The sequence below is a fragment of the Anomalospiza imberbis genome, chromosome 1 (assembly GCF_031753505.1).
Source record: "Anomalospiza imberbis isolate Cuckoo-Finch-1a 21T00152 chromosome 1, ASM3175350v1, whole genome shotgun sequence".
Classification (NCBI taxonomy): domain Eukaryota; kingdom Metazoa; phylum Chordata; class Aves; order Passeriformes; family Viduidae; genus Anomalospiza; species Anomalospiza imberbis.
The window spans coordinates 31,573,038-31,645,126 of NC_089681.1; the positions used below are offsets into that span (position 1 = coordinate 31,573,038).

General features: G+C 37.2%; 1 protein-coding gene across 2 annotated transcripts; it reads right to left on the reverse strand.

The window, feature by feature from the left end:
* Nucleotides 1-13,090: 13,090 nt before the first annotated feature.
* On the reverse strand, nucleotides 13,091-49,775 carry CRISPLD1 (cysteine rich secretory protein LCCL domain containing 1). 2 transcript variants are annotated; one of them, XM_068186459.1, is made up of 15 exons: nucleotides 49,761-49,775; nucleotides 48,533-48,855; nucleotides 30,253-30,371; nucleotides 29,986-30,118; nucleotides 28,533-28,648; nucleotides 27,536-27,636; nucleotides 26,272-26,451; nucleotides 26,119-26,179; nucleotides 25,927-25,993; nucleotides 25,191-25,321; nucleotides 22,307-22,350; nucleotides 22,148-22,220; nucleotides 19,991-20,066; nucleotides 15,563-15,693; nucleotides 13,091-13,570 (listed from the first exon to the last, which is right to left on the reverse strand). In XM_068186459.1, exons 2-15 carry the CDS (start codon nucleotides 48,788-48,790, stop codon nucleotides 13,519-13,521), a joined length of 1,542 nt encoding a protein of 513 aa, XP_068042560.1. In that variant the 5' UTR covers nucleotides 48,791-48,855; nucleotides 49,761-49,775; the 3' UTR covers nucleotides 13,091-13,518. The 2 variants fall into 2 exon arrangements, with proteins under 2 accessions (XP_068042560.1, XP_068042569.1); XM_068186468.1 differs by lacking the exon at nucleotides 49,761-49,775 and having other exon boundaries at nucleotides 48,661-48,804.
* Nucleotides 49,776-72,089: the final 22,314 nt, after the last annotated feature.

A 72,089-nucleotide genomic window follows, 5' to 3' on the forward strand; every position in this document is an offset into this window, starting at 1 on the left:
CTAGAGAAGCATTTTATATTTTGATGTGCTTTGTAAGTGCCTTTCACCTTCCAAGGGAAAGTTTCTCAGTTTACAGACAAACATGTAAATATGGTGTTGTATAAAACTGATTAAAAGCACAGCAGACAGTATAGGAAGAGAGGATGGATAAAGAATAAATCTATTGTGGTCAAGAACTACTGTCTCCTGGCCAAGAAATTTTGGTTTTTTTTGTGAAGTTCTAGTGCTTTCTATTTTGGTGGACAGAACATAGTGGGCACCAACAGAGAACGTGCTTCATGTGAAGCAGTGCAAAAGCAGTAGCCTGACCAGAACTGGTTATGTTGCCCAATAATTTTAGGCAAAACATCACCTCTCCTGTCCCAAGTGATCAGCATAACTGATGAAGATCAAAGTGGTGAATTAATTCCTAGTTTTGATTTGCTTGCTTGTGTGGCTTTTGCTGTCCGTATTAAAATGTCTTTATCTCAACCCTCAAGTTGTCTCACTTTTGCTTTTCGGTTTCTGTCCTTAATTCCAGGGAGGGGAATTAAGGGGAATTACTCACTCCAGGGGAGTGAGTAAGTGGCTGTGTGGTGCTATAGCTGCCTACTGGAGTTAAAAACAACATACACAAAACAAATGAAATTACAAAAATCAAAGAAAAATAAATGTTTACTTAGATTTGTTTACTTTTATTTGTGTTCCCATAAAAGTTTAAGTGCACAAAGAACCCCCAGTGCTCAACAGCAGTGAACGTCGATTAAATCACTCAATTGCCTACATATGGATTCAAATAGGTAATTTTCGATATTTCTTTTAGAAAATGTAAGATTCTGTATCTTGCGTTAAGAGCTTAAAGTGAGGTCAATGTCTTCCTCAAAAGCAAAGATCAGCTGCTGCTTTTCCATTAACTAGTGCTAACTAAAATCTCTAAGAGAAGGAACTGCCTACAACTGACCCCACCCCAAGTATTCACATTACTGTTTAAAAGCCCAATTTAGTAACGTGACTGCCACCTCAGACCACTCAAAAATATTTAAACTAAAGGCAGTAAATGTTGTACTGTTAACTAACTCTGAACACCTTGTCTGTTAAACAAGAAACCTGTTCATGACTTCTAAATAAACTTATATCACAAATGGGTTTTACTATAAGGTATTGCATGCTTGGCATTTGTCTCTAAAAGATCTCTGAAATAGGCATTGAGCACAGTAGTCAGTAAGTATCCTTATTTGCTGGGCTGCAAGAAGACTTACTTATGAAAAATGGTTCTTAACTACATGTTTCATGGCTGATGACCAACTCTACTACAACTAAATGAATGTATATGGCAATATTATTGACTCTTCTTTCCCAAAGACCATGTTAAGTGCTTAGTGTACTTATACACAAATACAGATACAGCCCTGTATCTGTAAAGGATTATGGATCTGACAGGAATTTTAATGATTTTTCAGTAGCTGGCTTGTTCAGAAGTGCAAAGCAATAGAGCTGAACACAACTAAATGCCTGCTCAATGCACAGTCTCCAACCTTATGGGTTAAAGTACCAAAGAGGGGAAAAGAAAAAATAGTAGTACTGTCTAATCTGTCTCCCAGTAACTTCACCACTTCAGTGCAATTTAATAGTTTGTTTTATTTATTTACTAAAGTTTCATTAGTATTACAGGGATTTTAACATAAAATTTTTTTGAGAAACTTTACATTCAGTAAGAACTCAACAAGCATTTAAAAAACTCCACCTCTTCTGCTAGCTGAACATGACATTGAAAGTAACTGGCTCTCTTGAAGAAGGACCTGGTTGAATACCTGACATTTTTACATTCCAACAAGTAACTGCATCTCTCATAGCATAATGCATTCTGCAAAACCTGACTCTATGTCATATATATCCTCCCCTTTTTTTAATGTTATAAGTCACAGGAGGTTAGAGTGTAGATAGAATGAAGAAGAGAGAAAGGAAGGAAGTTCAGATTTATATATGGAAAAAGTTCCTAGTCTTGCATGAAGTACAATAAGATAGTAGAAGGTAAACACTGTTCGTTTCAGAACAAAAGCACTTTTCAAGGGATTCTGTTGGAAAATGATTTCCTGCAGAAGTTGTAGTAGATAGAATGGGAAAAGTCAATCTCCACAAGCAAAGCACTTATTTTTACTGAGTAATCTTTATTAGAAAATTCCTTATGGCAGGAAAAAAGATATTTCAGTTTTAGAACTGATGCATTTTGAAACTGCTGCAGCTACCCATGAGTTTGTTGCCTTTTTGTGGTCCTCCATCTAAGCACAGTCTCTAGGGAACAGCTGAGATCCTTTCATAGAGAGCTTCAAGATCATTACAGCTGTGGTCTGGCGTGGTGCAAGAAACTTTGCAGCCCCACTGTCACCATGCCCAGCCTGATAATGCCCTGCTCCTGGATGGGTTTCCAGGCCCTGCCCTGCCCCAAGGAGCCCCCGCTGCCCTCAGCCCTCTATGTAGACAAAAGACTGTGTGAGTGATGATGTTTGAGAAAAAGCAAATGTTGGCATTGTGCTTATATGAATTATAGTATTCCATGTAAAAAGTTATTACTGAAATTTGACAACCATCTTGGGATTTGGCACATTTTGGGGTCTAGCAAAATATCATTTAGGACTGGCTCACCAGGACACACCTATAAAAACAAATACGTATTAGTTTGTATGAGACTGCTCCAAACACCTGGCTTTTTACATTACCCATTATTTTCACTGTGTTTAGCTTAAACTCTGGCTCTGAGATCAGCTTGCAAAAATAGGTTGTGTGCTGGGGGCTCTGCAGGGGTTGCCAAAAGAGCCTCTCTCAAAGAAAATTAATGACAGTAAAATTACTTCATGGTGCAAGTTAGAGTTTCTGTCCCATCCATGCAGCAAATCCAGTTCTCTCCTGCTTTATTTCCTGAATCCTTCATGCTGGAAGAGATATACTCCACTGTATAACCAGTTATATATGAAACATTTATTTCAAAAGCAGTTAACTTTTTTAAAATACCATCAAGTTAAAGAGAGTTTTATTTGTTTCCCTGCATTACCATTTTGTGTTGTTGACCAGGAAATGAGCCTGGGAACAGGAAATCATGCATGCTCTGTTGTATAAATTTGTGGAGGTGACAGGCTATGAAACCAGTTTAGATGTCCTTATAAAAAGCTTTGCCAATGTTTATTTTCTGTGAGTTTTTGAAAGCTGTAGCTTTAGGATTCTAAACTATACCACCAGCTCATGTAAATAGCAAATTTTCCTTGAAGTCAAGATTGCTGGCCTGATTGACACCAGCTGAAAATTTGACTTGAGCTTTTAAATATCACTGTGAAAAATGTTGGTGTTGTTTTTCTTGATTAAGATTGTTTGCCAAAGTGGAAAATGAAGCAAAAGCTTCAGGGCTAGAAGAGTTTCAGCTATGCAGCTCAAAGACAGCTGGGACAATGGGCCATTACAGGCAGTTGCTTCTTCCACATGACAGTAAAGTTAGCTGATTCTTTTTTTTGTACTAAATCTGTGTCCTTTAAACCAATAAATCCTGTTCATTATGCCAGGGCATTTATGCCCTGGCAGAAAGAGATCAGGGGAGCTGTCAGCTGTGTCAAACACAGAGATTTTTTGAAAGCCAAAAGAACTGTAACTTCATCTCCAAACCTGGCATGCCAAGTTTGAGACCAGCCCACATAAGAGAAGGCAGGGAAGCTCAAGGCTTATCTGGGGCAGAAAGGCCTCTAGCAATGAGACCATTCCCATTTCATTCCTTTGGTCGAAGTAAATTGTACCTTGCTTGGAAGAACATCCTCCTGTGCCACTGTGCACTATTCCTATTCACAGTAGTAAAGGGTAACAAGATTAGTCAGCTTGCTGTGCAAAAAAGCTGGCATACAGAGAGATACACCCAACTGGATCAGAGAGATACACCCAACTGGATCACAGCAAAGCACCCCAAAAGGACATGCAGGGATAAGACTGTTGAGGAAATGTGTGTAGTGGAGAGAAAGGAGCGAGATCTAAGATTAAGCCTCCTCATGGAATTATAAACACTTCTACTCAGGCTGTTTGAAGCAAAATCAGTCAGTCATTCTTATGTGATAGAGAAGTAAAGCATTTCAAATAACTTGTACACTTCTTTGTTAGTTTTTTTTCCCCTCTAAGATAATTTCATACTCTTGAATGTTCTGTAATTCATGCTACTTCCTCAAACATTTCTAAGCCAAAGTGCTTCACTTCCTCTGCTCCCTATAGAGCTGTTCTAGTGAAAACAGACAAAATTTTTTTGAAATCAGTTCATTCATCACACTCAAATCTCTCTGCTTTGTTTATGGACCTAATGTAGAAAAAAAAAAAAAACATTTGCTTTTTACAGAGTTTTGTCATATCTCATGGTACTGCAACACGTCCCATTTTTACATCGTCTTCTGAGTTATGCCTTTAGCTGATGCAAACAGGCATGAATAGACTGACTCTATGTTTTAAGTTTGAATGTCTGTCAGTGATTACAAGACTGAGTAGCAGCCACCTGAAATAGCAAAACTGGTCATCACTTTCAGCCTACTGCTCCATTTTGTAAAGGACATGTTCTGAGGTGGGTATTTTGGGCTCCTCACAGTGGAAATTTGGGACACTGTTTAGAACTAGATGAAGGTCACAGACATACATCCATCTTGAAGAGTCATATAATGAGATTGAAAAGATTTTTTTGGAAAATAATATGAAAATATGACTGCATGTATATATATATATATATATATATATATATATATATATGTATGTATGTATATATATAACATTAAGAATAGTGTTTTCCAGTGTCTGTAGACTGCCCCCACCTAAAGAATGAAAAGCATCAACTAATCCCTACTAATATCTGCATTAAACTTTCTGATCCTGCAGCCACTGGTTGAGCAGATTTAATCGCAGACTAGTAAAAAGCACTAAAGGCAAGGCATAAAGAGGATACTTTCTATCAATAGATCAACACTGTTTCCCTTAAGACCCTTGCAGAGAAGATTAATGAATTTTGGCCTTGATGAGCAGAGAGTGAGGTAGATAAGCGAATGAAGAGCAGCACCCAGAGAGTCATGATCAGCAGCACAAAGTCTCATTGGAGGCCAATGTTCTCCAGGCACCTGTACTTAGTTCAAGCCTGCTCAACATCTTCATTAACAGTCTAGATGAAGGGGGACAGCATATTCTCAGTGAGTTTGCTGATGACACAAACTAGGAGAGATGGCTAAAGTGACAGGTCATACGTCATAGTCCTACAACTGAAGTGGAACAACTCTGTGCACCAGTATATACTGGGGGACACGCAGCTGGAAAACAGCTTTGAAGAAGAGAACCTGGGGGCTCTGGAGGACACCAAGTGGGACATGAGTCAGCAGTGTGCCCTGTAGCAAAGAAGGCCAATGGTGTTCTCCTAGGCTGCATTAGGAGGAGTGCTGCCAGCAGATGGAGGGAGGTGATCCTGACCATCTACTGGAGAAGCCCCACCTGGAATGATGGGTCCAGTTCTGAGCTACTCATCATAGGAGAGACACAGACATACTAAAGAGAGTCCAACAAGAGGCCACACAGATGATTAAGGCACTGGAGTTTGTCTCCAATGAGGGAGGGTTGAGAGACCTGGGACTGTTCTGCCTGGAGAAGAGAAGGCTAGGAAGGATCTTGTTAATGTCCATAAATACCTGAAGGGAGGATGAAAAGTGGACAGAGCCAGGCTATTTTCAGTGGTGCCCATGACAGGATCAGAGTTAATGGGCAAACACTGAAACACAAGAGGTTTCCTCTGAACATCAGTAAATGAATTTTTACTGTGAGGATGACTGAGAATTGGCACAGGGTGCCCAGGGAGGCTGTGGTGTCCTTAGGGACACTCCAAAACTGTCTGGACATGGTTCTGGGCAACCAGCTCCACGTGGCCCTGCTAGAGCAGGGGGGCTGAAACCTAGATGATCTCAAGAGGTACCTTCCCACCACAGCCATTCTGTGATTCCATGACCATGATCAATGAAAGTCCCAGTGAAGTGGATTAGCTACCTTTATAAAGGTCTCTTAATATTAAAGCACTTAGTACCAACATAATACATCATTCAGAACAGGCAATGTTGAACCTTCTTCCACTAAAAACATCTGAAACACCAACATAAAAAATAATGTCATCATCATAAAAAATTGGCTGACAGCTGAAGTATTATTATTATTATTATTAGGGAAAGAAAAGCTACCCTCATTCCATTTTTTTGAGAATCATCACACATATTGATGTGATTATTCTGTCAAATGACTTATACCAGTTTAACTAAGAAAAAATCCAACCTCTCATTTATCAAATTTTCACCATTATATCAAGCAATAAAGAGGCTGATTGCTTCACAATACTTTTTGCTAAATTTCCTAGTACTCAAAAACTGTCTGTTGTCATTATTACTACAATGCTGAAGATGTCTTTGTTATCATGCTTCCTTGTAAGGGCTCCTGCTATGGCAGGACTCCTTCCCTCCCTCCCTCCCTCTCTCTCTCTTCCTCTCTCTGTGATTTCACATGAGCATTTCCAGTGACAGAGCAAGGAGTCTGCCATCCCTCTAGCCCTGCTGTGCAGAGCGATAGCACCACAGACATCCTCTCAAGATTTTCTCTTCTTTTGAAACTCACACCTTTGACTAGGAAGGAAAAGAGGCATTTATGCTCTTGCTGAGACACAAAGCAGCTGGGTTAGGTGGGAGGAGAGACACTGCCTCTATTTCACAGTCACTTCTGTCACTAGGCATGAGTTATGAGAGTTGGGTAGCAACTTCAACTGTGCAGATACTTTTTGTAACTCCGGGGTCAACCCCAGAAGTTTTAGTGAATAACAAGTCCTTCACTAACACACATCAGTTAGTCAGTAGGTTAAAAGATACTATTTCCTTTACACTGGCTCTTGGGAAAAACAAACTGCATTCCACACAGGCAGATTACTTTCCTTGCACTGTGAGGATAACCCACATATTATTACAACTTTTAAAACTTTTTACCAATGCATATTCTCTGGATTTTCACTCCCAACACACTGCTGCCTAGAAATACATATATCAGGAGAGTATTACTGACCAAACTGGCAGAGATACACGGTGAACAAAAGATTGGAAAGAACAAGCAAAGAGAAGATTCTTCAGTTGAACAAACTCCAGGAATATAAATTCAGTTTTAAGTTCCTGTAAATTATTTAAAATAAAATTACCGGCTGGCACATCTGTATCTACAAATTTAAATAATTAAATATCTAACTCCAGAACTTAAGAGATTGTTCAGCTTAGAAGACAGGAAGATGTACTTGCTAACTAATCTAAGTAATTTGGGAAACATATTACGGCAAAATTATAAAACAAACAACTCCCCCACCCCATCTTCCTCATCCATCACCTTGCGACTCTTTGAATAGTTCTTAAAGGTGAAAGAGCCACAATAGTCTTTATTTCATCAGAGAACTCTGAGAGCTGTAGCTCCGTATTATAAGCAGTTTAAAGGCATAAAGAAGTATTTCTGAAATACAATGAGGGATGTTCCTTATTTCATCTTGCAGTTATCACTAAATAACTTCAGATCCAAATTTGTTTAAACTAATTGCAAATCAGTTTCTTCTGCCAGTCCTACAAAACAAGGAAATGTAACTCAAATGGAGTTTGAGTTTAACACCCATTTAAGTGTTTTGAACACCCATTTAAGTGTTTTGTTGGCAGAAAGAATAAGGCTCACAGGAAATCTGTTTTCTGAGAGTTTGTATACTTGTGAGTGAACTTGAAAATTTGCAGCAGATTTTTGTGCATCAGTATACCTCACCAAGTTCTTATCCCCCTACCAGTCAAACTCCAGAAAAATTCTCATTCTTTGCCCCCCTGACCTCAGTATTTGCCTAATTTTACAAACAAAAAAAAAACCTAATGAGCTTTGAGATGTTACTTAAAGGTTATTCAATTTGGGATAATAAATAGACAGTTTCAAGGTATTGAGATAAATCTTTATTAATATTTACTCTGTTTTATAGTAGCATCTACCAGTTCTACTCATGGATCATGTGATACAAGCACAGAGTTTCATCTCCTAATACATCAAGGTGCCCTGCTTTCCTTAAGAGGCATTTCTCATATTCTCTGATAATTCAGCTGTTCTAGATTTTATTGCAAATTTGTGTCACATTGCCTGTTAAACCTTTTTCCATGTTTTTGATTTATGTTAATTTAGAAGCTGGGTTGGAATCTCAGCCTTCTCAGGGGCCACAGACTGACGTTTTTATGGGAGTAGTTCCGAGTTACTGTTTGGATACTGTACTGATTGTGAGATAAATAAGAGCTTAACGTCTTCTGAGAGACTTTGGTAGAGATGATGATTTTCCTTAAGTCCTGTAATTCTCCAGGACTTCTAATGAAAACTACAAATTGAATTGGAGCACTAGCAGAAAAGAAAGAACAATACTTTTATTGTGTAGTAATGTAACAGCGCATCTCAGTCAAGGTGTGACTTCCTTATTTCTAGGACAAATCTTTACATATTACAAAACAATAACAAATTAGAAACTAATTGCCTTGTAACTTTATAAAACTGCTTTAAAATGCTTTAAAAGCTACCAAAGAAGTGTCCAAATTTAAATCCTTTTAATATTTGTGCCAAGCAAGAAAATCACAGCATCTGCACTATCTGCACATCACTGAACATGTTTGGTATTACATGCATAAACCCTCAATCACTGGCAGAAGGGCCAGGTCTTTATTAATAAGCCACCTAACCCTCTGTCTAGCTATTCCTGTTATTTAAAAAGGCAAACTGATCTACTCTACCCCACAGCTCTTACTGGATAAGAGAGAAAGGCTCAGAGTATTTCACAAAATTATTCCTTGCCTCAGTTTTATAGCTGTGCTGGAATAGGACTATTACCTCCTGTACAGTAAGCACTAAATCAATTCACACAATGCACTTCTTTGTGTACTGAACTGAGCTAAATCCAAAATCTGAGACTAAGTCCTTTTGCATAAAATGATTGCTCTGTTTCTGTGTTCAGTGCAGCCTGCAGCCTCAAAAGTCTTCGAGTTGTTCTGACACAATGAAAGAAATACTTATTCAGAGGACATGATCTTCAGCAGGCAAACAACCACCAACAAGAAACAGATGGATTTTAACAGATAAATACAGAATGAAGATTGAACTGACTACAGGGAGATTTATTTAGCAACTGTTTCCAATTTATCTTTGAGATGTACAGTAGCCGCAATTTATAAGAAGTCAGAGCCAGCTTGCTATTTACATTGCATATAAACAAGCCTAAGTGAATAATTAAGCCACTGAAGTACTTGTTTTTCAAGCTGTGTAGGCTATTTGGGAGCCCTACTACCTCCTAGCACTTCTAATTCCTTGAGGATTCTAAAAATAATTAGTATTACTAAAAAGTCTTATGAGTTTCTCAGCTTGTAGATATGTGAGCAAATCTAAAGGCAAGTTCTTGTATTTATTTTAAGATCATACTCTTAATACGGATATTGTTATAGAAAATCGCTCATTCAGAAATAACTGCAAACACATCAAATTAAGTTTTTTAAACTGCATAACCAGACTTCATATTAAATTTCAATATTATTGCTAATATTGTTATAAATGCTTATGCTTTAAATTAAATTTGGAGGTTTAAAAGCCCAAGAATTACTGATATTGGCAACCGAAGTATTTTCTGTGCCTACTAGGACATAGTGTTGTTTGGCCAGCGTATCTCAGTTTTTAACCAACAGCTTTACTGCCAACCCTCAGAGACTAACCCCATTGTTAGCAAAGACAAAACCAATATTGGATAGAGCACTGGAGACAGATATTGAATTGAATAACTGGGGTGATTACTGCAGTAATCAATGCAGATAGCAACACACAGGAGCTTTGAGGCCATTTTTGTTGCATGTCCTTGACTTTCCTCCTTCCATCTCTTATATTTTCCTGTGCCTTACCATACCAAGCTGGTCTGACTGGGGGGCTTTGCTAGCTTCTGAATATTTAGCACTCATTATTAGCACTTTTTACAAAATGCTATGATGGTTTAATGATGTAGGAATCTGTCTCCCAGCAAACAGGCTAAGATGAACAAGAAAGCACAGATCACTGAACAGCCGATGGCAAATTTCAGGTGTCACATTATCATCCTATGCTAACATGGAGTAGGAATCACATTTTATTGTATTTTCACTTGTCATGTCAAGGACTTCTTCTTTACTAAGAATAACATCAGTAATATAAATAATGGCCATAAATAAAATACTATCTCCATCATTTATTTCTGACACCAAAGACAGGCTAAAGCTAAGACTGACAGCATGGCTTCTTTTCCTATATTCACAATGCATGTTTTTATAAATTCATATGCAATTTTCTGAGTGTTAAAGTGTGCTGTCATTTGTATATCTAAAGCTCTCTAAGATGCATATTATAGACTGAATGAAACAAAAATCTTCAGGCTTTTCACTCCTTGTATAATTCCCTAGAGTTCCACAGATGTTATAAAAACCCTTAAGCCATAGAAGTGTGACTGTACAGTATTTCATACAGTATTTATATACATTTCTGAACAGAATATTGCACTGTATGAAAAATCTTTGTAACTTCCAAATATTTATGTTTCTAAATCTTGCCCTTTGTATGACTGCAGAAATTGCAGGAAATAAACCCTCCCTTGTGTATTCACAGGAATCTGGGTTATCTGGCTTTTAAACCAAATTCAAAACATACTTCAAAAGCAATTGCCACACAGAAGACACTGTTAATGTGAGTAACTTGGTTACATCTCTGCCATATGAAGTAAAGGGTCATGCATTGTCCTGAACATATCTATCAATACATGCAAAAAAAGCTGATGTTATTTTCCTCTTTCAAATCCACTAAGCATCCATAGACAGCTGACACTCTTGACATTTACATAAAACTTGAATCTATTTCTTCAGTTAAAAAGCTGAAAACTTACACAAATGTTCTCCCAACCTGTGTTTTGGGTTTGGTTTCAAAATCCGCTTTATGCAAAAATTTTACATCAGACTGTTTTCTATGCAGAAATCAAGACGCAACAAAGTCTGTGAGCCCTTTAATAAAAATTTCTCAGCATCCACATTTTAGGAAATGTTTTTTAAGTTTCCTTAGTTTATGTCCAGCTAATACTATATGTCTCAAGTTCACTAAAGCCAAAAATTGACTCTTCTGTGTGTTTTTTTTGATCAGCCAAGTTTTCTAATACTGTTAGTTATTCTTTTGGCTTTTGTGTGAATTCGTTGTGAGCATCTGGCCTACAGCTCCTTCTGCTGCAGAAAGAAATACCAAAGTGTAGCTTCCACTCTACAACTTTCTGGAAATGCCTACTCACTGACTTTATTACTTACAGTAAATACAGAAGAAAGTTTCTCAAAAAGCTGGTGTTAGCTGGAGTATTTACATAAGAAAAGGACAGTCATTGCATGTGGGAAGCAACAGAAGAGAAAAAAAAATTGGGCAATGAAGAGAAAGAGTGGTAACTTTCTTCTTGTCACTCTGTTGATTAGTAGAGCTGCTCACAGCAATTATTCACACATGGAATGTTGGAGCTATCTCTCTCCTCCCACCAAGCACTAATTTTATTGTTATGGCCCCAAGGGTCTACCCCTGCCCCATTGCGCAGGAACTTGCACTTTGGTTTCAATCCTGGAGAATGGTTAATGCCAGTATTGCAAAATCTATATAAAAGCTTCTTTCAATGGCCACCACTTGCAGAAAAAAATAGGGTTATATATAAAAGACTCTTAGTCTCCCTCACTGATTTAACCCTGGTCAAAACTTGAAAAAATGAGATTTATCCATAAGACTTCTGACGCAATTAGCGGGAGTTTTGGGTCTAAACTGCCTTTATAGTTTTAGAACCTCAGATTATGGTTGCTTGCAATGTTTAGGGCAGAAAATCAAAGACATATATTTAGGGCTGCTGTTACTTTCTTTCGCTTGAATCAGGACAAAACAAAAAAGCTGTGAAAGGTATTCTTACAATGTAAATTAATTTTATTCAAAACAGATTAAAAAACTAACAAAGCTTGCCTAACTACATGAGGTAGTACATGTAGCAAAAGTGAATGCAGAATATAGTATTCTGAAATATGAAGAATATGAATAAGTTTACAAGTTGGAGTGAAATAAATTCAACAACAGAAACAAAATATACCAAAAATAAAGTTTAACAGCTTTTTAGTCTTAAAGCACCAATACACTTTTCATAGAAAGAAACATAGTATCACCACTACATGTTCTTCATATACCATAATATGGTAAAATTAATGTACCAAGCTGTTCACCATAAACGAATTCTTTAAAACTGTGAAGCAACAAATGACATAATTGTCACGGGGCTTCATACCACTATACTTCCTGGCCTGCAGGAGTATTTGCCAGGTCACAAGGAGCAAGGTTAGCCTTTGTTACCATTTTCTTTGGTTTTTTTGAACAATTACTCCCATATTAATATTTGGCATATTGTTAACATGTACAGCTCAAGGCTATAAGCTTGCAAATTTTTCTGGATGTGTACAATTCTACATTTTTTTCTGAACTCAAATTTAGGTAAATTGACGGAATCACATGGCAAAAATAAAGCATGTGTTTGTGCAGAATTTCAGGCTTATTCATTAATTTCAGGTTACTGCACTTCTCAATACAAAGATTTTATGAGATCCTTCAAGGTTGTATATGTCTGTTTCACACACCCATTCCAAGACAATGGGATATCTGTGAAGTATTGAACCATAAGGAACTATGGCTATTTGAACTAAAGAGCTTAGCAGCATCCAATAGATACGTTATTATTCTATTTTAAAAATAATTGACATGAATGGCCCAGTCTCTTAAGATTATTTTTTAGAGGAAAACATGCTAGCATGACCCAGGACTTCTTCCTATATTTTATATTTCCCAATGTATTTCAAAATAGGTATTTGTACTTGTTATGATTAGTGTAAAATTGAGAACAATCTAGCTCTTCATTGATGCTTTCATGGCTAATGTTACTTTAAATCATCAAAAAGTTATATATGCATTTATTTTATTTTATTTTAAGGCATGATTTATTTTATCAAAATATTGGGATGACTTATGTACATTGAAAATAAAAACTCAGGCCTCCCTCTGGTATAGTTTTAAGGTTACTGTTAGTGGCATATATAAAGCACCATATAATAATATATTCAGATGAAGAAAACAAAGAACATTTATGAGCTTTGAATTAACTGTATAGGAGTAACTGCTAAGAAAATATAGCAATATTTAACACAGGATTCAAAGTAATGTTATATATCATTATTGATTTTCAAATGAATTTTTCTCCCATGTTTATTTTTACAGATTTTTTTCATTAAGATTTATATGTAATTTAAACTTTTTGGTGGAAAGCAGTATACATCTTCTGTACAATAATGTTACAGCTTTATACAAATTTTAGGAATCACAAAAAATGGCCTGTATTAATCTTTTCCAAGCGCTCTGGTTTCACTTGCCTGTTTTATGTTTTACTTGCTAGATTCAAACAACAGCAAATACTCTGAAAGCCTTGCTTCCTGGAGGATTCTGTAAACTGAAAAATAAAGACATTTTTAATGTTATTTTTAAGACCATAACACTCCAATAACAACTTTTAAAAAATTTCAATTTTTAATTCTAGCATCCTGCAGCACTTCTTGTGACAACTCCTAAATTTATCTATCTAGGATTCCTTTAAAACTGGTACAAATAAAAACTACATAAATTTCAGATTTTTTTTTCCCAAACAGCTTCATTGGAACAAAATACAACATAAAAAAAATTCAAGTAATCCTTTGTGACGAGGGATTCTGGTTTAAATAATTGAAGCAAAATTCTAGAAGTGTTTTAGAAATAGAGAAAACATACATCTTATGCTTACTCTTCTAGCAACTGTATTTGGAGAGAACTTGCAGACCCAGGAGATCATTTGTTTGTTAGTTGCTCTTAAGATGAAGAATAGATTTCTACAGAGACCTAATATCTAAAAAAACCAAAGGGAATGCCTTCTGAATGGATAAGTATTTGGCTTCAAAAGAAAAGAAGCAAAAATACCCAATTCCAATGAAATGTTGATAGAGTGAGTATTTTTGCCTTAGAAGTTGGACCAGCACGTCTTATTTAATGGTCCATTGCTTTTTCTTCAGCCAACCCTGTCTGAAGATTATGTGGGAAGGAAAGGGAAACGGAGGTGGAAGGAAAGGCACAATGCAACAGGTTGGCTGCAACAGCATGAAAATTCATCTTCTTCTGCTTCACAGAAAACTTGCATGCGACTCTTTTCCAAACTGCTGACCTCCCAAACTTTACCAAGATGATTAATATGTAAATATATGTGTATTTATACATATTTTTAAATTTATATTTATAGATTGAATGTAATACATATATTTAAGTCTAAATAATGATCAAATTTGCAACATTCTTCCTGTCTGCCTCTCTAGTTGAGAAAATTTATATGGAGAGCAAAAGTGTCAGTAAGGAAGCACTCTAAGGGAATTGGATCATCACAGAGAAAAGTCAAAAAATATGTAAAATAAGTCATCCATTGAGCAAAGAAAATCTGTATTTTACAAGCTTTCAGAATTGTTGAAAGTTCTGAGAAAGAGGGAAGACATTCTCCTACTCACAATTAAAAACAAGACAAAAATACTCACTATTTTCAGAATTTTTGAAAGTTCTGAGAAAGAGCGAAGACATTCTCCTACTCACAATTAAAAACAAGACAAAAATACTCACTATTTTCCTACTTCTGAGTTTTCTACAGAAACCTTTAGAGGTTTTTTCCACTCAAATTTCTCAGAAAGGCTATCGTCATGGTTAGGTAACCATCATTTTTAGTCTAAGAAACATTCTTAGCTTTACAGGACAAAAAGAGTGGTACAATGTTTTTAAAGTAATTTCCCTTTCTTCCTTTAGAGCCTGGAGAAACCTTTCAGGGATTAAATTAAATCTGTAACATATAGCCATGTGTTATCATCACACAAGGTACAAATACACTCAATACAAGTAGTGAACTTTCACAGCATCTCCCTGTCTTTCAAAAAACACTGTTAACAACAAATTATTAAAAAAAGAACATCAAAAATATGTCTATATGATTGTGAATTTTAATGCTTGTGAGTATTATGTACAATTCAGGATCACTGGTTCGATACCATGTAAATCACTAATGAACAGTTCATCAGGAACCAATGAACCTGAATCATTAATATTAATTTTTAAAAAATCCTTAAATAAGTAACTGCAATTTTCTTATTAAATATTGTGTTAGTTGCAAGAGAACCAGCAAAGCAAACAAGAGGTTTACTTTATTTCATAAGCAGCTTTTCAGGCTAATGTTGTATGAGCTTAGAGGAGGCAGGCAGCTCCACTAGCACAGCTTCTCCAAAGTCACTGCTGCTGTTACACAAGCCCTGTAAATCACCCCTTGTGGCCTGTTTGTTTGGCTTCTAGCACTGCCCCAGGTACAAGCAGACACAATGCAAGACTGTGAACCTTATCGAGGCCAAGAGTAAAGTGTAACCTTTGCAAATGGGCTCTGTACCTTTCTGAATATATCCCATTTTGAAAGGAAGCCACATAGACCTTTCTTTTGTCCACTGGCATCACATCAACGTAACCGCCCTGGTTGCGGACCACACCAGCGTGCACTGCTGCCCGGCAGATACTGGAGATCTGAGGAGTGAAGAAACAGATTAGCTCTGCATTCATCCTTTTATTTCACCATTTTTAAGAAGAAGACAAATAAAGGTATTTAAACCAAGCCTAAGAAGCATAAAATAATTATATTTATTGCATGACTAATTTTATTAGTGTTACAAAATTTACATCAGGAATTCAGAAAGAGATTTCAGATCACTTTCACCATGATGCAAAAATAATTTATTTCAGGCTATTTCAGTTCAAAGATCAGGAACATGTTTGAATTCTTCAGCCTTTCAAAATGAAAATATCTATCAGCCAAAACCTCAAACATTAGTGAAATGATCCATAATTAAAGGGAGCATTACAGTTTTCTATCCAGGCATGGGTAAATACTAAAAGCTAATTAGATGAAGGGTATAATGGGAGCATCAGACAGAAGATAGACGTCTAAAATGAAAGTTCTCTGTTAAATTAACAGCACTTACAGCTGCTTGAAACCTCTATTTTCTGGTCACAAGTTCCCCTTGTGAACCCATGAGGAAAAAACAATACCCACAGAAAGATTTCTCAGTGACATTCTTGATAACTTTAATTTAAATAATTGATTTAAATTTGAACTACTCTAATAGTCTTTCAGCATTTTAATAACTGTCAGAAGAATGAAACTTCTTAGATATTCCAGAAGTAGGTCCCAATCTTTAAAACAGAGCATAGTAAAGTGCAGTTCCAGCTTCAGTGTCTCTCCACTTAGAGACAAGGATTTTTGGTGGGAAAAGTTTTCAATGCAATAATTTTCTCCACAAGCAACCTTTAAAAATTTAGCCAATAGAAATATAAATAGCTGGTCAAGCAAGCCACGATTTAAACAAAAAACTGCATTTCTTCCAGTTATAATTGGAATATTTTATATATGTTGTCACAGCCATTTTCAATCTCAATGCTATATAAAACCAGGAATTTAAAATAGCAATGATTTTCCTCCTTTCATTCTAAGTACAGGCCTTGCCAGGTTCACTCATATATAGTTTGTTTTTCAATGTTACAATATTTAAAGCAGTAAAGATCTGAAATAATTTATGCAAATAATCTTTTGCAAAGATGCTTTAGAGTTTTTCTTTTTACAGTTTTTGAACATGCCAGAAAGGATGCCATTTGTACCCTTGTCTACTTTTCTTCGTCCCAAGGTTGCAAAATGTTTTTTATACCATGAACACCAATAGATGCCTTATTGTTAAGATTATAGCACACTTTATTTATCCATACTGTGGAGTAACAAAAGAGTAGACTGATCATGTGCAATTTCAAATACCCAGGGGGAATAATGGCCTCTGCAATACAGGATTCCAGTCAGAAGAAATAAAAGATTATATTTACAAGCAATTAACTACACTGAAGAACCAGAAGAAAACTATTCATTCTATTCATTCCTAGTACAATAACACAGCAGTAACTTTGTTTTCAGTTCCCACTGGAGATATAAAAAAGGCTGGAGGTACAAATGGGGAAAAGAAAGACCACCTTTCTCACCTCTGTAATAGTAACCAAAATGTACCCTCACCCTTTACATCATGACATAGTGGTATACTTTCATAATTACATTTGAGGGTGGCTAAGATACTGGCTGTTCCAACATTATTTGGAAGTTTCTAGTCAAGTAAAAAGGAAAGGAAAAGCCAAGGGATGGAGATTTTGACAGAGCAGGCTGACTGCTTGTTGGAAACTATCTCCAGCAAAGGATGGGGCCATTGTTAAGGCTGGCACCACAACTGACTGGACCAATCAAGTTTGGCTGGGCTAATGCACAACATTTCAAAGGTGAAGGCAAGACACTTGAATGGAATATGTGAAAAATGAGAGGTCAGAAGACTGGGGTTCATGAAGCCAGCTCAGAGGCTATTTTCAGATGAAAAATAAACTGATATTCTGATGCTACATTCCAGATGAGACTGGAGAACAAATGCACATAGTTTTTGAATAAATGAATAATTACATGAGTATAAATTCATAATTATAAACTAGTTTGTAGGAATAGCTATGAATAGATGCCTATAGTTTTATAAACATATACACAATAACTTTTTTTATAAAGTATTATCTGTCCTTATCTCTCAATAACTTCTCATTGTCTTGGAATGAGATTATTATCTAAATGGAATCAGATTCCAGTAGTGATGCCACAGTAATTCTATGCTCGGTATTATGTCATCCAGATCACACATCCTTGAGCCACTAAGGCAAGCCTCCTGTTGATTTAAGCAAAACAGGATTTCACTATGCCTATCACAAATTTCAGTATATTATTTATGGTTTACATTAGCATCCTTGTGTCACTTTCTGGAAAACCTCACAGATTTGTAGTTGTTTCTTTCATTTTGATGAAGAAATTCCACAGGATGTATAAGGCAGTATTTTTAGGTCAGTATGAACACTTCATACAGCATTATGTGGCTGTGCTTTATTCCTGTGTTGTGAACACTCCTAATTTTATTAGCATTTTTAACAGGTCATAGGATCTGAATTCCAAGTTAATTATTTTCCTTTTTCAGATACTCAACAAATACCAGTATCTACCACATCATAGCACTACTCTACAAAGACATTTAAACCACAAGTGTCTTTAAGATACCATCATAGGAATAGGGACCTATTTAATAGCTTTCTACATCATATTCTCTATATTTTACCATAACAGAGAACTATGAATACTTTTGCAAAAGTTTCAGGGAATATTTCCATATATGGTTACTGAAACAAAAATTAGTATGACCAAAGTCCTCAAATAGTATAAAATTATACAACTCCATCAAACTCTTTAGATAAAAGATATTTGTTGGTCTCTAGGCCCTGGAAGAAGTAAGGGGGCTGAAAAATTCAAACTAATTCTGCTCTGCAGATACCTATATATCTCCTTTACTATTATACTCTCTGTACTAAAAACTACTGAATACATAATCTAGGACAGTATCTTCAGTGTAAATGTCTACACTGACAGCATCTGAAGTTGATAAGAAGACGCCCATCTCTGCTTTTTTATCTGTATTTATGTCCATTTTTTCCTAAAAGCAGTATGGCAGCACACATTTCTATATAATGGAGATGAATAATGAGATAGTACACCTAAAATAATTTTGAAGTATACCTCTGTAACATTACTTAGTCACCTGGAACTTCTCCGGCCAAAAAAACATACATATTATGAGATTTCCCCTGTCAAGATTAAATGCAAACATGTCTTCTTTCTCCTACAACAGTCTCTTCTAACTCACTGGGAAACTTTGTCTGTAGCCCTTAATTGCAACCACAGAGCTGAAAGAAAATCATCTTCCACAAACTGGACTTGCATTGAATCTATTTTCACTGCCTCTTTTATGCACAAAGGATCCATTTCACAAATCAATTACCTTTCTAAACTGGAAATACTATTCACACCCATGACACTACTTATGGACAAGAGTGTTTCCAGGACAAGACACTCAGGTAATCTAATGGACATCAGTTAGTTTCATAATGCTGAGGAGTAAATACTCACATACTGTTTTCAAACATTTTAAAGAACTGGAAAGTAGTGAAAATCATCATCTGATGATGGTTGTCAAACTACTCTTATGACATCAATAAGACAGTCAAACCTTAGAGTTTACTGCCAAAAATACAAACTCTTTTCTCTGCCACTACATCTTGGGTTAATAGAGGCATGACAAAGGAGGGGCATAAATTAGAAATCTCTTTTCAGACTTTCTACCCACCTCAGAACTAAACATGCTGTAGAAAAGACAGGGAAAAAAAAGTTGACTAGCAAACAGAATGACAAAAAAAAGTCTTAAAATAATAAGACAGTGTGAGATACTTTATACAAATATATCCAACTCTGTTGCAAATACTTAACTATACACACAGATAAGAAATATTCAAAATAATGAGACTGTAGACATTTATTTTAAGAGCAATATCTTTTGCATAGTCTGACAGAAGTTATGGTTGCATCAGGATCTAAAGTGCAAGGGTTTAAATGAGTATACACTACTAATGCTGAACAAATGTTGAACAGTGGGAATTTGGATAAAAAAAATTTAAAGTATGGGTCCAGAGCCTAGTGAAGCCTACAATGAGTTTTCAAATATCTTTTGATATCTTCAGCATATGACTACTGCTAACTTAAATGGGAGCCTCTGAAAATAATCTTTTAAAAAGAAAGGGGTTTTTTTTGTAAAAAATAATCATATGGAGGAATACTGTATATCAATATTTTATCTTAGAGTTACATTATATTTTTTTTCATAGAATTTTGTATCTCATTTTATAACACAATGTAAAACCTTATACTTACATCAGAATAAATTCGTGTACCAATTACACGAGCGTAGTGTGGATTTGCCTGCATACAATTGTGAGGACAATACACCCTGAAAGATCAAAAACAAAACCACATACAGTTAGGAAGAGTATCAGAGGATTAATATATCATGTTCAATGACAGCATTATTAAATATAAATCAAGTTGATTGTCTATACATATGGGTCCATAATGCTATTTAAAACCTGTCAGTTTTCAAGGCTTTGACCATACAACTGAAAACATTGCTGATGTGTTGAAGTTCATATGAAGTGCTTAAAATCATACTTTAACAAGTCTGGTCTTCCTTCTTTTGGATAAGTAGACAGTGTTCTTGTTCAACATATGTGAGGCGAGTAGAAAAGTCAGTGAAAAGACAGCCTGTTCATTACTCTATAATTTATCTAAGTGCCCTATACAAAATGTACAGTCTCAGAAGAGGCAGATCTGACTGAGGACCTGCTTTGATACTGATGACCTGTTGACACAAGCCAATTTATCAACTTATAATGAAGCTGAGCATTGGCATATGTGGCTAGAATGAAAAACCTTGGAAAGTAGTGAGACTCCTAGCTGATTCTGGGACATCAGAAACCTACTAAAATATTGTCTTTATTAACAGCATTTTGTTAACATTTGAGGAATTTTTTTCTGTGATTCATGTATTCTATACCTTCAAAATGCACAGGAAAACCATGTGGGAAACTAAGTGTAGTACAGAAGTTGTCAGCATTTTATTTGCCACCTGTGATATGCTACAGGCAAGAACCATCAGCTGACTCTATGTCTCTAGGTCTACTCTGAGCTATTTCATTTGAAAAATGGAGCCACCCTACATGGGACAGCCCTGGGCAAGTGTTCTCTAAAATGTTATCCAGGCTCCAATCAATGTTTGGGAAGTCAAATCATTTGGACATGCTAGAGTCTTGCCAGATGGGTAACTAAAACATGCTGATAAGAGTCAGGAAAGATATTTTTGTCAGAAGGAAGCAAGAAGTTGAAGAAGCCTGTTGAAGACCTGCTGATTTATGAGTTGGGAGTAAGAGGGAAAAATGAGGCTGTGTAATCAATGACTGATTACTGCTTTTAATTCCCAAGACTACATTTTCAGAATTAAGAGCATGCACAGAATCTTGAATGAATCACTGCTGTTGTGAAGTTCCTTAAGCTGACACATCAGAATTATGTCATTTTAAACCTTGTACTTTAATTTTCCTAAAGACAAAACCTGTTTTTTCTGTTAATGAAGCTAGCTTTAGTTTTTAATAATGAAGAGAAAAAGAAACAGATAGGAGATTGTAGCCATCCATTCCTGTGTTCCAGTCCTCAGCTTACTTCTCCACATCTTCCAGCTAGAAAGCCAAGAGTCATAGCCAAACACCAAGTCCATGGACCCAAGTGCTACATGAAGGGATGTTTTCCTAGCAGTTTTGGCTTTGTACTTGTTTCCTGTGTTGGCGGTAGGATTGCTATGAAACTAATCTTGTGGATATCTCCAGCTTAATTTGTGGTAAATCATGCTACAGTGTATTTACCTTTGACTCATCTATGGTTTTAAGAAGTGTTACCAAATTCCTTTGTCAAAATATTGTGGTACAGGTGCCTTTTGAAGAGTTAAACACAGCCTTCAAAGAAATGACAGAGATATTTGAAGCCAACCTGCAGACCAGGCCTTACCTTAACTAGACATATTTCAATTTTTTTTAAAGCCAGTTTATTCAGAACTCCCAAGCAAACTGGTAACTTCCATGATAATTATCTGAATTTTATCCTTCTTTTGTATCTGTTTGCAGGTAAATAAATTGAAATAAAGTGTACTTTGCCCAAGGTGCATATATATAATAATGGACAATGAAAAATAAAAATGCACTTTTATTCACAGTCTTTAGTGTAAGGATTTCACTAAGATTAGCAACAGGATCTTAATGAGTAAAAGAGAAAATATTTTCTTAATAAAAAATCCTGTAGATCATCTTTACCTACCCTGTCTTCTACTGAGACCAAAGACTAAATTATCACTTGAACATTTTTTACTTCATTTTTACAGCTACTGTTGTGACCTTTCTCAACAACTTAAGATAACTTAAAATAATTAGTAAATGGCAGAAAATAGAGCAGCACTTTAAATTAAAAACCTTTTATGAATTTTACCTCGGACAGTGTGAGGCTGGTTTTTGAAATGGGCACAGTTGTTCCACTGTGGTTTCACAGGTGATAGCCTGAACTGAAGAAAATAAAACACAAACAAGTAAATGTGTACTATTTAGAAAAAGTAGAGTAGTACTGAGCTTGTAAGAAATAAATACTAACCTGTTACTTTAGAGACAGTGAAGGAGTTAGCAGATTGGTATTTTCTGAAGAAGAAATATTAGAAATTATCAGTACTTAACATATTTCAGTGATTTCTTTTAGCTAGAAAAATTTTTATTAGAAAATATGGAAATAAACCCAAGAGACTGTCCCCGATCAGTTTTTACTCACTGCACCTCCTCTCCCCCAGTTGGAAATATATTTATTGCAATGACACATTTGCTTTGTACTCCCAGTGAATCTGTTTCAAAACCAGGAATGAGTGTTAAACTCTTTCAGGAGTTAATTTGCTAAGAGAATGTGTGATAGGAACCAATCAAGCAATATATTGCTCCCTCATCATGTAGCATGTGGTTGCTCAGAAGCTTTCATCTACCAGAAGAGCTCATTCACCTTTTGCTAAAGGTTCATTCCTATAAACAACCCTAACACTGAGAAGAGTTTCTCCTCACAGCCTTCCTGAAATGTTTCATTAAATTTTACTTTTGGATCTGGCATCTTCTGTCATCATCAGCATCATTAAAAACCCAGTATAAAATGTAAGAGTTCTTTTTTCCCCAGTAATTATATGGCACTCAGATGTACCTGCTTTCTGTTGTTATAAAAAATCAGGTACCTAGATTATGTTGTTTCATTAGAAATTGATGCATGTTTCTATTTTGTTCCCCTCATCTTCTATTTTCCTCCTTTTTTGACTCCTGGGATATGCCTCTGATTGTGATATTTTTCATCTGTGACAAAGAAGCTGAGGATGTCTTTGACACCCATAAAGTTACTTATTAAAAACAAAACCCAAAAAAACAACACATCAAGGAAATCATTCCCTATTCACCTTTGGAGCAAATTGCTCCTGTGGACCTCCCTGTTTGCCTGCATCAGTTTATTTACTTGTATGACCCATCAATTTCACATTGCTCATTTATTGGATCCCAATTAACTTTCACTGATGTAGCTCATACTTCTGTTGCCCTAGCATTGTCGAACACTGGTGTAGGAATATGTATTCTATTGTTGACTAGCTTGTTGAGCTATTCAGAACAGTACCCTATCCTAAGAAAATCCAACAGCTGAAAAAACACTGGTATTAGCAATCCTGATAAGAAATCCAAGGAGCTGAAGATTAGGACACTTGCTGTATGCTGCCCTGACACTTTTCTGTATTTTGTATTCTGGTTTGCAATACACAGTAGAGGTGAGATCCACTTTATTTCATCTATCCTTGAATAGATGAAATAGTAGTTTATGCAAGGCTCCATCTACAGACACTGGTGAGAGTCAGGCAGCTGCAAGGTATCCCCTGCCTTATTGATAGGCCTTTTGAAAGTTTGAAACTTTGGCAAATAATCTTTATTTATCCCATAGCAAAAAACTTTCCCGCAGTTCCAATTCTCAGAGGATAGGTGCTAAATACACTCTGTAGGCTGGACAATCATACAGTTTTGTCTCATGTAGCAAAAAAACTCAGAGATTTCAACTGATGGGAAATCAATTGGTTCCAGTTTAAAGATTTTTTTACAGCTTTCCTACTCCTACATTTGTAAGCAAGCTGGCTCCTCATATGTTAGCATTGATATAATCAAGATCTACTTAGATCTCTTTTATCAAAGCAAATAAAAAAGAGAAATGTTTGTCAGCATCTTTAGGCAGGTAAATCAAACCAGAGTGCAGTCATCAGATGATCCAAAGAAACTGATTGGTATCAATGCTTTAAGTGCTACCCAGGTAGTCCAAATTATAGGCCACTGAATTAAGGCTACCATGACAATGCTCCTCTCTATGCTGGATTAGACATATCTGTTGAAAAGAGAAATGATGACAGGTGTCATAACCTGTATCATTTCTTTGCACAGCACAGAGTGAGAGCACAGCTGCTGATGATTACCTATCTCCTTGAATCTTCGGTTTACATGCGAGCCAAATATATCACTCAGAAAAATCCTGTTTTTCAGCTCAATATTACCCCTTTGAGCTACACACATCCCACTATTACATATACACTAACTACAGACAGAAATAATGACATCAATGTAAAGCTCTGAAGAATACATTACGAAATTGTGAAGTGTAATTTGCAAATACCAATTATTTCTTAGATTCAAATATATTACTATTGATGTTCTTCATCTACCATTGGATAATTATATATTAAATAGCCAAGCAGTCTCCATTTCTATGAGTTCTTTTCCTGGGTTTTTCTTTAGCATGTCTACAAGTATTTGGAGCTGTTTTAACATACCAGTGTTAGGGAAAGCACCTCAGCAGTGCAGTACAACTCCAAACTAAGTTTCCACAGTATGGAATATTATTCTATCACTGGCAAATGTAGAAATAGTGCAAAATAATTGTGAAAAATGATATATGTGAACTGTGGAACTGTGATGAAATTACCGAAGCATACAGGAAGAGATGTCTTTTCTTCTTGTTCCGTATGCACACTACCAGAGGGTCATTTACAAACACGAACTTGTAATATTACTGCTTTGTTAACTGTCATAGATTGCTCTGTCCATGTCCAAAACACATAAAATAATCTGCCAGTACATGCTAGTTTTTGACAATAAATATATACTCTTACCAATTAATTAACTGAATACTCTCAGCATTATTTAGCTACAAACACAAACTTATTGTCCGAGTCACTCTGTACATTATTGAACCTTCTTTCACATTATTATTGTGCCAACTCTGTCCACCATTAAACACTGGCTAAAGTTTCAAAATGGATACAATATCGCTGTATCCACATGCCTCTTCATAGCATTTTCATATTATTTATGACAAAAAGCATAGCGAAATGTTATTAAAAATGTGATATATTTTGTATGAAATAAAAATAAACAGATGAAAACCTTTTCATACATTTTAATTTTAAGAAAAGACTTACCCAATTGACTGAACACCATTTCTGTAAGACTTGATAAAGTAATTTTTCCTCCCTTGCCTAGTCACATCAACCCAACCACCTTCATTGTCTAGGATGCCATAATGTATGGCAGCTTTACAAATACTGGATTGCTGAAAAACAGAGCAGGAAAAGCAGATCTATGTCAGACAAAAAACAGGTTTTAATTACAATGTGTCATTAAAAATTTGATAGACGCTTTTATGTTTGACTTGGTCCATGTAGGTGTTATTTCAAGCAAATAAACCACCACTTTGCCTTACTCAGAGATAAACTATTCTCATTTACAGTGCACTGGTTCACAGTAGATGTCATTTCCTATACTGTTTTCCCATTCTACAGAGTAAATGACATACTCTCAGATAGTATTAAGGTTATACACGAGCAGGTCCATCTTACTGAAACAATTTAAACAAGCATACTCACAAAATGCTGTACTCCTCCTTTAGTCACAACTTCACATATTTGCATGTAAATTATGTGGACACAAAAATTCTGCTTCTGTGTATCTATAAGTATGAAGTACATTTGTACAGTACACACAGAACAGCAGATGCAAATTTATGTTGTCTGATGCTTTCTTAAACATTTGGTGCAAGCTTTTAGTTTTGGTGAATGCTGACATCCTCAAAATCCATTCTTTTTAACTTGTATGCCAACAGAAAAGACATTTAATCAAGCATTCTACTGGTACAAAATCTAATTTAAAAGTATTTACCATTTCATAATGTACACTTCCAATAACTTTGGCTTTGCTATCCAAACAGCCAGCAGGACATTCATACCTAAGAGAATTAAATACAAATAGGTTTTAAATCCTGGGATTACAAAAAGGGGAAATATTGCAGCTCATGTACAAATATAGCCTTTCAGAAAAATCTCAAAATGACAACTGTAAAATTTACCATACCTATTGCAAGTTGTTCCTTTGCACTGATCTCTTAGCCTTACTTCACATGAAACAATCTGAGCTAAAACAAGCAAAAAGCAAATTCACTGCAATGAATTTGATTCTAGAAAATTCAATTTTCTTGACCACTTGCAAATCAGGTAAATTCCTTACACATTTGCTGCATGCTTATCACTTCGTTTTTCTCATTGTCATCAGTGCCTGTGGAGGCTGAAGGCTGATGTGTTCTTGGCCGGCTTTGCACAGTTGCATCCTGGGCTTTGGATCGCTGACGTTCAATCTCATTGGTTTCCTCTTCTGGTTCATGGGGGGAATACGGTCTTTCTGAATCCTCTGTTTCAGAAAATGGGCAAAAAAAATATAATCTCTCAGAAAAAAAAAAAAAAATCAGTGTGGAATGTAAATCCCTTACCACATTTTGGTAAAACCACTTTGTTCTCACAAAATGGTCGGAAAAAGGAAGAAAGCAAGGAAAACTCTTCACTGCTTCATAAGATGGAGAACTCAAGATTAATAAAACACCTCAAGTATGTTTGCGTTACTTTTTTTTCCCAGCATGTGTAGCACAACTGAAGTATGGAACTGTTCGTAACACTCCTGTTTTCATATCTTCATGCCATCAGAAAACCAATTGGACAAGGAAAATCTCTGTTACACATGGGCAAAGATTTACCAAGTTCATAGACAGCATGCAATTAAAGCTTATTTCACAGTAACATACACCTGAAAATGAGGCCCTTCTATTCATACATAGTGAAAATAATTCTGAAACACTCATAACTGTATCTACGTTTTGTACTTAGAACCATTAAAGAAGCTATTTGGGCACACACATGCAGCTTTCATATGGTCCATATGAAGTCTCAGAAGTTATTAACAAAAACGGCTAAATGAGTTGTTCACAGAGTAGAACCAAAAGAAGTAGCAGTTTCATAATATGCTGTGTTTCCATACTATAAATGCTATTCTAAAAATTGTAAGTTAATAATCATCCCAGCTGACATTTTCTTTAATTACTAATGTCTTCTAGCTTTGTTCTTGGTTTTTCACACACACCACATGACTATGTCACTGAGATAATGTTTCCCTATAAACAAATTACTGCATAGACTTCCAGTGTAATTACAGAAAGGCATATAAAGAGCACACAATGAGTCTCCATCTTCGTCTACTAAAACCCCTGAATCAGCACTTATCAGCAGGAACTCAGTGCACTCCACTCCCTCTGGTGAAACTCAGCCTCACTTATCACAAGTATATATTTCCATTCAGCATAGCAAAGTAGGGCCTAACTGGTCTTTGGGCACACACATAATATATTTTATTCCACTATGTTAAAGCACAATGAGGAAAGAAATCAAAAGAAAAGTTACATTTCTATTCCTGTTTATAGCTGTAATGGTGAAATAGTACATACCTCTATAACAAAGGTTTTCTCTACAACCTCCTCCAAAACTAGGGGGACATGCAGAACAGGGGCGGCCGGATTTATAAGGAGCATGACCCCACCAGTTACCCCTTTACAGAAAAAAATAGCAAAAAATGCCTTAATCAATGAGCATATTAACATGTTAATATTAAACAGCACCTAATATATCAAGAAATAAATTATGAAAACCAGCAGGCACAGAGACAATAACATTCTTCTGATATTCCCAAGTCACAAGCAATAGGATGAGAGGAAATGGCCTAAATTTGCCCTAGGGGAGGTTTAGATTGGATGTTAGGATATATTTTTCACTGAAAGAGTTGCCAAGCATGGGAACAGGCTGCCCAGGGAAATGGTGGAGTCACCATCCCTGGAGGTATTTAAAAGATGTGTAGAGGTGGCACTCAAGGACATGGTTTAGTGGTGGACTTGCCAGCATTAGGTTACTGGCTGGAGTCAATGGTCTTAATGGTCTTTTACAATCCGAATGATTCTATGACTCTACACCAAATACACAGGATCCCATTGAAAAGTCCATGTAGAAAAAAAATTAAGAACTGACATAAATCACTGTAAGATCTTTTCAGACTGGCATAGCACCATAAGAATATATTCCTCCACTTCATGAGAATGGGCTCCATTCTCTCCTAGATGGAATATCCTACAAAATTTGATCTTAACCATGGGCTTCCTTTTGCACATTCCTTTAAGTCACAGTGGGGAAATACATTTATTTTTCAGAAAAATATCACACTATAATAAAGGTCTCTGATGCTGTATATGTACTAAAAGACAGGCCAGAAAGCTGAAGCACAAGAAAACTCACAAGAGTATTTGTGCAGCTGAAGGCTGTTTGGAAACAAAGCTCTATTTTGTAATGGTACAAAAACCAGAAAATCCAGACTGATTTCCTTGCAGATTATTTCCTGGACTATTATAAAGTATCTTGCTCCCTCAAGATATTTTTTGGTGTCAATCTACTTACTTAGGAGAATAATTGCATACAAGATAAACTGCTTTTGGCCAAATCTGCCCCCAGATGTTCATGTTATGACACAAATTAATTGCACAACCGATTCTGCTACTTGTAGCCCAAACAACCTAAAGAAAAGAAAAGAGGAAAACCAAAGATGATCAACTTAAAATCAAAACTATCTCCAATATACAAAACTCAAATTACCAAAGTGATGTATTCCCCTCTGATATGACTCTCATTTTATACAAATGCTATAAGCATATATTTTAAAGTGTAGCAAAACATTTACAAAACATGATCTGACGATCTGATTCTTGGAATCCCAATTAATTGATAATTGTGAGCTAGAAGTTATGGTCCTGTGTGCTGGAGTTCCCAGTACAACCTAAAGACCCAGAGGGTTTTGGATTGGTTGGACTGAGACAATAGATATTTTTCAGCAGTAAAACGAAGTAAGAAAGGATAAAAACATTAACAAAAATATTTATACACTGAATAGACCCAAATACTGGATTTTAAATGAATATTCTTTTATGTCATTGCAACCCAAGGTGGCTGCGTTTCTTTATTCACATTTCATCGCAGATCTCAAAAATAATCAAAATGACAAAGTCTGGAATGTTCAAATGATAAAAATATGACAAGTGTTGAAAATCTGTTTATTCAAGGTAAGCCAAATCTGTAGATTCAGCAGGATTTAAGAGTTGAAAGAGATAACTATTGTGAAGAACTAGTATCACAAAAAAGCTGTATATATGTATAGATCTTGCATGTAATAGTAAATGTAATTACAGGTTATAGATACAGTAAATAAGAATACAGAACTAGCTTTATTTTAAAGTGAGATACAAATGTAAATTATGCTACTAAACATAAAATAAGTGTTTAAAATTAATAATTTTTAAGTTTTCCAATGTTATATCAAAAATTATATGTGGACCATAGTATAATCTGAAGTTCATGTATTTCCCATTCATTGAAAGCAAGACTGGTACCTCTCAACAAAAATTCAGGCTAGATACACAAATTTCAGAAATAGGAAGTAAATTATCATTAATTTTAAAACCTTCCTGAAGTTAAAACAAGGTCCAAAAGACTACTGTTTTATCTGAGGAATTCACCTAAGAAAACTTTTTTTTTTCCTTCAACATATTATGGGAAGGGCTATCCAAATTATGCAAAATGCACTGAGCAGTAATACTCAGTTTAACACTGGAGCTTGTGAGCTTTTTCCTTCATCCTGCTGATATTTATGAGGATGAAATCTAAAGATTTGTATGACAACCTTACTTTGTCATTGATACCCAGTGCTTCTAACTGTGGAGTCTAAACAAGCCTTTTTTGTGCTTTTGTGCTGTGGTATGTAGTGCAATTTTGTGTGCCCTAAGTGTCAGACAGCAACCCAGCTGGAAGTCTCTGCCACTCTTTTCATAGGTGATTGAAATCAAGCACACCTACATACCTGTGTGTAATGTGTACAAACAGGACCAGAGCATCTATATGGACAATATGGATTGCATTCATGAGGATGGGGATATGTGAAATCTCTCACTTCATCATACCATGCTTGGACATGAAATGTTGGAGGTCTGTACCTAGGAAAGCCAGTAGCAGTGTATTAGATCACTCAAAAGTTGTCGCTTCTGCCATTTTTTCCTTTTATTAACAAGCAAATATTGTTTGATTTTTAAAAATCTTATATATTGCATAAAATAATATCTTAAACTACCTTCCCCAATGTGCCCCCAGATTTTGTCCAATTGATGGAAGAAGGCTTGCTGGTCCATGCTCCCACAGACAGGTTTCAGCCCATGACTCTGCAGATCTCTCCAGTTCTGTGTCCCATGTCTGAAATTTAAAAGAAAAGAAAGGGAAATCTTCTTAAAAATATTTGGTGTATATCTTATTCTTAAAAAAAAGAAAAAGAAAAATTATCCATTTTTTGAATTTTTGAAGTTTTTTTTTACTGAGGTAGAAAACTGAAAAGTAAGAATTGAAAAACGTATGCTGCATTTTTGTTTCATAAGAAAGAAAAATGCTTTCACCAAGAGAAAAAGTTTTAATCCCTTCACAGCATTCCCTTCAGAATCCACATGCAGCCACGCTGCAGTGAATAAAGCACAAATATGAAACTGAAAGGCTTAGTTCAAGTTTCCAAGCTAAATTAAGTGCATTTTTTGTCTTGTGAGCTTGTTTTTCAGTAATGGGCATTTTTCTTAACTGAAAGGGGATATTATCCAACCTGCTTTCAAACGAAGCTTTATTTCCTCTAAACTAATAGTTTATGTGAAATGAATGAGAGTTCCTCTGCCTTTTCTATTACCACCTTTTGTTGAAATAATACACAATTCCAACACAAATTGTGAAAACTAGAGTTAAGGTTGTCATTCATTGATTTTATGGATCGGTTGGCAAAAAAAGGGACATTCATTAAAGAGGCATGCTTAGAAGAAGTAAAAAAAAAATTATAAAGTGTTGTTTATCTTTAATTTTTATTCTTTAAGGGAGATGGAAGAATAAGCTTGAAACTGAAAGGCAAATCCAAGTTTCATTTCCTCAGAAGCATACTAAGACATACTCTTCTTGAAAAAAGATATACCATACTAAATGCACAGTTTTTATTGCACTAAGCTGGGGTTTGCTCAAAGTGGTCCATTGCTCAAATGCAAAGTATCCATAATTTTGCTTAGCTTTTGGAATTTCCTGAGAACTGCAGAAACAGTTTCCAGATACCTGATTAATACAAACACACAGGTTAGGAAACTAGAATGCCTCCAGGAAAGAAACACATCTTGATAGAACCTGGAGTATTTCATCATACATTCAGACTAAATTTCATTAAGTGAGACAATGCTATCTAAATAACAGTAATTCAATATTTTCAGATTCAAATTCCCATGCAGACACTGGAGATCATGTCTATTAATTTTTGGCACAGATAAAAGGTAGAAAACTCCTTAACACAGCCAAAGATTGTACAAATATAACAGACAAATTCCACATGCTAAAATTTATTTTTCTATTGATTTTGATGTGTGGTTTTCAAATTATTAATCAGATAACTCATCAAAAACAAGTATGTCCTTGATTATGCAAGACCATTATTATGTAAAAACTTTATTATCACTCAATTTAATCCTAGAATATCTGTTCTTGCTTCTCTTCTTCAGAAATCTGCAATGCATTGGATTACATTTTTCTGTTATTATTAATATTATCAGCAAGTAAACAATTTGCAGGGCATATTTTGACTCCCAAAATGCAACATTTACTTTGACAGAAATACTAAAACATTATAATAATGACAGAATAAATCTTTTAACCCATTTATGGATACAAACACCACTGACTTTAGAAAACTCTACAAATTTTCCATTCATTCTCCTAGGCCATTATTTCTGTGTCATAAACCACAACTTTTCTAACCTCCAGAAGAAAATATTCCAATCTTAAATCATGAAGTGACAGTTTGTATAATTCTTTTCCCCTTTCCTTTAGTTGTCACACCACCATAAAGTGTTCTTCTCCCTACTGTACCCATTGTAAAAACACATGAAGATTAAAACACTTCCTGCACATTTATACTTTGTTCTTATAGGCTGTAGTAGAGTTGCTTCATCTTCTACCACAAAATCACAAGACCATAATATTTTAAAATAAAAGCCACTACAATTTGTCTTTGTTGTATATATTGTATGGTATTAAGTCACCTCAAAATCTTATAATATGTAGATTTCGTTCTTAGGATGAACAAGTCATAAAGTAAATATATTTCCTGAATAATTGCTATTAAGAATGGTTTTGCCAACTGGACTGTGAAATACAAATTTAGTATAAATTAGACTTACTATAAAACAAAAATTATGGCACTTGCTCAGTTTTAAAACTTCTTACCTCCAAGGCTAGCTACAATTTCTTATAGCTCTTACAACCTTCAGAAAGCCAGAAGATATTCTCTTGTAAACCATGCCCCCACATTTTCCACTTTTAAAACATCAGTCATGGTTAAAGGGATTGTATTATTGTTCTATTTTTCTCATCACACAAGTTTAAAAAATTTTATGCAGCTATTTTAACTGAAATAATTATACTTTTTTTTTAAGTTTAGAGCTAGGCAATCAATAGTAGCTGCTTGAATCAGCTCTTCAAGACTGTGAAGTAATTTGCCTTTAACAAATTTTTTTTTTAAAGACTGATGAAAGCTATGCATGACAGAGCCTCCAGAACTCTGAAAGTACAGCTTTTCAATGAAGAACTGAAATTCATCATTAATCCTTCTGACAGATGAACACCCACTCCAAGTACTGTTGAAATTGGATATGGTCTTGAAAAAAAGTTCCGTCTTCTTTAACTGTTTCTCTGCCTTCATCCATAGTATAAAATATTGTCCTTACTCCCTTTACCTTACCTAGCCAGAGATAAGCACACTTCCCACTTTCTAGGCCTCACCATAATGCACTTTCCTTGAAGCAACTTCATTTATGAGTAACAAGACATCACTTAATTTCTTTCTCATTTTAATCACTTAAGTATATTTTGAGATGTGATGGAGTAAATATCAAAAGTGTTACACATATCAGTCAAGTGTAAATTGCACTACAGGGGGGAAAAACTCCTTAAGTGCAGTGTTTATTGTTATATGGGTTCATTTCCTCATCAAAGCCTCCACTTCCTGAAATGGCTTCAAAAGAATTTAAAATTAAAAAAAAAAAAAAAAAAAAAAAAAAAAGCTCAGAAGCCCTCTCTACTAAGGAACATAAATTTTATAAAACATTCTGGAAGAATGTCCAAATGCAAATGTCTCAGTTGCAAAGAATGTCCTAGAGATTAGAGTCACTTTCTTGATTACCAGAGACTTCAAAGAAAAAATGTGAATAAAACATCACTAATCTCCTACAGCCAGTAGACAAAAAAAGAGATACAAGTGCTAGGAGTCACAGTTACTTGTGTCTCCAAGACCTACAAACACGGAAGCCATAAAACACAAATCCAAATCATGGTAGAAATGAAAAGGTTTCCCAATCTCCAGGATCACTATAATGACCTTTCATAAAAAGAGGGAAAGATATTTAAGGGCCGTTTTCTCCAGGCTCAAGGATGAGGCATCCTGATGAGCAAGAAATCAGGCAAAGGGGGCAAGAGACCTCTGTGGATGAATAAAGAGCTCCTGTCATTACTCAACTATAGCCAAGAAATACTCTGGAGATGGAAGCAGAGTCAGGCCTCTTGGAAAGAATATAGAGAGGTTGCCAGAGTAAATAAAAATGAGAGAAGGAAGGCCAAGGCCCTTCAAGAATCTGGTCAAGGACAAGTACAAAATGAAGGACTTGTTCAAATACATCAATAACAAAAGGAAAACTAAGCATAGTGTGGGCCTGTTACTAAATGAAGGGGGGCCCTGGTAGCAGGACACAGAGAAGGCAATTACAGAACACCTTCTTTGCATTGGGTTTCACTGGCAGACCAGCCTTCAGGGATCTCTGATCTAGGAGACCAGAGTAATGGCATGGTGGCAGGAAAACTTTCCCTCTGTCAAGGAGGATTGGGTCAGAGAACACCCATCCAAACTTGAGATCAACAAGTCTAGGGGCCCTAACAGGATGCATCCACAAGTGCTGAGAGACCTGGTAGATGCAATAGTGAGGCTGCTCACAATCATGTCTGAATGCTTGTGGAGATCAGTGGTGGCTGAGGACTGAAAAATCATAAATGTCACCCCATTCTTCAAAAAGCACAAGAATGAGGACCCAGGAAATTACCACAGAGTCAGCCTCACCTCAATCCCTTGAAAGGCAATGGAGTGCCCCATTCTAGGGGCCACCTCTACCAACATGAAGGACAAGGTGATCAGGAGTAGTAAGCACAGATTCACAAAAGTTAAATCACGGTTGACCAATCTGATTTCCCCCTATGATGAGCCAAGATGAGGGGAGAGCAGTGGATATCATCTACCATGACTTTAGCAAGGCTCTTTACACTGTCTCGCACAACATCCTCACAGGCAAACTCAAAAACTGCGAACTTGAGTGAACAGTGAGGTGGGTTGAGACCTGGTTGAACAGTAAATCCCAGAGGGTTGTAATCAGTGGCATAGGGTCTATTTTGGAGGCCTGTCATAGTGGTGTCCCCCAGGGTTTAATAATGGACCCAATATTGTTAAACTTTTTTATTAATTAGTTGGTTGAAGGGGCAGATGTCTCCTCAGGAGTTTCATTGATGACACAAAGCTGGGAGCAGTGGGCAATAGCCCAGAGAGCTGTGCAGCCCTTTAGAAGGACCTGGACAGGGTGCAGAGACAGGCAGAGAAAACTATCTGAAATTCAGCAAAGGCAAATACAGGATGCTGCACCTGGGGAGGAAAAACCCCAGGTACAAGGGTGCCAAGAGACTGGAGCCAGGCTCTTCTTGGTAGTGTCAGGCATTAAGAGAAGCGGCAATGGGCAGAAACTTATGCATAGGAAGTTCCACTCGAACATGAGGAAGAACTTTACTGTGTGGGTGACTGAGCATTGGAACAGGTTGCCCAGAGATGTTGCTCAGTCCCCCTCACTGGAGATATTCAAGAATCATCTGGATGTTGTCCTTTGCCATGTGATCTAGAATAACCCTGCTTGAGTAGGGAGGTTGGACCACCTGACCCACAGTGGTCCCTTCCAACCTTACCAATTCTGTGATTCTATAAATAGTATCCTAATCCCTGATGCAACCAGTTGGAAAACTATCTTTAATTTATATCTGACTACTCCAGTAATGTAAAAATTATACACAGCTGCTAGTAACATGAATACGTATGAAATGTCTCAAAACAAATTAAAAACTTGTACAAGAAATCTGTAAGACTGCGATGCTATATCACAGCTTACTCTGAGAAAATTAGCTTAAAGGTATTTTTAAAGGCCAATTCTACAGTTACATGTAGGTGAAATTTGAAGAATTCTGAAGATTTTCTACTGAATTATCAACATGTTTCAGAGATGGGATCAAGAATAGGAAGGAGCCGCTTGACATTTTTGATACTACCTTGAATTTTGTTCTTCTCTTTCAGAAATTAAAATAGGAGATCCAAGTTATTTTCCTAAACTAATTATTCTAATTGAAGTTATATGAAGAAAAGCTGTGCATCTTAATTCTAAGGATAAAAGACTGTTTATTTTAAAGTTTTTTCATACTAATCCTGTCAGATTAGAATTAAATATAATGCATTTCATGCACAAAGCAGGCTAAATGAAACAAACAGGTAAAATAATCTGCCTAAGTATTTAAAATATACCTCTTTACTGGAATACAAATTTTATTCTTGTGCTTTTAATAGCATTCCCTTGTTTCACTTACATGATGGCAAGCTTTGGGCTTCAAACAATGAAAGCATCTCCATATGCAAAGAAAGATAAACACCTAAGTTTTCATGTTCATTCAGATCAAATAACACAATGAATAACTTCAAATACAAAACTAATTAAAATGCCAAGATGCTTTGGATTTTAAAAGAAGCCAGGATAAAAATGGAAGAATATAAAGAGTCACAGCAATCTATTTATCTTATGTCCTGCCAGAAGTAAACATTTCTTAAATTTTAACCACAATGTCATTAGTGATATTAAAATCTGGCAACTGAAATATATATTGAGCTCTAAGCTTAATTCAAGAAGCTCTTCCACATTACTCAAAACAGTCAGTATTTTACAGATTTAAACTAAGGACACTTTTAAAACAACTTAACTCTTTGAAAGAAATTGTAAAGTTAAAAAGAAATCTCTGCATGGCTATAGGCAAGGATCCTTTTGCTTACCAAAGGATGAGTTAAATCTTCAAATACCGTTACTTAAAAATACAGGAAATTTCTTTTCATAAACAGGGAGACTATAATTTTTTGAAAAACAGGTGTGCACAGCACGTGATTTCTCATCCACTCATTCCCTCATCCATGCTCTAACGTGACCAGGTTTCAATGACTTTGCTCTATCAGATTTCCTTGGTAAATACAGTGTACTGAAGGGAGCACAAGAAGATGGAAGTGCATCAAGGCAGCTGATTCCCAGGTCTGACAAGCACTTTGACTGGGAATCATTTGGTACTACATGCAAGGTAATTCAACTTGTTTAACAAGAAAAAGTATTGCTCACTTTGTCAGAAAACCACCATGAGATCTATCTTTTGGATAAGGTATCATCATCAGGGTAGGCTTTCTACATTCAGATAGGCACACGCTGAAAATATCACAAACTGCTCAGCAGTATGAACCTCCTTGAAACTATTCCTTTTGTTTTGCAGAACAGTGCTAGAGTGCACTTTGAAGTTGTTCATGGGTATTCATTCCACACAGAGAGACACAACAGAAAAAAAACAAATCCTGAAACGCAATTAGCATGAATGACAGGTTCTCAGCATCAATTATTTTGCTCTACAAATCTGTTTGAATGGCACCACAACACTTGTCAACAGAGGCATTTCTTTCATCTGTGTCCTGTTAAAATTAGTGCACCATCAAAGACACACAGATATGGCACTATCAGTGTTTCACAAATATTCTCAAACACTACTCTGGCTGAATATAAAACCCAGCTGGGCAGGTTACACTGAATGGTTGCAGCAGTTATTGCCTCCAGCTGCTGACTCTTCTTCTACCCCAGAAGATTGTACCACATTTTGCAGCAGGGATGTTGCAGAAAATATGGATCTTATTACTGCTTCTGGTTTATACCATATCACATTTAAATAAACCACAACTAATGCCAGTTTAGCTTTACATACTGGACTAGAAATTTTGGAATTTAACCTCTGTCAACACAGGGTTTGGGTACAGTGTGAACCTAAACCAATGTTCTACCTATTGGAGGAGCTGCTGCTTCAGTGAGACTAGCACATCTTAAATTTAAATTCATCAACAGCTAAACAAATTAGATGAGGTGGGATTAATGTACCCTGAATTTAAACAGCCTCAAAGCAGATATTTACATCATAGCTAATTATCTAAATAACTATTGCAGTTACATAGACAAATAAGCATCTATAGAAGGAGATAATTTTAGCCACCCACTTTTAACTGAGATAAACGGTGTGTTGGAGGTTCTCATTTTTCTCTACTAATTAAAGGAGACCGGCTCAAATGCAGACATTTACAACACAGACATCAAAAGCTTTGTGAGCTGAATCCCACCATATGTGTTGCACGAGTGTTAAATCAAAAATGTACATTCTCATCCAAGGCACACCAGAGGAAGTCCACCTATTACACTAAAAGTATTGCAGCAGAACTGCAAAGGCCAGTAGCTCAAAAAACACTTTCCAATAAAAATAATTAAAAAAAAAAACCTCAACAGTGGTAACATTTTAATTGGATATGTTTCCACAAATGTTGGAAGTCAGAAAAAATCATATGGACTGGGACTACACGGAAATTAAAGAAGAGCTAAAATTCAAGCTCAGTAAAGATGGAAAAGTAAGTACAGTGGGCACCACTGAAAGTAAACATTTACCATGGCATAGTATAAATACCTCATTGCTGTATACATTCTAAATATAGGGAAAGAGTGGTAAAGTAAATACCACTGTACAGTATGGGTATTTATTTACTTTTTAAAGGAATCCACTGTATTAAGACTAATGACACTGAGAAGGAAAAAAAAAAAAGGTAAGATGAAACATAGAATGAGAAATGCCATGAGCAAATATGCCAGAAATACAGCTGAAAACTAGAAATCACCTGCATGGCATCAACACAGAAAAACAGAAAGGTACACTTAAAAATTACTTCAAGAGACTGATCCTGACTCTAGTCTATCTAGCCTTCTCCACTGAGCCAAATATATGTGTATTATCCACATTTTTATAATTTAAAATAATAACAGTACTTTCAGAATAATATTTACTTTTATTTCCTTCAGGGTTTTTATGATTGCAGGAATAAAGAGGATCTCCTTGGTATGCAACCTAAACCTCCTGCCCTGCAATGCTAGCTGATGTTTTACTGTCACATAAAAAGAAATCTCTCTCTTTCCTGTAACCACCTTTAGTTATTTCCCAGATTAACCAAATTCAGCTGCTTCACTCTGTAACAATCATCTCACAAATCACATATTCTGTCTTCATAATCAATCTTATTAATCTCTTTCATTCTCTCTAGAATGGGTAGACCATTTCTAAAAATTAACAAAAATGGACATTTCCATTTCAGACAAATTCTCATCAGTTTCACACATGGACAACTCCTTTTACAGAGTAGTGCCACATATTTTTTATGTCAGTGCAATTCCTGCATCTTGATATTGCAATTTTACCTCTACATTTTATCCCTTGTATTTCACCAGTTTGATTTTTTCCTTGTTCCATACCTTGCAGTTAAGTTTCATTAACAGCATTACTTCTACTTCTCAAGTTCTAATTTTGATCATGTTCTTTAAAACAACCCCCATCCTGTGCCCACATTTTACATATATATATATATATATATAAAGTGTGTGTATATATACACACTGCAAGTTTTCAGGTGTACTCTTTGCTCACAGAAGTCATAAGTGTTTAACCAAAACTGAAGAAACTTTCCAGAGTCAAAATATGGCACCTAATACTTTCCTAACTATTGGGTCATTAAAAAAGTAAAATGGATTGGTTTGACATGATCTCTTCTTGATGAACTGGCATTGGCAGTTTTTATCAGCTTGTCTTTCAGTCATGCTTCAGTGAGGCAATTTCATCAGTACAAAAATGCTGAAGGAAATCTCTGAAAACTGATAATTAGCACATCTGAACAGCAAATAACTTGCACTCAACTGAGATGCTTACCTCCAGTCATTTGAGTCAGAAAAAAATGTGGTCTCCCCACAGCCTGAGGTCCCTTATGCAGCAATGACCACAATAACTCAGGCAAAAACACCAGGCAAAATTCCCTTGAAAAGAAAAACCCAACAATACTAACTAGTACTGATAGATTCTTTAAGCACAAAGAAAGAAGAGGTAAAACTGCCAAACCTTCCTCTACCAAGAAAGTTAAGACAGGCATTTTCTGCTGGAAAACTACTACCTGGCTAGAAGTGAAATGTAAGGAACTTACATGCTACCATGGGGCAGACTGGAGTTTATAGAGCTTTAAACTGGGCAGAGATCCCTGAATAGACATTGAGGTTTCAGCTACTCTTTTGGAAAAGAGTAAAAAGCAGGAAAACTGTGGCTTTTGCCTGGAAACAGGAAAGTGGCCAAAAATATTGTTCCCAAACACTGAAAAAATTGCACCAATATTTAGAAGTATCTCCTTATTACAGCTTCATGTGTTTGAGCTCTTTGTGTTGAAGATGTAAAACCAGGAATAGGAACCAGCAGACATGACTAATCACGTTTAATTCTTTGTGTACTCTAAGCATGTTAAAAAAACCGTGCTGGAATATTCAGCTTTCCAAGGTGCTCTGAAACAGTGCATTTTCTTTCCTACTTTTTAAAAGGAGTGCATTGAGACTGTCTGTTAGAACATGACTAAAAATCATTTATTCACTTCTATATTCTAACAGGAATGGAAGAGAAGCAACAGCATGAAAGCTGATCTTGATTTCTCTAGTTTGTCCATTGTCAAATTATGAATTGCACACATTCATTACAAATAGTATTCATGAATATTTATAGCTAATCACAAACTGACCAGAGCACAGGTCCTTACCTCAAATCCTAGTAGTGATTACCAGGTTAAACCCACTGTAACTGATTGCTTTCATACAGCAGTTTTAGACATGTTACAGAATTTCCTGGACTTTGAACAGGAATTAACTATGGTATCTCAAATATGTGTCAAACTAAATGCTTTTAAAAGATGACCACTGTGTTTTGACATAAGTGAATTGAACTTACTGCCAGAAAGCATCCATTGATCATATGTGACCTGGCACTACTGTCAGAAATATTTTCAAATAAAATCTCAAAAAAACATTGGAAAATGTACTGAATTAATCCCTGACCATTTGAAGATCCAACAGAGAATTCAGGACAAATCTATTTTGATATGTATCAGGCAGCCAAATTCTGGATTTAACAGCCTCATTTTGAGAAACTGTTATCTTCTTTCATAATAAAGTGAAATTTGTCCATCTTTCTAATACCAGAGGACAGTCTTTTGCTTGAATCACACTTTTTCTATGATAGTGACTCACGCCAAATCTAAGGCTGATTGTATTTACATAGAAGAGGATAACTTCATATCTAGCATTTCACTGGAATAATGTTAAGAAGTAAGTATTTTTTTCTTAATTAAAAAGAAAAAAATTAGTTGAGGAACATTATGAGGCAAATATTATGAAAATGACAGGCAATAGGGAGCTGCTTTTATAAATTTCATTGATTCTTTCTGTGTTCTGTTCAAATTTTGTATTTAAGCTTAGATTCTGCTAATACTGATTAATATTTAATGATCCTGTTTATACTGGGGACAAAAAAGTTCTCTGACAGCAAAAATAAAAGATGAACAGTGTCTGTCCTGTGTTGCTAATTATTTTATTTTGGGAAGGCTCCCTTAAACTTTGAGACAGTGAGCCTTTTTGCTACTTTCCACTTTCAGTTTCTTTACTTGGAGTTGCCAACAACTTAGTTGTTGTTGGCATTACATCAATAGAAGTCATACCACTTTTTTTCCTTGGCCACTTCACATCGCACAATCCTTTGCTAAAACTGCCAGGGAGAATAAGAGGATAAGTCAACGTCACTGTGTTCTTTGATGCAGAGTCAGTAGCCTTTGAGCACAGGCAAAGGAGCTGAAGCACTTCCACCAATCTTTGAAGTGAAGCAGAAAAGTGGAAAACCAGAGGGAAAGAGGGCAGGTTCACTCTGAATAGAGCTGCTCTGTTCTTGGCATCCAAAGTGCTCTTCAGCCACTTAGGCAATTCCACAAACCAAAGCCCTCTGCTCAAAAGGAACAGGAATTGTTTTTAATCAAGCATCCCTGAAAAGATTTGGCAAGATGGGTAAGATACACTAAACAGATACATCAAAATGTTTTGTCAGAAAGGTCTAGGAAATTTAGAAGGGCATGTCAGAATAGAGAAATTCACCAAAACATGTATGTCCATTACAAGGTCTTCCTTTATGTTTCCTAATGCTGTTTCAATTCTCCTAGGAATACTACAAAAAAATAAAAAAAACTCATCTGGGAACTTACAGATACACACAGAAAGGAGCTGCTACTCCCTGACTTAAGTTGATCGTAGAACCTAAATGCATCACAAAATAGCAATAAAATTTATTTTGAATCCTATTCAGTCTCTATGATGCCATGAATAATCTTTTACTATCATGCAAGAGCTCTGTCTACTAGTGGGTTCATATAATCCAAACTCCAAAGGTTTCTATTTAACTGAATAACAGAAGATTGCCTACAGGAAATTGTTAAAAAATCTAAATAAGCAATATTTTTAATTTTTTTTCTTCTAAAGTCTTCCTGAAGCTACTGAAATGGCGAAGCAAATCATCAAGCCTCCCAAAATATAAGGCCCTTCATAGAAGTTATGAATTAGTCATGGTTTTGAAAGGAATTACATGGTATTAGCACTTTCAAGACATCACTACCAAGGTTTTCAAACTAGGAACTTCAGAGGTATTATACCAAACTAAGAAAAAAATATTTTTTCCCCCTCTCTGAACAAAATATGGGTCCAACATTGCTGCCAGATAAACATCCAGAATTTTCCTGAAGAAGCACACAGCTATATGGTACAGCTATACACAAAATATGTACAGATATACACAGCTATAAACAAAATATGTACAGCTATACACAAATAATTATTCTAATCTGAACTGTTTTAAAAGCACCTCTAGATCTCTGTCGTTTCCTCACAAGTCTTCCGAAGTAAAACTTTATAGAAGCAAGTTATGGACTTTGCAATGACATCCCTGGTATTTATTGGCAGGATCTGGCCAAAAGAATAAACATAACAAAGTAAGCAAAGACTTCCTTTCCCAAGAAGACACTGGTGTCTCCAATTACAGTAATTACAAAATGCAATGCATGGCTCAGGGCCAAGAAATACCAGGTTGAAATGCTCTGTTATCTATCAAGCTGAAACCTGAATACTCTTAAGTACAGCAAAGCCATATGCATGGAATTAGGATCTCACATTAATCATTTGACTTCTTTTTTTGGGAAAATATGTATGAAATCAAGAAATGAATACTAAAAGAATGGTTTAAAATAGAGTGCATTATAAATTCATTAACCAGAACTACTTTTGTGAATATTATTCTTGGTGAATCATTTTATTTTGCAAACTAAAACTGTTAGGAATATAGAGGAATTAACAACTTCCACTATCCAAATAATAATGACTATTTTTATAGTCTTGACTGCAAAAATCATGAAGGAAATCAATTTTCATTAATATATTCAGATTTACTAAAGTGCAAGGTTACCAATGAAATTATTGGGGAAAAAGTTTTTCCAATTTCAGTTCATGATACACAAGTATTGCTTCCAAAAAAAAAAAAAAAAAGATTAGGAGTTCAGGAAGTTTTTCAACTTTTATTAAGCCTTTAAAATTTAGTAAGAATTTATTAAGATGCAGCAAACCCTTTCTAACTGAATAAGAGGACTACTTGCATGAATCCACAACAAACCCCATTGACAAGTACAACAAAGCATGATGGTTCCCATTTTTTCCTCAAAGGATAGGCCTTTGGCAAGAGAGGCTGGGCAGGCACAGGCAGCTCCAGCACAGCAGAGGACCATGCAAGGACACCTTAGCAGCTGCAGAGCAGCAGAGCCACAGCCCTCCTGCTCTGGTCAGACTGAACAGTGCCAGCAGCTCTTAGCCACAGCTCCCAGTATGTCTCTTCCATATGGATGTACCCCAAGTGCACACAAGGTGTGAAGGCCACACTGGTGGCAACAGCCTGGAGGGACATGCTGAAAGCATGACTCAGTGCTCTAAGCTCTGTTCAGATGCTTTAGAAGGGGAGCAGGGAAACCTCATTCCTCTCTCCTCTCTTTCCAGTGCTGTTAAATTCATGTGCGCAGCAAAAAGAAAATGTTCCTTACATCTTTCTTTAAAAAGAAGCAATGCAGATAAAAGAATATACATCATGCATTTGCCATGCATTTTCATAAGACACTGTTCATCATAACCTCAAAAAAAGATTTTTCTTTTTCTATTTAAGTCATAATGTCAACAACTCAAAAACTCTCTCAGCTTTGAAGGAGGAGGTCTAGGAAAGAATGATCCAACATGTAGTCATAAGGTCATATAAGGCCACTGCAGAGGAGTTTAATGAATTTTTGCAATACTGTTCCCTACAGAGGAGCTTATGCACATTCTCACACCACAATTCTTCCATACAGAAAAAGAGACAGAAGGTGAGGTGGAGGATCCAAATCAGCCTTAAGCAACAAAACCCAAAACTGAAAATACTGACAGCATCAAATTGCCGGGACCAAACAATAGCCTTCAAGAACCTGGAAGAACTTGCTCATTAAACTTCTAATTACTGTGCAGTACACTATCTCTCTTGCTACCACATTAACAAAAACCAGCACGTGGTTGATAATATTTTAAAAAGCTTCTAGAAGATCCTGAGAAACAGACTAAAAACCAACTTCCACTGGGCTGATTTGATAGGGTAAGTTAAAAAAATACGAAATATACAGATAACTACTCACACATAGATTGCACCTTGAAGGTGTCAACATGTGTAAAAGGGTTAGGCGCAGTTAAGTTTTCCAGAGTTACTAAGTTACTTAAAAATTAACAAACAAACAAAATTAAGCTATCATAAGGTAAAAGAAGAAGTGATAAATGACAGCAAAGGGATTTAAGAATACAAAATAATTTTTCAGATTCCCTGCAAGATTGTGTCTATGGTCTCTGGTCACCTTCTCCACAACAGCCCAAGAAAAGAGAATGTAATATAGTATTCACTATTTAAGATAGGTAAAAACAGGATATGAAAAAAAAAGATAAAGACAGGAGACTCCTTAATGCTAAGTGATTGGAAGACAAAATGATTTATAGCATTCAGAGTGAATGAATACAAAGTAATAAGGACATTGCTGGAGATAACAGCCAACTAGATATACACCGTAGTGTAGTAAATGACGTCTTAGCACATTAGAAAGATCTTGAAGTCATTGTGAATAGCTCTATGGTTTCACGTCAGCTGTATGACACTCCGTCAAAAAGTAAAAGAATGTTAGAAATTATTAGGGAGAGAAGAAAATAAATACAACTACAACAATTTGCAGTATGCCATAACTATCCACAGTTTGCTTTGTCCCCTTTGCATTAAAAGGAAAATAGAAGAACCATAGCAAAATGGAACAGCTTTTCAGCTAGAACAGTTTTCAAGTACAGGAATTAGGACTCTTCAGCTGAAACTTTGTGATCACTGAGGAAATAATTATTTCTCAGAATAAAGAAAAACACGGCATCAAATAGAAGACCAAGTTTAAAGGAAAACAAATACACTTTTTCACCCACTGCATAATTAAATTTATAGAGGTCTGCAAATTGATGCCATGGATTCAAACAATACAAGTAGACTCAGAAGCTTTCAGATTCATAAAGAAAATTCCATGTGAGAATGTTCCATCTGATGCAAAAAGTACAACAGCAGATTGAGGAAGTCCCTAAGCTGCTGTTTGCTGGAAGCTGGGGTGCTTAATTGCAAAAGTTTCTCTTTTCACATGCTTTATTCTTATCCTCTTATCTTAGGAATCCATTACTGCTCACCACCAGAGACACAGTACTTGGGAAGATGAACTTTTCATCCAGTCAGTTCAGACAGACAACCATGAGAACACTTTGTTCATTAGACCTAGCTACTGTGAATCTTACTGCACTGTAACTTTAGGGCTCTGAACGATGTCAGCCCAGTAATGTTTGCTTTTTCAAAGCACATGGAAAGAGTGTACAGATCAGTAATGCAACTTTTTCATTTTCCTTGGGTTTTTTTTTTGTGGTTTTTTTTGTTTGATTTTGGTTTTGTTTGTTTGTTTTCTGGGGTTTTTGTTTGTTTTTAGTAGAACCAAGATCTTATGCTGCAGACCTTATCTCAAAGGTAAGGCTGGACTCCGTAAGTGAATAATAAAACCAATAGCTCCTACCCAATGTGGTTCTCCACCTCACCCATTCCTTAGGTATGTATTCCAATGCTCTTTTATCAGCACTGGTACTCATCTGATTCTGCCACACAGGAAGGTAGTGTCATGATTCAGAATGAAAAAAAAAACAACAAACTAAAATTACATTTTTCTAAAATAAAATCTGATTCTTTAAGTACTTGAATCAGTCTCATCATCAGCTCAGGTCCATTCCCTTGGCAGGAGCAGGACAGAGGCACTTCAGCCAGAGCTGCCTTTTAGTCTGGAACATCTTAGGTAACCTAACAGTGCAGTGAGAGCATGCAGCCCCCACATACTCCTCCCAGCTCCAAGTACTCTTGAATGTCTTAAACTTCTCAACTATATCACAGATTTATAGAGATACAGGTTTATCAGGGAGGCACCTGGACCTTGATCATCTCCACTGAGGTTCAGTGAGACATAGAACTTCACTCCCACAAGCAGAACTAGCTCTATTCACAAGGAAAGGATATACTGATACAAAAGGCAGTTTACAAGGACAGGACTGTGCCAATAGCAGGAGACCTGTTTGCCAGCATGTCTATATTAATAAACCAAAAGTAGACAAAAGTATTTCAGCTGCACTCATTTATCTCACTAAACATCAGGCAAGCATTTAGATGGATGGTTTCCCTCTTCTGGAGCACTAATAATTATCTTTGTTAAGACACTGAAAGGAAAATCAATAGGAGTACCATAAAAATAAAGGTGCAAACAATCAGCAGTCCTGTCCTTTCCTTGTTCTGTTCAAGCAGCATGTGGTTCCCACTGTCTCCTAAACCCTCCTCTCTCCATTCCCAATACCAACTCTCACCTGCTTCCTTCAGATGCAATCTTCCTCCCCACTGACTAACAGGTTTAGACTTTTCAAATAGCCTCTCTTAGCAAAGGTCAGTGCTCTTAACCTCCTTCTATAAACTTGTGATCAAAATCACAGTCACAGGTCTTAGCTTAACCATATCTATTTCTCAAATGCTCTTTCTCTCCACCACAATGATTTCTCAAGACCTTTTTGATCACTCAGGCTTTCTCCACACCCTTCTCATGGGTTCCTGTCCCTCCCCAGGTATCTATCCCTCTGCCCACACACTTTACACAGACCCTTTGCCTTCACAGGTCTCAAACCCTTGCCTATCCTAAGCCCTCATTCCCTTGGATATTACACCAAAATTGAATCCCACCCTCTTGAAAGCTGCTGCCCTGTTCTGAGTAACATCCTTGATGTTAAAATTGGGTAATTGCTTTTCCATGCTACTTGTACTCTCTGGCTAAGGCATCATTGGAGAGCACAGAAAAAACAACAAAAAAACTTGTTCCAGATGTAGACCTAACACAGAGTCTAAGCCCAAGTGTGTGCAGTGCTGGAGGAATCTTTGAATAAAGCTGTCAAAAACCTTACTTCTGTGAGTATATCCAAATTCTCCTTTCCAAGATATATAAGACAGGCAAATGTAGTATGGCATTAGGAATGGAAAAAGGCGCATAACTACAAATCACCTACGCTTTCACAGACTCTCAAGGAAAAGGCTTGCAGTATTTTAACAAAGGAAAGCAACAGTTCTCCCAATTATTCTTTTACAAAAAGGCTTAATAGCTTTTTATTGAGCTTTCCAGAAAAAAGTCAACCTGAATGACTGGGAACAAAATGTTAACCTCTGTTGTAGCAAGGTCTGAAAAAGTCACTACAGGAAACAAAGTTTACTAATATGTGCAGACAATTGTAACTGAACAGGTTAAAGGGGTTTCAGATATTATCATTGTTTGGAGATGATATGTGGCAATACATCCTGTGATTCCATGAACTATTTCTCTGATGGCTCTTAGTCCAATACAATAACACTCACATAGGTAAACTTAAGTTAAACTGCCTTTAATGAAGGATGAACTAGAGAACCTTTAAAGGTCCCCTCCAACCCAAACCATCCTATGATTGTACTGACAGTTTAAACAAGTATGGTTTCTCCAAAACCCATATATGCTCAGTTCAAACAGATCTCCAACCTGAAAGACATGACTCCAGTCCAGGAAAGATATTTTGATCTGGAAATGTGTTAATATAAACCTCTGTCATGGAAAGTGTCAAGAAACCTGTACAATATTTGATACAAACAACTCAGCCTATGCCAACACTCTTTCTCTGGTGCATGAACCAGAGAAAGATAAACCAACAATATACCATGTGATCACAGGAAAAAAGCTGCAGAAAAAAGAAAAGTTGCCCATTTTTGTCAAACTTCTAGACTTCTTCAGCTCTAATGGCCTGACTTCATCTACTTAACAAGAAGAAATAGAATTAGCCTTGAACTATGGCATGAAAACAAAGTTCAGAAACATGGGACTTAATGCCACTAATAATAATCTAAATATAGAGGCTTGTTAATGAAAAATAATAAACAGAAATTACATTATTAATTTGAACACAGAAATATACAGCACTCCAGTAACACGTGCCAACTTAAATAGAAGTCTTTCTTGTTGTAAAACCCTCATTTTGCTCAGAAATTCCATCCAACTTAGAAGCATGGGAAAGAACACATGCATGCTATCTTGAAACTTCATAGTTCAGTACTCTTCTCAGATGGTAACTTTTTAGGCCACAATTACAATCAGCTTTATTATGTACTGCAAGTTTGGAAATTGGCCCCTAACAATGAGGAACTGTCATTTAAATTTAGGAGAGCTATGAGAGATTAAACACATTAATATAAGTAGAGCATGACACTTGATCCACAAACAGGCATTTTTATCTCACAGTTCACACCTGTACAAAAAAAAAAAAAAAAAAAAAAAAGACAAACAAGTAATAAGCTCTTTAAATGAGAAAACAAGCAAGCTAAGACTGAAAGTATGCTGTTTTATAAAGTGATAGCAACTATTCTAAGAACATTTTTTCTGCATGTCACTATCCATTTTTCCTTACCATATATTCCATATTGGAAGCTGGTGGATACACCTGACCCCGTAATTTATTATGAAGATCCAAGATACTTTGCATATCACTGTCTGTGATAGCCCTTTTCCCTCTCTGCTTGGCGATCCACCACTCACCATCTTCATCCATGTACTTTTCCAAAAGTTCCTCTAAGAGTGTGGCATTGGGAAGAACCATTGCAGAAACTGCTTGAGCTATGAATAGCAAGGTAGTTATTCTGAGCCATTCCTGTACTACATACTTCATGATGAATGATCTCAAAATGCTCAGGAGTTAGCTCCAAGACAAAGTCTTTCTTCCAGGTTTGCTGGCTGTAAATGCATAAGAGAGAGTAATGTAATTTGTAGACTGAAGGACTGGCCTGTATGGACTTATTAAGCAACAAAATCTCTAGTTCATACAGATTTTGTAACTGTTGTTTTAGGGGGAGAAAGCAGGATGCTGCATTTTTTACTCTAAAAGTGCACACTGTTGATTTGGGAAGATAGCTTATCTTCAGCCTTATGAACTTCGTTTGTTCAAGTGGTTTTATATATTACATTGACAAGCATGTTTCAGTGCCTGCATGCAAAAAGCATGCTTTTCATATCTACTTAAAAGGAGCCAGACATCAATGAAGATTAGACTGTAGATAAGGTCTTCCAGTATTGGAACTTAACAAAAGAAGGTTAAAGGCTTGCAGTCATTGCCAAAGTGTAAACTGAAATCCACAATTAACTTGATACAAAGTATCCCCTCTTGGTGCATTTCAGAATATGACCATGATTAAAACTTTTGTTTTACGATTTCCAAAACCCCAATGAAACTAAAGGTATTCAACGGACACGAAAACGGGGGAGACAGCGTTTTGCTAGTCACCAAGTAAAGGAAAGCACTGAAAACTCTCAGAAAGAGTAGCACCGCTTCCAAGAACGCGATATTCTAACAACGCCTACTTCACGACTGAGTGCTTTAGTCAGGAAAGCCGAGGTCGCTCCTTCACCCAGGGTGAGCACGCGCGAATCCCGCCACACCGGACCCAGCCGCTGGGAGGGAAACACAAAGAGGCGCACGGGCCGGGAGAGCCGAGCGCTCCCCAGCGCGCCGCCGCCGCCCGCGCCCGGCCCCGCTCTCCGTGGGGCAGCCGACCCGGCCGGAGCGGCCCCGGCCGCCGGGCCTGCCTCCACCGCGGGGAGGATGCTGCGGGGAGGATGCTGCCCCCCGCCAGTGCCCTTACCCCTCCGGCGGCGGCGGCTGCCTGCTCTCCCCGCAGCCAGCTTCGTTCCGCCGCCCGCCTCCTCGCCACGCCCGCGTCGGGCCGGGGGGCGCGGGCACGGCCTCGCCCCGCTGGCTGCGGCGGAGCAGCGCTGCGAGCGGCGCGCCGGGCGCGGACGTGTCCAGCAGCGGAGCCGCGGCGCGGGGCTGCCGCCGAGCTCAGCCGCCGCCGCAGCCTCCCCCGCCCGCCTCCGGGTCGCCACCGCCGCCCCGATTTGCTCCACGCTTCTCCCCACGGCTCCCGCCCCGCCGGGCATTTATCGCAGGCGGCGGTGACGTGCGGCGGACACCCCTCCCCGGCATCCCGCGGGGCGGGACGGCCGCGCTCCGGGCACCGCGCCCGCCCCCGGCCCCGGCCCCCGCACCCTCGGCCCGGCACCGGCATCGGCACCCGGGGGCGGCGGAACCCGCAACAGCTCCCGGGGCGATACCTGGAATCCGGCGGGCAGCAAGGGCTGGCTGGCACCGCAGCCTCAAGCAGAAGCTGGCCGCGTTCCTGCAAAAGCTATCGCCCAGAAAAGTCGAGTGGGGGCCCCATCCCCAACCGCCTCCATCCTTGGCAGCAGGCAAGAGGATGCTAAGCCGGCCTGCTCCTGCTGAGCCACAGGAAAGAGTAAAAGCAGTGAACTCCGCAAAAGTCCAGAACATGTGAATATGCTTGGAGGTATCAGGACAGGAATTTTATTGTGGATTAAATCCAGCCACATGAGACTTCTCTTCACAAAGTAGAATTCAAAATTTTGTAACCACTCATTTCTGTGCCAAGCAAGAATAGGCATCAGATACATACTTTTGTTGTATTGAAGTCTTCTAGACTGAATTTTTTTTTGCGAGCTGATGGGGTTGACATTTCATTTACTTAGTATAATTTGTTATATTGAGCTAACGGCTGGATTGACCAACTTCCAGTCTTCACAGGACTGCTGTATCAGCTTCCAAAACTTTTCTATATTTTCATTTTCAGAAACTGAGAGGCTGAGGTTAAAATTCATCAGAATCCAACTGGCTTTAGACCAGCTCTATAAATGCTTCCAAATTTCATGAGCCCAAGAGAAACAATGCCATGGAAGTAACACACTGCTGCTTCTTGTGCTCTCTCTTTCTCAGTTTTAGTTATAATTTCCCTAAAGACTTTGGAACTGAGTGTAGGATGTTATAGGTACTCTTTTACTTACACACTATGATATTCTGAAGTTCTTATGCTCCATATTGGTTGATCTTTATAACTTTTTTTCTTGCAATCCTGGAATTGGATTTCTGTGCTCAAGTATTGGGCACTAAACTTTTTTTATAACAAAACCGTGTGAGGTAAAATGCCATTCTGCAGCTGCATACACAGACTAGATGCAAGTTTTTTCAGTGTTTATGCACCAGATTAACTTATCACTTGTCATTTTGGGTACAGAAGAGTGAGCCATACATACAGACTGGCCATGCAGAACAGTTTAAAGAAACAGGAAGAAAACAAAATATTAGAAGCATTTGCTGGAGTCTGTATGCCACATCTGGATTTTTTTTTTTATTACTCACATCATGTTTGTATTGCTAAATCTTGTTTCCATCCTCTTTAGGCCTCTGGAGGCCAAGATGCAGATTCTGTACCATCAAAGCATAACTTAGCATTATCACTTGGTAAAGTGTCTCTAATTCTGTGTATGGGCACAAGTGTTATTTCATTATAAAACAGCAGAATAGCTGTATTATTAAACCCAGTAATGCTTGTACTTAAGAAACTGAATTTTAACTGATATTTATGGGGTTCACATCAACTGGAAAGTGCAGTAGTTGCCCCTTTCCATCAGCACTGGATACTTGCTGGGCTTCAAACAGAATATAGATCAAATATCATGTACTGTCTTTGATTTTGAGTATTCATCATACTTTTCCTGAAAGCACTTGATCATATTTGGTCTTTGTCAAATTGAAGACATTGTTTTATGATGCAAGTTTCAGATTCATAAAATAAATACTAATGCAAAAAGAGGTAGGCCTCATTGAATTTTTTTTTTGTTGGTTATCAATTACTTTTTCAGCAAATGAATAAACCCTTTGCCCTCCATGACTGTACCCTTTGAGTTTGATTTATGGCTGTATGGTTTGTGACCACATAAAAGTGTTATGATTTTGACAAATAATATTTTGACACATCCACTAATATCTGTGTATTAATATAATTAAACATTGCTGGATCTCCTTTCTGAATCAGAATAGGATTTTTTTGTTTTTCTGGATTGGTTTAAACCCCTGCCACTGGATATATAACTGCCACCCACAATTTAAAATTATTATAATAAACAGTTACGCACCATTACATCTCCTGAAACTAAAACTAAGTATCCTCCCTTACCAAAGGCACATGCAGACAGTGCGTATGCAAACAGATGGACAGAGTAACTGTTTTCTGAATAGCTGTAACAGCAACAACAAAAATTGCAATCAAAAACCCACTTGAAAGAAATTAGTAATAGGTCACTAGGTGCATGCTGCACAAACACTGACAATATGGCACTAAGAAAATCCTGGAAAAAGTATCTTCTGCTGACTGAATCTTTCTGTATTTGATGAGAGCAAGTTCCAGCAGTCATTGTAAATAAACAAGGGTATGAATAAAAGATACTTCATCATCATATCTTCATATCTTTCCTAATAGAAAAAATATGTGGAGTATGCAAATATGGATAATTGGGCTAAGAAATAGTGACACCACCAATTAAGGAGGACAGGGAAAGACTGTAATACATATAAAGGATATTTACCAAATCTGATGAATTATAAAAGCTGGGACTTAATTTAAAACAGAAGGAAGAATCCAAATCCAGACCATTTTTCTGTTGATTTTAAGTGTCTTTAGTTAATCCATCATCCATCTATCCTCCATTAATAACATCACAGCACTGTATTGACTAAAATAGCCATGAAAAAGTCTGATCCATTACAGTAATTTGGAAACATCTTGTTTTTTACTGAAAAATTAGACTCACAAAAACAGTGCTTAGTTGTTACCTGGTCCTGAGGGTGACTAAAAAGGTAACTAATACTCATTGGAAAGTTTTTTTGCCAGAAAGACCTGCTGTACTCCTGAAGTTTAACCCCTGGATGTGTACATTGCTGTGTATATCACAAACCTGCTGTCAGACACATAAGCTCCAGTGACTCCCAAATCAGGACCCCCATCTGCCAGTCTGTACTAGCAATGTGGCCAATTGTTTGAGACTCACACAAAAATGGCCAAGCAGGAGACATTTCAAGAGAGATGTCAATACGGTGAGAGATCAATTTTCAGATTTAGTCTCTTCCTAATTTTAGAGCAGGTTCTTGAACGCTCCTTTGCTGAAATCTAATATGCCTGCCATGTTGCTGAGTGGTCTAAATTTATTTTGGTTTTGGTGACTCTTGTTTAATCTGTTCTTTTTTTTTTTTTTTTTTCACAATTAAATATTAATAGAGCTAGAGAAGGTAAATATATCAATGAGAAAGTTGATGACTAAAATGGATGAACTCTGCTCAAAGCCTTGGTTTAAGCTTTTGCCTAAACTGTTCAAAATTGTTTGTTTTATTGGTTTTTGGTTTTTTTTTAATTTTCTGCTCAGATTAAAAAAAAAAAGGCTAAAGACCTCTGGGGAGGAGGTCTTTTACAACAAATGAAGTAAAGAGATGACGGGTGTCAGTATCTCTGCTCTTCTGGGTGTGGTTACAATACTGTGCAACATTATCCCAGTGCTGCAAAATCTTTTGATAGATGGATTGTTTCAGCCACAGATATCTTGGACACGTCCATTGTTGAGGACTTTGTGAACTGACTTCTCCAATAAAGCATAGCTTTATTGCTAATTCAGAGACAGAACTCAGGGGGTAACAAAACCCACACACACATACATGCACAAAAAAAAAAAAAAAAAAAAAAAAAAGAAAAAACAAAAACAAAACCAAAAACAACCCCATAACAAAATAATGGGGAATAGCTTTCCTCTGACTAGATTCACCAGAATAAAAGAATTCATTAAGATCCCATACCATCTATCAGCAGTTGTACAAGTGCCTGGACATATTACATTTACCAGGGAGCATTTCCATGCATTTTCCTTTATCTTCCATACCTTCTCCTTCCGGTATTACTGTACATTCCCTAGTAAAGTTTGTACTACGTGATGTTCATTCAAGTGTTGATCATCTTTAGATATTATATCATAGAGAAAACTTTGTATCCATTGCTTTTGGTGGTATACCAGCAGAGTTGACAAAGATATATTTCCCTTTGGTCTCTCAGAAAAATATTTTAAAGAACAGCATTTAACAGATCCTTGTAGCACATCACAGTTCCTGGCCTTCAGGAAAAGTAGCCATATCTATTATTACATACTATCCATTGCTAAGATAAAGAGTAAGATTGGCAGAAATGTTTTTCTGCACCATCCTCACCAACTATTTCACAAAAGTAACTGGAAAAGTAATAATAAAAATCTGTAAAAGTAAATATTCAAATATAAATTTCTATATAACGATACATGAAATCTATGAAATAAAGTCATGCAATGATTCCTAGAACAATTAGTTGAACATAAGATTTTATCCTTGTTATGAATAGATGAAATTAAACTTTTACTTTTTTGTTACTAGTTTTAAAAGTTTCATTTCAAAATTTTAATAGAGTGATTGCATGAGGACAGAACTACTATTTTATATCATTATATTACTTTGGAAAAGGCATTCTTGTGTATTTACAGGGATTGGAAGCAATTATTTCTACTAAGGGGAGCCTCTACTCTGCTTCTAATTGAGACTAAGAACTGTTTATTTTTTTAGTTTGATTTTGTCTAAGATCAACAATGAACAAAAGTTATCATCAATTAAGATTCTTCAACTGGTATGAAATCCAATAAAGATTTTAACTAATGGAGATGTCAGAGCTGCAGGCCATTGGGGAGCTGGTGTGAATGGAAGACAGGATATTATTAAATAGAGAAATGTCATTATTTAAATTACTCTGAAGATACATTTTAAAAGAAAAAATAATGAAATTGTTCTGATTTCTGAACTGTAGTTTATTATATAACTGATTAATTTACTCCACTTGCCTCTTAAGTGCATCAAGATCAAAAAGTATTTTGTTAACCAAACAAAAAGCTCTTGAAACAAAAACAATTGGACTCCTTTGAAATAGTCTCTGACATTAGATTTTAGCACATAGAATCATTATTTCAATATGGCTGTTCATAAAATAAAACAAAAGACACATACTGCCTTTTCTTTTACACAGTATCACAAGAGATAATCAGCCAGCATCTGAAGGAGAAGGTTTCAATTTCCAGCCCTCTCTAAAAGAATTTGAGCCTGATTGCCCATGATTAATTTCCCCAGCCTGTACATTAGAGTGAGTCAGAACAACATTCTCTCTGTCACTTCTATTTCACAAAATAATCAAGTATACTTTGAGCCAGAAGGATGTGTAGTAACACTTCTATAACCCAGTGATGAGGGCACTTCTGGTAAAATGAAGTCACACTGAAAACCAATATTTACGCTTAATCTACATGAAATAAAGAACTAATTGTGGCAGGTTTATGGTACCATATATATTCTTATTGATGTAGTCTCACATTTATGCTCACTCTCAAGCTCACAACCGTATGCTTTTTTTTTGTTTTGGGAGAATAGGGTACTTATGAGCATGTTGCTTTTTCTGCCTAGACCGATATACTCAGACAGCTCCAATAAATTCAAGCCTTAAGTGCAGAAACACTTTATTCTAAATCCCTTTGCCACTGATTGATTTGGAATACAACTGAGAACTTTGTTGGAGGTTCTTGTCTCCAGCTATTTGTCCTGTAAAATTAACTGAATTAAGTGTTGCTCTTGTGCACAGTTTTGCTGCAGAGACAGGACTGGAGCATTTTGCCCAAAACTAACTTGTACTTCAAGAGAGGAGTTTTGTCAGGATAAGTTTGGAACAAAAACTAATATCAGATTTCATTATTTTTCTTATATTTTATATGAAATGTGAAGAGCTATCGCTCAACCCAGTGAACAGTTCTGCAAGAGCAACTTGCCAGGAAGAGATGTAGCCTCTTTGAGAAGACTTCCAGCATGACCTGTACTGCTCAAACTGTGCACAGCTGTGGCACACACAGCCTGCAAATATCAGCCTCACATGTGTTACCTATGGTGATGTAACACCTCACAGGGCCTCATCTCTACTCCGTATTGAAAATGGTTGGGAATATTGGAGCAAAAATGACTGGTGATCTTTACTGCATGGGAAAAATGATGTAACACCTGTGCTGAGCTACTTCAACCACTGAACAAACTAGAGGTTCCCACTGACAGTGAAGAAGATGCTGTGGGTATCTAGAAGCTACCATCTTAGGATTCTAATATCTTAGGCAATATTATATTGCCAGCAAATTCCAGGTTGATCTTTGCTGTGTGACTGCATGTGAATTATGCATTTTGCTATCTGGAAGGAAGGTGAAGATGCATTGGTGTCTGACTTGATGTCCTATTATTTTTTGTGTGCTTTGTCCTACACAGTAGCAGCGAGGCAAATGGTTACAAACTATAATTTCATGTGAATTTGTCAGATTGCAGCAGCAGTATCACCCTGTCGCTGTCAAAAGCAGCAGTTGCACAGCACTGCAATGACCAGCACTGTGAGGTACCTTGAACTGATATCAGTGCTCCAAACCCCACAGGTTCAGAGCTCTTATAAGTAAGCTGGGAGAGATGCATGGGTGAGGTGATGAGAAGTATAGGAAATAGCACTGCCCTGCCCCAGAGCTAGAAATGGTGCAAGGCATAAATGTTTCCTGCTGACAGAAATGCTGGGGTCTGTTTTGTCCCTGTTATGTACATACTCACAGAATCATGGAATCATTGGTTGGGGAAGATCCTTAAGATCATTGAGCCAACTGTTAATGTTGCACTGCCAAGTCCTCCACTAGAACATGTCCCTAAGTGTCATTTGTTTGGTTTTTAAATCAAACACATATGAAAAAGGACCTATAGAACTGCTTCTACATGGGCTGCTCTTCTTTACTTAAAGTTTCCTGCAGCATAATCAGAAGATTTCAGATGTCTTGACTAGTCAGGAGTAATCTTTCTCTAAAGAACACATTTTTACCCAGAGAGAGTCTCTGCCATGTCTGTGCTCCTATACTGGATTCATCTTCTTCCAACATCATCCTGGTTCTTAAAATCTGTGTGCCACGGTGAGGATAGGAAGTGGAGAAGAGCCAGCCTACCTGCTTAGGTCACACTTCATAAAACTGAAAGAAAGCAACAAACTAGGCTGACAGTGGCACCAGCAGAGCCTCTTCATGTGAGAAGCATATTCAGGTGCCAATACAGAATCGTCTGCATTAGCACCTGTAACATCTCACACCATCCATGCCACCCTAGTGAGTGTCTGTTTGGCAGCAACCTTCTAGAGATCTCATACCTCCAGCACATCTCTGTAGGTACAGATTTTCATTATCAAATCAGGCAGTAAAAACCAGTATGATTTGCAAGTCACAAGCCTTGCTTGGTCTTAATCACATGTCTTTTTAATGTGGGCAAAATCCATAAGAATATTTAATTATGATATTTTGTTGGCATGAATGATCATGCTAATTCTACTATTATGGGTTGTTAGTAATCCCTTTTTTTCTTCTATATAAAGCACTCATACCCTGCTGTACAGAACAGGGTCTTTTTAAATTTTACCAGTATGGGCAGTTATGGTCAACTTATTAAGAATTAATTTATGTTATCCTACATATCACCTCAGTTTTCAATACCAATTTATTCTAAATGAAAAAATATCAACACAATGTTTAAAACAGAGATTTTAATATTATATTAATTTTTGTTATTATTGTATTCCCTGTAAATTGCCAGATAAGTATAATTAAATATAAGTTTCCAAAAACTCATGAAAGGAAGGAATGGTTTAAAAATTGATTTATAAAGGAAGTTTTAATTAGAATTATGAAGGACAATGAAAGCAATGAACTTTGTCAGTAGGAACATGGCTCTTTCATAAAGGAATATGACTCTTTCAAAGCAGATCTTTGAAAAAGGTGGTCATTAGCATATTTCTATATTTTGCCCGGGAGCACTTCAGCCAGACTTATTCAAGTTTCATTAATATTTTAAAATTTGTGGCAAAAAATGTAACTTTAATTATGGGGTTGGATTATTTGAAAATTAAAATACTGCCTTCAGCTGTACTAAAAGAGCACTCAAAAGAGACCTTGTGAGAATCTTATTTCTCCTTAAATCCCACAAGATGGAATCAATTTCTATTTTAATTAATAGCTTATTTGCCAGTCATTTACAATTCCATGCATAGCCCTGACTGTTAGCACCTCTAAATACTTATTTCTCATGCTGGGTAAATTATTTTCCAGCATCAGGAAAAGGTGTCTGCTGCAGTGTCGTTTTTAAGGCAATGATAGCTTTGGGAATTGATCCATGTGGCACATTTGGTTGTCTCAAGGAGATATAGATATGAACATGGAAGACTAAAACCATTGCAAGGATACCATGATGTGGATGGTCAGCCACCCTCAGCAGCAGCAGCAGCAGATTTCAGCTCTGTGCCTCCAGTGCAGGTGGTGCAGGAAGAACCATTCTTCCCTCATTTCTCCTTTAAACTAAACAGTGTCAAATGTTTATAGAAGGAAATCAGCTAGTTCTCCACTCTACTTCCTTCTGTCCCAGTCCCACACTTCCCCCTCCCTCCATATATCTGCTGTGTCTTCCACCTACAAGCAACCAGATTCTGTACTCTCATAGCAAGACCCAGCCCTTTATTTTATGCCTCTTCAATTTTGTTACTGCATTGACTTACCTGCCTCATATTGGGAAATCTGACTACTCCTCAGGAGCTATGTCTTTACAATTCCTTAACTTCCTACCTCACCACTCAGAATAACTGTGCACATTTCTAAATAGATATGTCATTTATTTACCACCTTTTTTTCCTGTATAACAAGTCTGTGCATTAAAAAATCCTACATTCAGAAACAGTATGGGCCTGGGTATACAGGTGGCTGAAAAATATAAAGGGATGTTTATTAGAGAGCTGCTTTTACCTAGGAATCTCCCATTTAATCAGTTTTCCATATTCTGATGCTCTGCATCCCATAATCCAAACTTCCTCTTTTCTCAAACCCACTGTTAAAACAGAGCACCACAGCCAAGGACTGGGGAAAACACTACATCCACAGCTGCTGCAGTGGAAGGCAAATTCACACAGCTTCTGCTACTGCTACAGCAACAAGAGGGTATGTGAGGATTTGAGTTGCTGCTTTGAAGGAATAGAACCTTTAAAGGAGTGCAGGACATACACATCAAAATACTGACCTGTTTATGTTATAAAACATAATTAGTTGCTTACAGAATGTGGGGCCCCAGCAGAGGAAGTTCAAGCAAGCAGTGTAGTACAAGCTTTGCAAAGAAGCTTTCAGGTTTGCAAAGTCTATTGGCGCTTTCCACAACGGCGTCGCCAACGTCAGCCAGGTAGGTGCCACTGCAAACACCACCGGGGTAAACACTGAAAGGTCAGCTCCCCTTTTGTGCCAGTTGTGTGTGCCTGTTCTTCAGCCTTTTTGCTCTAAACAGACCAATATCTGTATGTGTGCAAATATTAAAACATACATTCTTACACTGGTGCCAGTGTCTGTTTTTCTTAAAGAAGCAGTATTCATATGTGCAAACAAGACAGTTACAGAGGGTATGGACTGCAATATTTACACACCACAGATCCTTCTTGCTGTGAAAAAAGGGGAAAAGGTACAGGTCTTTCCTGATGAGGAGAGCTTTGGGATCTTGGCATCTTTGCAGTAGTACCTGACCGGTCTGAGGAAAAACTGTGTGAGCCATATGGTCTTTTGCAAATGATCCTCCAAAGGATGATATAAAATTCAGTGCAGCCAAGTGGAAGCAACACAACAACATTTACTCAAAGCCTGTTTCCTTTGGGAAAGAAATTTGATGTGGCTTTATTTTAATTAGTTGGTACTATTTGAGAGAGGAGGTGTGAAATGTTCAAACTGCGGTAGGACTCATGGTCTGGGTCTTGCAGGAGACAGGGATTTGAAAGGCTTTTTCACATCAGCCTTTTGCCACACATCAAAGAGGATGCTGAAGTGTCTGTGGCTGTCACAATGTGATTGTGCTATGGAGATGTGTACCTGGAAATGTCATGGAGAGGGACATTTGGGCTGCTTGGGAAAGATAGCACCATCTGTTATCACCAGATGTGCAACTTCCCCACATGTGAGTGCATGGCTAAAAGGGGAAGGTTTGATTTCTTCATTTTCTCTGTGCAAATCATATTGACTCAGTAAAAGAGGGGAAAAGAGCTATCCCATGCATATTGTTGATAGTCTGTATGTCCTTTGCAGCTAGCAAATCAAAATAATGCTGTGTCTTTGTCCTTTGCTATTGTTTGTCAGTCTCGTAATAGAATAGCACAAAGTTTCTGGTCTCTGGTCTGTTATTAGGAAAATGACGTTTTAATACTTGGGGGTTTGTAATATATTCTGTAAGAAGTGTACAGCAGTTTGGTTTGGGCTTGTGCTTTTTTAAGTCTCATCAAAACACTTTGAAAAATAGTAAAAATGGTAAAATGCTGCCACTTATGTGCAAAGTTGTCAGGGTGCATATTAAGGAGGTCTTCTTAAAAGGTGCTTATGCCTGGGATAAATACTTATCAGAAAATCCTCAGAAGTAGAAAATTTTTTTGGAAGATTGTGAAAACTGATCCTTGGGGTTTTGGTGAAAACTTGTGGATGACATTTTTTATGTTTTGTTGCCTTTTTCTCCTAAATATTTCTTATCACATGATTTTACAATGGAATTACTATGTATGAATGATAGCTTATCACATACTCAGAATATTACTATCATAATAAAAAGCCACACAGCATTAATGTGGTGACCCACCTGCCTCTGGGCAGATTTTAACTCTATGTGTTTTCTCACTTCAGACAGGTTTCCCTCCACAATCACTTCCTGACATTAGGACCACCCACTCATTGACATATGATAAGGTTTTGAAAAATGACCTGTCAGCAAGACTCAACATCTATACTTAACAAATCATGATAAAAATAACTGAAATTTCTAAGGTTCCCAAAATAGACTTTAGAAAAATTGTTCTGAGGGAGCTATATAATGCATTATTTCCAGATGTATAACAAATATCATGCTTCTTTAAAAAATGCTAAGAAAGCAGTTTTTTCCAACATTTAAGACAGTTTAAGGTACAAAGGCACGTAAAATAAACAGCATTAAGTGCAGAAAGATGTTTTGAAATGGTAATGTCTATAGGGATTTCTGTAAGGAAACTAAAGCCCAAAGTCCTCCTAATTATAAAGCTTGTAACAAGTAGCTTTAATTATAATGTATATATTTTCACACATAGAAGAGTTATTTAAAATATCATAGTGAAAATATTTCTATTATATTTCACATTTCCCACAACCAATTCCTTATTCAACTTTCATACCCTTCCAGGCTGCTGCTCTCAGTACAGTAACTTTGTCAGTTCCTAGAGGTGCCTCCATGCTTGCACTCAGCCTTTTCTTCTACATGAAATGTTACTCCCAAATCTCTTTGGGAAGCCTTGATTCCTCCTTGGACTGCAGATATTCTTCAAACCACGCTTTGGACCTCTGGTGGTTCAACATTTTCCCTAATCTTGTGGTACATTTGGTAACACAAGCCAAGATAAGCTGCACACTGCCTCCTTCAACTGCATCTCCTAGGAAAGCAGAAAGTATCAAGTTGTCCTGGAGACCTCCCCGGGAAGGCCAGTTGCCAGGTCAGGTCTTATGGACAACCATCTATCCTTGAAAGAGCCTAAAACAGGTCTAACCATGACTGATACATTTTGAAGCCTTTCCAGAGGGCTTGTATAAATAGCTCATAAACAGTTACATACCATCTACTGAATACAAAGAATCCACTAAGTTTTACTGGAACGTATTGATTTTTTTTGGGTGCACAGCATTCAGTACTATACCCTATACATTGTGCACTTACAACCATCTTTGTTCACATTCCATATTTTTCTCCAGTTAGCTCTTTTAAAATATTTCCCACTATTTGCTCACCACAATATTGTTCCAGCCAGTTCTTGCCTGCTAGTATGAATTTTCTCGGTCTCTTTTATTCCAGTTTCTTTTACAAGCCTGAACTCTTCCTTGTCACCTTTCTTATGTTCATTGTCTTTTTTCTTTTCATTCTTGGAACAGAGCAGACATCTGTTTCTTTGTCTCTATGCCCTCAACTCCTCAACAACTGTTTTCCCTTTCCTTAACTTCATTTTTTCATCTTCTCTCCATCTGTCTTTTCCTCATACTCCACCAGCCTGGCATGGTAGGTCAGGCTACACCATTGGATGAGACTGAGGAAAACCTGTATTCTCTTGCTATAAATGCCAAATATAGCAATGGTAGAAGACAGCTGGGTCCTGTTGCACAGATCAGATTTTCAGAAAAAGTTTGATTATTAAATGACAACTGCCTGTATTTTCTTTTTTTCAATGTCTGATTTTATCTTTACCCTTCAAGTAGCAATAAGGTACAATATCAATTTAATGTCACTGCTACAAAATAGTTAATAGAGCAGAAGTACAGCGGCTCTCTGTTTTCCCGGTCTCCGGGCAGCTCCGGCACCTAGAGCAGTGCCGCCTCCCTCTACCCGGGAGGACCCGGGATCGCCGCGTGTTTCCGGGCTCGGCTCCGTGCCGCACTCTGGGCGGGGGTGCCAGTGGATTCTCGCCACTGCGAGTGAGAGACACCAGTAAAGAGTGAAGAAACGTCCGCCTTTCCCACGCTGGCAAGGCTGAAAGTCCTTTATTGCCGCGGGGAGCTGTGCCGAGGTGCCGCGACCCGCTCCCAGCTTGCGCATGAGGAAACACAGCCTCGGGCACTCCGAGGCATGGGATTATATCGGGGAGAGAGTGAGGAGAGCAGGGACCCTCCCGCCTAATGGGGGCAGGCGCCGTGGCGATGACGTGGACCACGGCGCCCAACGGGGACACGGCCGGGGCAGACCCCGGGCGCTGGGGCGGACAGGGGGTGGGAATTCGGAGTGAGGGGCACTGAACCCTCCGGGCAGGACGGGGAGTGGTCACAGGAGTGGCTCTAACAGCCAGGGACCCGGAGTGAACAGCCGCAGGGGGAAACAGACACAGGGGGTACATGGGGGTACACAAAACACGGCTAGCTAACAGACCAGAACCTCTAACCTAAATTCCAAATCACGATGCAACACAGAAGTAGAAGCTGCATAGCATGTAGGGAGGGTATGGAACTGAACCAGCAACTGGGGTGAAATGGGTCTCCTTGGATGAATTAGATTCATTATAATCTCATTGTTAGACTAACACACATCCCAAAATTTCTGCCTTGAAGGTTCAACCACGTTTCACTGAGCATGTGCTCTATATTTTATTGATTATTATCATTTTTTAAGAGTGAAGGGAGAGAATTTTACACCCATCATTAACAAAGGTATGCATGACTAGAGCCACTCAACCTCCAACTAAACATAAAGAAGTAGTATAAGAGTAAGTTAAGAATGGGGACAAGAAAGAGAAGACTGCATTGTAACTTCTGGGATCAGCTGATCAGCTGAACCTGTCCTCTCCCCCATTGGGATGTCTATTGGGTAAGAACCATATTCTATGCTTGCTAAATTATTACCTTGAACTAACTTTTATTGGTGATTAGAGCATGTCTTTGTACTGCTTTGAATACATTTTTGCAGTCACATACTATCACCTTTCCAAACCTTTTCAAACTTTTTCAAACCTTTTCAAATTTTCAAATTTTTGGACCTTAATCTGTCACACTTTTCTGTTAACAGTGTGTATATAAATAAAGTGTGTTATTCCGCACATGGTGAATGCTCGCGGCTGTTGCTGGCAGTGGGTGACATACTCAACTAAGAGTGGAGACCATGGATGGGTGCCTCTTGTGCTGTGACCCCGAACATACGAGTCAAACCACTCTGTGATCCAGCAGTGGACCACACCCGTAACAGGACGCAGACATATGAGCCACAAGAGTCTCAGCTTTCCTGGGGTGCTCATAGACCAAACAAAAAAGGATTTTAGGAAATTCCCCCCCCACCCCCTTTCATGTGACAGTCCCATCTCTTCAGTCTCTCATTTGGCTACAGAATATAATATGGATCTGAACTTCATGGTCCTTGACTGATTGATTAATTAATTTATTAATTTATGGTTATTAAACATACTACAGAATATCAGTGAGTGAAGAACTACAGCAAGCATTTAGCTTCTCCGTAAGGAACTGAAAAATGTAGTCTATCTTGGTTTTTTCACATGTTTTCTCTTCATTGTATGAAAGTATCTTCAGTGATCATACACAGAGAGTAACAAACTCATATGCTTGTTATAATATTTCTACTGCTTTGAGTTCCAGGTATGCCATTTAATTGTAACCATTTCAAATCTGATTTGTCTTTGAAGAAAATCCCTAGATGTCTTACTAAACTCTGAAAACATGATTGATAAAAAAGAAATTATTTGATAAGCATTTCAATCCACTAAAAGAAACGTTGATGTGGCACAGGTAAATTGATGAGCTGATGAAAAAGAAGTTGATGAAAACAACCCATAATGAATTAAATTACATTATTTGAAAGCCAAGATCTCCTGGTGAGGAAAGTGATTTTAATGAACTGCATTGTTTTTCCCCTCTAAAAGAAAATCTGTAATAATATTTTGTTAGTGAAATAATTCTCCTTACTTAAAAGACTAGATCTCTGCAGATATAGTTTCAGACAGATACTTGATTTCTGTGAATTAATTGGACTTATCAGAAAACTATTAATCTAATCTGGACTTAGAGTTTGCCAGTTTTTAAGCACTTTAATGGAAAAGCCTGATTTGCATTGTCATCCTTTCATGCCCACAACAAAAAATACTTGACTCCGTGTCAGGGCTGTACTATAGTTGGTAATTCTTTTTAGTTGAAAATAAGTGAAACACTCTTGTTTCTGTCTGTCTCTTTTCCTTCCTGGATTGCTGAATGCAACACCTCATTTGTATTTACTAGTTAGTATTACTTCTCTGTCTTTTTATTCTGGCTTTCTTCCTTCTTTTATATGCCTTTTTAATTCATTCCTATTCTGTCCTTTCAATACTTATTAATGTTTTCACTGGCAAGCATAATTTTCATTCTCCTCACACAGCAGAGTCAGTTTATTTCAATAACCTTATTTAGACCAAGTTATCAGCAACAACACAAATAATCCATTTGTTAATTATGTGAATTGAAGTGACAATTTCAGAACACATATTCCTAACACAAGGTCAAATGGTCATACCTGGAATGTGGCTTCTGCTTCATTAGCAAATGTGCTGACTGTTAATGTGACAGCATCTAATAGAAATTATTTACAACTTCTTACTAGGAACAGTTGAGGTAGTAGCTTAGTAAAGATGGCTTTCCTATATGTCCATTGTAAATGAGATTTTGAACATCAAAGTTAACCTCCTCATTTTGGCCAGCCCTCTAAAGCAGCCTACACTGACTGTACAGGAGCTCAGACTCCTAGTCTAGGTGCCTGAAGTCAGGCAGTGCAAATAACCTCTTCTCAGTGTCTCTGCAAATCTCCAAATCTCATTTAACAAATATTGACAAAGACATTTTAACTATATCTCTTCTTTTAGCTGTGTTCTCATGGAGTAGTTTTCTGGTGATACTTCCAAAATTCTGTTAGCTGTAAACCTCAATCCACATTTTGTACTGACTACTACATTTCTTGTAAATTTGCCTTCATGAGTAATGGTTTGAAGAAAAGGCTCTCATTTTTTGTTCCTTGTCATGGTTTCTTATCTTCTTTACCTTGCCAGTGGACTAATTCCTAGCACTTTCACTCCTACCCTTATAAATAACAGTAGATTTTATTATCTACAATTTCTTTCAGAAAACACTTAAATAAAATGTGAAAGCACCTTTGTTTTGTATACTTCCTTTGATTTTCTGATAGCTACTGTATACAGTGAGCAATTTAAGCAACATCATTTATTCTTTTTGGTATTGGCAAAGACATAGCTTTCTTCTGGTTCTTCATAATGCCATGATGAAGAAGGGTAAAAGATTACTTGGCTTCAGTCATGTGGCCTAGTTAAGGTTACAGGAGATCTTGGAGGGCTATCATGTGCCACATGGCTACTGATAAGCTGTGATTCCAATGGCTGACAGGATCACCGTGGTTTGCTGGGTAACATCAGTCTGAAAGGAAAGAGAACACACAAGATAATTTACAAGTAAGAATCTCTTGCTTTCAGAGAGACTGGAACACAAGCTGGAGGGGCTCTGTGTGGAAGGCATAGACACATTTCTGCCAAACAAACACTGAGCTCAAGTACCATCAGCAGCTTTACAGTTGTAATACAAACCAAAACAGTCTGTAGAGTAAAGTATAAAAGTAGCTCACACCAGTGAAAAGTTGCTGAGTAGTAAGTGGATGGGTATACAAAAGGAAATTATTTGGAAAACAAACTATTTCAGTGCTTGCACAAAGGGAAAGGTGAACTTTTTCAGAGAGGTTATTGGAGCTTTGAACTATCCTTTCCATCTGACTCAATGCTCTGTTTCAAGCTTCTCTTCTTCTGTAGCTTACTGGCTCTGGACTAATTATAGGTTAATACATTAAGGAGCAGTTACACAGAATTGCCTTCTGTGTACTGCATGTTACACACCAGCCTTTGGCTGCTATCCCCACCACAACATCAGGCTGCTTGTGTGAGTGGTAAAATAGACACACAGGACACTGAGGACAAACAGGCATCACCACGGCAGCCACAGCCCCACAGTGGCACAACCACAAAACTAGCATTCATAAAATAAGGAACTATCTACAAAAAGCTGCCCACGCTGAAAAAAAAAGACTTTTCAGATGGAGTTGTTAAATAGAAGTGAGAGCACATTTTCACCCTGGTTCCACAGGAGTTAGTAGTGATATCTCTGCAGATAAAATACTGTGATGACATTTTATGGCCTACAGCATCAGAGGACAGCCCCACTGACATCCTCAAAAACAGATGTAGAAAACAGAATATTGAGAAGACAAGTTGTATTTAATTGCTGTATCTGAGAAAAACAAGGTGTCCCAGAGAAGCAGCTGCACTTTACTTATTGATTCAGTAGTGTTCTCTCTTTCCCAGAGGTTCCTATGGAAAAGACTGAACACGCTGAGTCATGTATCAGCTACAATTACATGATTACAGAGTCCTCCAATGCCGTTGTGCTCCCTCTGAAGCCCCCTGGCTTCACCTGCCCGGCAGAGGCACGGTCAGCAGTGAGGGACACTCCCCTGTTTCTTGTGGCAGATTTGGGGAGAGGCTAAGACAGAGCGCTTCGCTGTCTGCCTTGTATGAAGGAGAGGCGACGTTCGAGAAGGTAATGAGGGAGTCGACTCATGGCCGGGAAAAGTCTCAGGTTTATTGTAAGCTCCAGGGAGCTCTGAATTCCATGTCCCGTCAGCCGAAAGTGGCCACATGGTTTTCATAATCACCTTAAGTACCAGGGCAGAGACCAGGGGGAAGGACGCCCACCACCCAATGGGGGAGTTCGGGGGAGTGGAAGGCAGGAGGACAGACAGAAACACAAGCCAGTGGAGAAAGGTTAAGGGAGGGACCCCTGGCCTTTGTCCACTTACTCGATGCCCAAGGTGGAAAAATTTGGGAGGGTAGGATTAGGAGCTGGGTGATGGACGAGGCACCAGGGAGGGGTGGCATTGGAGGGGCGGGAGAGCTCAGGGTGGAACCATTGGGAGAAAATGGGGAGTGAAGGGGCAAACCATTACAGAACTGTTACAAAGATATAAAAACACAATACAACCCTCCAAGTCCCTTGGCTGTGCATAATGTCAGGCACGCTTTAGCATCACATTGTCTCTTATCCTGGGGCACCATCTCTGGGGCGGCATTACGGGTAGGTGACTGACCCATCCAGGCAGCTCTGCACTGGGATGTGCTATTGTGGATGAGAGAAGAATTGGAGATACAGTATCCAATGCAGAATGAATGTCACAGAAGATAAACATGAGAAGAAAATCAGACAGGTATTTCTCACACTAAAAATCAGTGTTTTTCATTATTTCGTCCATTATCACAGCATCTTTTCAAGAAGGTAATATAAGACACATTTTTAAACATAGCCATTAATTTTTCAGTGTAACTTTTTCTCATGCCCAAAGCATGATGTATAGTCATCATGTAAGCAAATAAGATTTCTTACTGCCTTTTTCTCTCTCTAATATATATATATATATATATATATATATATATATCTACATGTAGAGAATTTCTGACAAAGGAGTAGAATAATAAGCCTTTGGGGGAAAAGCCTGCTAAATTGATATCGCTTTGTAGCCTTATTTCTAGTCTTCAGTTGTTTTAATTTGTGGTTACAAAAAACATCTCTTGCTAAGAACATTTTCCTGTATTATTTTGGTGTTTTAGTTACTTTGTCTGTAAATATACAAGGCTTTTTAACCTGATATTTAAGAGTTGTTGTCTGGGTGTGATGGGAATATGGAGGGTAGTGAAGTAAAAATACAAATACAGAGGTTACATTTTACTTGTGTACATCAGCATCTGTAACCAGGAAAACACAAAGTACAGTGTTAAATTTCTGGATTTTGCAAGGGGGAAATGTATTGCATCAAAAGAGTATTTCCATTTATTAATTTCTTAATAAAACTACAAATGCAAATATAGAATTACATCCGTTTTGGAAGGACTTTATATGTTCTTTCAGCAGAACTATCGAGCAATAGATTTACTGTTATTCCTTAACCAAATTTCCTTAGTTGTTGATACAGCTAGGACTTTTTAATCTTAGTTCAAACTAATTACTGTTTAATATTTTCTTGCTTTGATAAAGACATACCTCTCTCTGATTTATATATTTTTCTCAACTTGTACAGTGTTCACTCAAGCTGAACTTTTATATATGTAGTTTCTTTATAATCAGAAGGAAATGGTACACTCCACCCTGGATAACTGTCATAATCATCATCAAAAAAAAAAAAAAAAGAAAATAATTTAACACCTCCAGACAGGTGTTGTTATGGACTCAAAAAGAGAGTTGACAAATTCACAGAGGAAAATAATATCAAAAGAGATCAAACACAAATACATCTCTCATGCCTGAGGAACCACATGAGACACAGGTGGCCAAAACCTGGGAAATTATATTGAGAAGTATATACAGGTGCCTTGCTCTTTTGTTCCTCCTGAAGCACCCATGCTGGCTATTTACAGAGAGGCAGTAATGAAGTAGATCTAGCTCTCTGCTCTTTATGTTCTGCATAGTATGCAATAAAGTTTAGGTACCTAAGATTTAGGAGAAAAAAAAAATAGAGAAAGTAATTGTCTCATAAAAATATAATGTAATGCTAATTTCTGAAAAGCACTCCAGGAATCATACAACAAGGCAATGAGCCATATGGCACTCACTGTTTGAGATCAAAACCCACTCCCTGAAATGCTAACAGCTAATCATGTAGATTATTTGCTGTTGGCTCTTGATGGTGATTTGGCATTTGACCAATGAGTAATTCGCAGATCAGGAGGGAGGTTTGCTTCCTGATTAAAAGGATAACAAACATTTTAAACAGATGCTCAACATGAATGGAAACCAATAATAATGTACTTCCACTGTGAACTTTTGAAATTTATGGATAATTTCACAGATACTGCATAGCAGCCAAAATGCTTGCTGGCAATAACTGATTAGATAGCATAGATAGAGACAAACAGCCATTCTAGTTTTATGTGTAAGGGTATACATATATCCCTTTCATTGTCGGGGTCCTCATGAGGTCCTTCCCTCCCTGGAGTAGCCTGATAATGTGTAGAAAAACCCTTGGGTATGAATTTAGCACCTGAGTTATTTTCACTAATTTCCCTGTGAAAAAGAAACTAGTTTTACAACATTTCCAACTTGTCCTCCACAGAATACCATTATCTGCAAGAGTTCTTAAAGAAATCATGCCTGAATGGAGATAGTTAATAAGCAACAGCATTTTAGGGCTTATCTTGCCTTGGGCAAGATTGTCCTTGAGATTTTGATATGGCTCATGAGCTCGTAGCAGAGAATTCAAACTGCATAATCTATGAATTCTTACCTAGTTTTTTTTTTATTTTTTGTCCATATTAAATCTCAGAATTTTTCACATAATTGATATTTCTCTCCTATATAATCAGACCTGACTACATAATTTCTGAAATTCATTGATACCTTACTAAGTAAAAATGGGAATGATGCAGATTATATGATTTACTATGAGCATTGTTACAGACACTAAGATATATGGGTAATTTGGCAATTCAGTGATATGTTAATTTTGGAAAAAAAAAATTCATGGTTGGTGATAGTGGAAAGGACAATTTCAAGTAATCAGAGCTGCTGATTACAGCCACTCAAATATAACATCCTAAGAAATTTTCCCCAAAACTGAAAATAGAAAATGATTTATATATGAAAGAATAAACTCTGAAAATATAACCACTTACAGTAATCAGTATTTTAGAAGGAAATTGAATAAATGTGTATAAATTATTTTGCAATGAAAGGGCATAGGAACATCTAATTTTTTTTAATTGTTACATGTAAAAATAAGGAGAAATATGTGTTTGCAGGCACAGTTTGACATCACTGTCAAAAGCCAAATATGTAGGAAAGGAAAACTGTCAGTTAAAGAATATTCAAGTAAAGGTAATATTGCTTCCTTCTAGCATAGTCAAATTAATACACAGGGTGTTCTAAACCTAAAACATTGTCTGAATCAGACATTGAAAAGAAATTTGGAAGATACTGGACTCCTACTTATTCTATGATTTTAAAACAATGAGGCATACATCAAGAAAAATAAAGTTCCCATTGGGGAGAAAAAAAATGGATAGCAATATAGTTATTACACACACACACCAAGGAGAAAATTTTAAATTTAGAAAAGAATGTTGTGATGATTAATGAATTCAATGAAGAAAATTCAGAAAGTATTCCAAATAATTTATAGGAATACAAAAGGAATAACAGTTCTATGGACAAGCACATGATATGACAATAACAGGAGCCAGTGTGCCCTTGTGGCCAAGAAGGCCAATGGTGTCCTGGGCTGCATTAGGAGGAGTGCCAGCAGGTGGAAGAAGGTGATCCTGCCCCTCTGCTTGGCCCTGGTGTGGCCACAGCTGGAGTGATGAGTCCAGTTCTGGGCCCCTGATACAAGAGAAACTCAGACATACTGGAGACAATGCAGTGAAAAGTCATTAACATCATTAAGGGACGGGAACATCTCTCCTATGAGAAAATGCAGAGAGAGCTGGGACTGTTGAGCCTGGAGAAGAAAAGTCTCCAGGAGGACCCTTATTAATGTCTATAAATACCTGAAATGAGGGGGCAAAGAGGACAGATCCAGGCTCTTTTTGGTGGGGCCCATGACCAAAGAAAATGAACACAAGTTGAACACAAGAGGTTCCCTCTGAACAAGAGGAAACATCTTTTCACTGTGAGTATGACTGAACTCTGGCACGAGTCGTCGAGGGAGTCTCTGGAGCCTTCCTTCTTAGAGATATGCAAAAGCCTTCTGGACATGGTCCTGGGCCACTGTCTCTAGGTGGCTCTGCTTGCAGCAGGGGGGTTGTATCAGGTTCCTTCTGTCCTGAGATATTTTGGGATTTTGAGTAAAGAAAGGTGTTGGAATCATGAACAAGTAGGAGGTATTCACCAAGCAGGAGATATTGTCCACCTGAGCACTTGGACAATGGGACTTCTGGCATCAAGAAGGGAGCCTTTGATAAAAAGATCTTTAAAAGAGGTAGGATACATTTGGAAGACACTTACATGAAGTCACTCTTAGGTTTAGTTCACAGCTGAAGGAAGGAAGATCAGATGAATGGAGGTACTTAAAAGTGAGAGACAGTGAGAGACAGTGGATATGTGTCCTAAAATTAATAAAAAGAGCAATGCATTCACTGAGAGTATTATATTTTACACAGCCAGAAAAAAATGAAGACAAAAACTAACAACAAATACTTGAAATATTTATATAACAATGAGCTCTAGCAATAAACATTACACTCAAAATAATCACACACCAGATGAAACTAGATACAATAGAAATAACATAAACCTGTCTGGCATACTTGCCTAAATGCCTTATCCCATGTAATCCAGAGGACTTCTCATTTGCAATTTCTGCAGCTGGCTGTTGACTTCCAGCTCTGCAGTTGCTTAGGTTGCCCTGGCTAGTA

What these genes read in the sequence shown, in the direction of transcription:
- CRISPLD1 (XM_068186459.1), bottom strand. Translation starts at nt 48,790, where the DNA reads ATGAAGTATGTAGTACAGGAATGGCTCAGAATAACTACCTTGCTATTC. An exon ending in GTATGCAATTATTCTCCTAA is followed by an intron (nt 27,637 to 28,532) that starts GTAAGTAGATTG and finishes TTTTCTGTAAAG; the next exon opens with GGGTAACTGGTGGGGTCATG. An exon ending in AATGGGATATATTCAGAAAG is followed by an intron (nt 13,571 to 15,562) that starts GTACAGAGCCCA and finishes TTTATTTTTCAG; the next exon opens with TTTACAGAATCCTCCAGGAA.